The 72,089-nt window shown below is 39.2% G+C and overlaps 1 long non-coding RNA gene and 1 pseudogene across 1 annotated transcript; one reads left to right on the forward strand and one right to left on the reverse strand.

Annotated features, from left to right (window-relative positions):
• Positions 1-6,279: 6,279 nt before the first annotated feature.
• LOC129024928 (mitochondrial fission factor-like) lies at positions 6,280-7,176 on the forward strand (annotated as a pseudogene).
• Positions 7,177-36,426: 29,250 nt separating this feature from the next.
• Positions 36,427-54,970, reverse strand: LOC134739065 (uncharacterized). Its single transcript, XR_010125512.1, has 2 exons — positions 45,301-54,970; positions 36,427-45,170 (listed from the first exon to the last, which is right to left on the reverse strand). It is a non-coding gene; the product is annotated as an uncharacterized LOC134739065 (long non-coding RNA).
• Positions 54,971-72,089: the final 17,119 nt, after the last annotated feature.

A 72,089-nucleotide genomic window follows, 5' to 3' on the forward strand; every position in this document is an offset into this window, starting at 1 on the left:
CACTCTGCTGATTGTTTCTTTTGTTATGAAGAAGCTTTTTAGTTTAATATAGTTCCATTTGTCCAATTTTGCTTTTGTTGCCTGTGCTTTTGAGGTCTTATCCAAAAAATCATTGTCTATATCCATGTCATGAAGGATTTCCCCTGTTTATTTTAGTAGTTCCGTAGTTTCAGGTTTTGCCGTTAAGTCTAATCCATTTTGTGTTTATTTCTTCACATTTTTTTTCTTTTTTATTTCAACTCTTATTTTAGATACGGGGGTACATGTGCAGATTTGTTACATGGGAATATTGCGTGATGCTGAGGTGTGGAGTACGGATCCCATCACCCAGGTAGTAAGCATAGTATCCAATAGATAGTTTGTAAACCCACCTCCTCCCTCCACCCTCTAATAGTCCACAGTGTTTATTTTTCCCACATTTATGTCCATGTGCGCTCAATGTTTAGCTCCCACTTATAAGTGACAAAATGCAATATTTGGTGTTCTGTTCCTGCATTAATTTGCTTAGGATTATGGCCTGCAGCTCTATGCATGTTGCTGTAATGAACATGATTTCATTCTTTTTTATGGCTGCATAGACCCCACAATCCCATTACTGTGTATATACCGCCCACCCAAAAAATCATTCTACCAAAAAGACACATGCACTCATGTGTTCATTATTGTACTATTCATTATAGCAAAGACATGGAATCAACCCAGGTGCTCATCAATGGTAGACTGGATAAAGAAAATGTGGTACATATACACCATAAAATAACATGCAGCCATTTTGAGTTGATTTCTGCATATGATGAGAAATAAAGACCTAATAACATTGTTTTGCATGTGAATATCCAGTTTTCCCAACACATTTATTGAAAAGACTGTCCTTTCTCCAGTGTGTATTCTTGACACCTTTGTCAAATATCAGTTGGCTGTAAATGTGTAAATTTTTTCATGGGCTCTCTATTCTGGTTCGTTTGGTCAATGTGTCTATTTTTTATGCCAGTACCAAGCTGTTTTGGTTATTATAGCATTATAGTATATTTTGAAGTCAGGTAGTGTGATACCTCCAGTTTTTTTTTTTTTGTTCAAGATTGCTTTGGCTATTTGGGTTGTTTTGTGGTTCCATACAACAAAAGCCATACGATCATTTCGAGAGATGCAGAAAAAGCATTTGACAAAATTCAACACCCTTTCATAATAAAAACTCTCAACCAATTAGGTAAAGAAGAAATATGCCTCAACATAATAATGACCTTATTTGACAAACCCATAGTGAACATCATATTGAACTGGAAAAAGTTGAAAGCTTTTCCTCCAAGATCTGGAACAAGATAAGGACTCCCATTTTCACCACTTCTATTCAATGTAGTCCTGGAAGTCCTAACCAGAACAATTAGGCCAGAGAAAGAAATAAAACGCATCCAAGTTGGAAAGGAGGAAGTGAAACTATTCCGGTTTGCAGATGACATGATCTTATAAATAGAAAACCCTAAAGACTCCACCAAAAAAAAAACTGTTAGAACTAATAAATGAATTCAATAAAGTTGCAGAATACAAAATCAACATTAATAATATTAGATTAATAGATAGCATATATCTGAATATATATATATAGAGAGAGCAGCCTTTCTGAAAAAGAAATCAAGAAAACAATTCCATTTACAATAGCTACAAAAAAATGAAATACCTAGGAGTAAATTTAACCAAGAAGGTTAAATATTTCCACAATGGAAACTTTAAAATACTGATAAAAGAAATTGAAAAGTACACAAATAAATGGAAAGATATCCCATGCCCATTGATTGGAAGAATTAATATTGTTAATTAATTAATATTGTTAATATTGTTAAAATTGTTAAAATGTCCACACTAGCCAAAGCAGATTCAATGCAATCCTTATCAAAATAGTAAGGATATTCTTTACAGAAATAGAAAAAAATCACTTTATTTCTAATTACAGGTCTTTTTCTTATGACACAGAGTTTCACTATGTGGCCCAGGCTGGAGTGCAGTGGTGTGATCTTGGCTAACTGCAGCCTCTGCCTCCCAGGTTCAAGCAGTCCTCCCACCTCAGCCTCCCAAGTAGCTGATATTACAGGCATTCACCACAGCGCCCAGCTAATTTTTGTGTTTTTTAGTAGAGACAGGTTATTGCCACATTGGCCAGGCTGGTCTTGAACTCCTAACATCAAGTGATCCCCCCATCTCAGCCTCCCAAAGTGCTGGGATTACAGGTGTGAGCCACAGTGCCTGGCCTATAGGTCTTTTTGAACTCACTTATATTTGCCATTTAGATGCTAAAAAAAAGAAAAAAAAAATGTTTTCCAAAAGTAGGCTGTACTAATCACTGCAGCCTTTGCAGCACCTTCTATAAGACCACACGAAGGTCTCCAGCACCTTATGACATTTTTTGAAGCTTCTATAACTAGACCAACCCATACTAAACAGAGTCCTACTGTGCTCCAATACATAAAACTAAAATGTATTCCTGGGAGAAAGACCATTTGGCAGAATATCAAGTGTGAAGGCATACTCTTTAAAACTGAAAGTTTCTGCATCGCTTACATGGGTCAATAATTGCTTAGGACTAAAAAAGTGTGATGTCACAGATAAAATTAATGGTTGCAAGAGCGATAAATGGCTTCTATACCAAGATTCCTCTGGACATCAACATTGCCATATTCCATCAACACCAAGTCGCAAATTTGGGAAATTGTTTTAAAATTTAATGCTAGATGATCCTTTGACCAAAAACAGGATCGGAGCCACCCCAGAAAAAAAAAAAAACAGATATTGTATTAAACCTGTGCATGGACTAACGGGGAAAAAGGCTTTCCAGGACACTGAGAAGAAGGATACAGAGATTATCCAGGGACTTCTGGGCACTCATTCTGTTTTATCCTTTAAATAAGCATAAATCTTGCTGACACTGAGTATAGCTAAAGAATCATTAGCCCATTTACCCTCTAGATTGTCTTTAATGTTCCAGAATATATCTAAATATTGTCTTCTAAGGGCAAACATTATCTGTGTAAATGCTTCCTTGATGGTACTGTGACATAGTCAAAAAATGAATTCCTCAGATCAAAAAAACAAAAGAAAAACCCAGCTTTCCATGTTAAATGTTAATGGAAGCTTCCAAGAGATGCTAGCACAGGCAGTGGAAAGGTAGCTACCTTGTTTCCAAGAAGATTCTATATCCCTGCCTAAATAAGCCAGGAGTTTAATCTAACCTATGTGTGCATGTATGGTTTCTTCCTACAGCTGCACTGGATTCTGCAACTGTCATTTATAACATTATGTGGCTATCGTGAATGAGGTTTAACACTTAAATATATGGCTACACTGAGGTGAAAGAGGGACAGCAGGAACAATGGGAGGAAACAAGTGCATTAGAAAACACATGAATATTATCATGAATTTAAGTTAAAAGGAGGGCACTGTTCTGAATAACAATGACCAACTGAACAAACACATTTACATCTGTCATAGAGTCACAAGAACAAAGAGAAGAGAGAGAAGACAACAGTAATAAATTTATGGAAGCCAGAAAACAGATGGATAGATGGTAACTGACCTAAAAGGCTCAACTCAGCTGAATTCTAAGCCAGCAGCAGGAAAACCAGAAACAACCCAGTTTGTACCTCAGAACTTTTTCCTAACAGCTTAGGAATTGGTGGCAGCTGTAGAAATGCTGGTTAAAGTAAGGCTAAAAACAGGAGATTTCACTGAAAATCTGTTTAAGAAGAATTGGGGTCCCAAAGTGCCTCCTCCACTCCAAGCAGTCGAGACTGATCCTACTTCATCCTAACAGGAGACTGAAGGTTTATTTCTTGTAGTGAATGAGGACAGCGGGTCTTTGGACTAAGGTACACCAGGCACAGTTGATTATAGAGAGGGGGACATTTGCCTATTAAATGTTGGCACAGTCAGCTTTCTCATCTCTTTCAGTTTCCCAAATGCTCATAAGCTATTGTAAAGGTCTTCATTTTGGAACCTGACCAATTGGGTGGGAGGCGGGGGTTGGGGTGCTGGGGGGGGAAGAGATATTGGCATTAGGGATTTTCTAATGAAATAGATCAGGCAAATCACATTATAGTGTCTCCCACAATTGAAAAACCCTTCTCATTTGTACAAAGCTGTATAATATATTCAGACAGTCAAGGGTCATCAGATATGAGAAATATGAAACAAAGTGAACAAAACAACCAGAAAGAAAAGAAAAGAAACAGGAAACAAACTTTGGAGAGAGAAGAAAACTTTTAAAAGGATTACTTATATCTTCTGAGAGATAAGATATTGTATCCATGAAACTAGAACAATATGGTATGAGGAAGGAACATTTGGAATACACAAAAAGTTGAAGAGCCGTTGGCAATAATATAAAAATTCAATACGAGTTTGGAAAGCATCTCAGAAAATAGAGCAAAAAGTATAAAGAATTAAAAATGAAGGAAAAAATAAGAATCCATTCAGAAGATACTAATCTGAATAACCTGTGTTAATTTTGCAGAAGAAAATTAAAGTAACTAAAATCATTTGCTGAGCTATACTTATGAGTTCCTAAACTTTACAAATTTTTTTAAGTTTTGGTTGCTTTTCTTATTTATAATTTAGTTTTCTTGAAGTCATGATGCAATGTAGATAGTTTAAGAGGCAAATAGGTCTATAAGACTTATGGCAAAGAGCAACAGCTGTCCCTCTCTTCTGTTCCTGTGGCCACAAACATAAGACGGAAAAACAGGAAGACATCAGCAACAAAACGATTTCCAGAATCTTCCCAAAAATGGAAAAACTTGAATTTCCAATTTGAAAGGGCTCATTACAAAGAAGGAAGATAGAGCTACATCAAGGCAGTTTTACATTGCTTAGGTCAAATAAAAGGTTTTTCTAAAGAGAAAGAGATGAAACAGCAACAGCAAAAACTCAGCTTTTATATAAAGGACAATAAATGATTGTGGTATTTTATTTTTCCACAGCAATGCCGGAAGCTAGAAAACAATAGAACAATGCGATCAAAATTCGAAGGAAGGCCAGGTACGGTGACTCACGCCTGTAATCCCAGCACTTTGGAAGGCCAAGGCAGTGGATCACCTGAGGTGAGGAGTTCGAGACCAGCCTGGCCAACAGAGTGAAACCCCGTCTCTACTAAAAAATTGCAAAATTAGCCAGGTGTGGTGGCTCATGCCTGTAATCCTAGCTACTCAGGAGGCTGAGGCAGGAGAATCGCTTGAACCCAGGAGGCAGAGGTTGCAGTGAGCCAAGAACGTGCCACTGTACTCCAGCCTGGGAGACAGAGAAAGACTCTGTCTCAAAAAAAAAAAAAATATATATATATATATATTTTTTTTTTAAGACTATATATATATATATATATAGTCTTAAAATTTTTACCTCCCGTGCCCTCTTTCTGGGGAAACTACTAGAGTATGTGCTCACTAAGAAAGTTGGTAAACCAAGGAAGAGGAAGATATAAGGCAACAGGGGAACCAAGTCAAGAAGGTGGCAAAAAAAAAAAAAAAAAAATGCCCAAGATGGTGGCAAAGGGAGATTACAGGATGACAGTGTTCAACAGGCCTAGGGAGCAAGCTGTCTATATTTAATCTGATCAGAGGTTTGTTAAGAGAGATTTCTCTTTAAAAAGACAAAACTGATGGAATATCTAATGTATTCAAATTTATTGAGAGAAGGAATGAAGAAGAGTCTGGAAGCAAAAGTATGTGTAAATACATAGAAAACTAAGGAAACAAAAGAAACAAAAAAATTATTTATTCCAGGAGAAACACAGTTATGCAGTAAAGAAAAAGTAGTCATAGTGAGTAGTGAGTAGTCAGTAGAGGTGGAGAGAGGGATATCTAGATAGATAGATGATAGATAGATAGATAGATAGATAGATGATAGATAGATAGATGACACATTTTATGTAATCGCAATCTAAATTCCACCAAGTTGTTTCATAAAAGTTGGAAACCTTATTGTAAAATTTATATGAAAATATAAAGTATCTAAAATAACCAAATGAGGCTCTCCTAGTCTGCCACCGGCCAACCTGACAGGTGCTTTGTCCTAGCTCTTTCCTGCATTTTGCTAATGGCCTCTGAGAGCACCCACCCTGGCAGCCCTCACTGGGAGCTCTCTACAGGACCAGAGGAACAAAAGTGGCTCTAAACCCAGCACATGCACTTTGAATGAAATTAAAGCATTTAATATGAAGCACGGGAGCAGATAGTGCCAAATAGCAAGTAGTAGCTGGTACATATTTGGTGAGTAGGGAAGCACTTCCTTCTCTAGATGGAAGAAATTAGTCAATTTCAGTATGAAATGGAATACAATAAAGATATTAGTCAGCAAATGAGGGTCCCAGAAAAATTAAGTCAGCACCGTCAAATGGTGACCTGGAACAAGAATTCCAAAAAGGAGTTCTAAATGAGAATGTGATGATGCAGGTTCTAGAGAGGATTGTTACAGCAGAGAACAATGGAGACATTCTGTTTTGAAGACCAGTGGATCTTGACCTTATTCAGTCAACTCCCTTTAAACCTCTGGCACTAAAACCACCGCTTCATGTACTTTAAGTGGAAGACCACCAGATTTTCAGGATTTAGAAAGACCTCCTTCAACCCTTCAAAATGAAGAAATCTGTGCATTTGGCAAGCTAAAAAGAGACTGCTCTTTGAGTGAAAATGTTGTTGGCCAAAATAGACGTTGATCAGGAGTGATTTCATCGTGACACCATCACCATAAGAAGCTGTGTTCCCAACATGTTACCCGAAAATAGAACTAATCTTTCCTCTGTTCATGGCATTCTGTCATTTATCCAGTCTTCTACTCGCAGGGCTTACCAGCATATCGTGGATGAGATGGGTGAAAATCGCAGACATGTGCAGTATGGCAGGTCTGCTGCTACCACTTCTAATCTGCATCGTGACAACATCAGGTATGGCACTTCAAACATAGATACAAGTGAAGGAACTTCGGATGACATGACTGTTGCAGATGCAGCTTCGTTAAGACGACAGATAATCAAACTAAATAGACGCTTGCAACATCTAGAAGAGGAGAACAAAGAACGTGCCAAGAGAGAAATGGTCATGTATTCAATTACCATAGGATTGTGGCTGCTTAATAGCTGGCTCTGGTTTCGCCGCTAGAGGTAACTTCAGCTCTTAAACATACTGCCTCAACAGCTAGAAATATAGAGAACTTGCAAACTTCTTTATTTCTGTCTTTGCATTTTATGCCGTTATATAGTCCATGCCCTGATGATGTGTTTCTTCCAGAGAGAAGGGGGGAAGGACCTATATTGTCAGAGGAAAGGTATATTCTGTCACTCAGCTGTATACACTTTTAACCAGTTCTGCAGTAATACCTACTTAAAATTCTCCCTTTGCATGTTTTGTAAGTAGGCTCTAGTTTGTTGGGATTTTCTTAAAAGGAATTGATTTTTTGCCTCATCAGTCTGCACAACTAACTCTTTGAATGGGAGAAAGAGTGCATAGAGAATGGATTTAGAAAAGTATCTTTAAAAGAGAAACCATGTTTTATTCTGTTTTTCAAAGACTAATAGATTAAATGATTTTGTTAATAGATGGTTTTGCACCTACATTTCAACATTAACACTTTTGAAGTCACGGTCTGGTGTCAGATTTAAGTAAATCAAACCACCTAATATTTCATGATCACCTTCATTAAGCACATGTACAGGTTAAATTAATTCATAACATTTCAGCAGTTTATCTAATATGTGTGCAATATGTGTGTTCTTATTTTCATTTCGGTCTTGCAGTTGGTTTTCTATAAAGTGCATTTTTACTAAGCCTATGTGTGAATAATTTTTAAAACTACAGCATTAAGTACAAATGTAGTATATTTAATAAACTGTCAATCAAAAAATAAAACCAAATAAGGTTTGAAAAAGAAGAATAAAGTTGATGGACTTAAACTACTGACTTCAAGTCTTATTATAAAGCTTTAGTCTTTAGTAATCAAGATTGTGTGATATTGGCATGAGGACAGACATACCTATCAATAGAATAGAAATAGACCCATGCATATATGGTTAATTTATTTTCTTAAAAGAGAGCAATGTAATTAAGTAGGAATAGGATAGTCTTTTCAGGAAATGGTGCTAAAAAAATTAGAACGCTACATGGAAATAAAAAGAATTTCAACCCTTATTTTATACTATACACAAAAATTAATTAGAAATGCACCATAAACCTCAAATAAAAGCTAAAATTATGAATAATCTATAAGGAAACAAAAGATTTCCTTAATAAGATATAAAAAGCATGGTACTCTTAAAAGTAAAACAATTTAAAAATGTAGTATAGATACAAAATGGAATACAATTCAGCCTTTAAAAGAGGGAAATTGTATCATTTTCAACAATATAGATAAACCTGGAGGACATTATGTTAAATGAAATACGCAAGGCACAGAAAGACAAATACCACATGATCTCACTTATAAGTGAATCTAAAAGAGGTGAACTCACAGAAGTAGAGAGCAGAATGATGGTTACAAGAGGCTCAGAATGGGAGTGGATGAGAAAATGGAAGAAGCTTATCAAACTTTCAGTTAGACAGGAGGAATAAGCTTTAGTAATCTATTGTACAGAATGGTGACTATAATAAATAATAATAGATTGCATATTTAAAAATAGCCGCAATAGTAGATTTTAAATGTTTTCACCACAGAAAGGTAAGTATTTGAGGTGATAGGTTTGTTAATTAGCTTAATTTAATCATTCCATATTGCAAACATATACCAAAACACCACACTGAATCACATATACACAATTATTAGTCAATTAAAAATAAATTTTTAAAAAAATCTAAAGAATTTTTTAAAAAGTAGATAAATTAGATGTCAAAAACTTCTTTTCTTTGAACAACATTAATATGTTTGGCTCCAAATCTCATCTCCAATTATAATCCCCATGGGTCAAGGGGGGGAACTAGTGGGAGGTGATTGGATCATGGGCGCGGTTTCCCCCAGGCTGTTCTTGTGATAGTGAGTGAGTTCTCATAAGATCTGATGCTTTAAAAGTGTTTGGCAGTTTCCCCTGCGCTCTTGCTCTCCTGCTGCCATGTAAAATGTGCCTTGCTTCCCCTTTGCCTTCTGCCATGATGGTAAGTTTCCTGCGTCCTCCGCAGCCATGTGGAACTGTGACTCAAACCTCTTTTGTTTATAAATTACCCAGTCTTGGGTAACATCTTTATAGCAGTGTGAAAATGGACTAATACAGAGAATTGGTACTGGCAGAGTCGGGTACTGCTATAAAGATAACCTGAAAATGTGGAAGCGACTTTGGAGCTTGGTAACAGGCAGAGGTTGGAACAGTTTGGAGGGCTCGGAAGAAGACAGGAAGATGTGGGAAAGTTTGGAACTTCCTAGAGACTTGTTGAATGGTTTTGACCAAAATACTGATAGCGATGTGGACAATGAAGTCCAGATTGAGGTAGTCTCAGATAGAGATGAGAAACTTATTGGGAACTGGAGCAAAGGTCACTCTTGCTATGCTTTAGCAATGAGACTGGCAGCATTTTGCCCCTGCTCTAGAGATCTGTGGAACTTTGAACTTGAGAGAGATGATTTAGGGTATCTGGTGGAAGAAATTTCCAAGCAGCAAAGCATTCAAGAGTTGACCTGGCTGATTCTGAAAACATTCAGTCATGTGCATTCATAAAGAGAGGGTTTGAAATTGGAACTTACGTTTAAAAGGGAAGCAGAGAATAAAGGTTTGGAAAATTTGCAGCCTGACCATGTGTAGAAAAGAAAATGCATTTTCTGGGGAGGAATTCAAGCAGGCTGCAGAAATTTGCACAGGTGAAAGAAAGAGCCAAATGTTAATAGCCAAGACAATGGGGAAATTGTCTCCAGGGCATGTCAGACTAGCAACCCCTCTTGTCACAGGCCCAGAGGCCTAGAAGAGAAAAATGGCTTTGTAGGCCAGGCCCAGGGCCTCCCTGCCACCACCACCTGCGCCCCGCCCCCACCACCAGTGTGATATCTTGAGGAAGCGCAGTGATCAAGTTCTTTCCGAATAAGATTACGACACAAAGCTGGAGAGTTGATATAACCCTGAGGTAGGACAGTAAAGGCATATTGCTGGCCTTGCCACCCAAAGGCAAATTGCCTCTGGTGGGCCTTATGGACAGGAATGGAGAAAAGGGCATTTTCCAAGGCAATGGATACATACCAGGTACCAGGAAATGTGTTAATTTGCTCAAGCAATGAAACCACATCTGGTACAGCAGCTGCAATTGGAGTCACCACTTGGTTAAGCTTAGATAATCCACTGTCTTTCTCGAAGATCCATCTGTCTTCTGCACAGGCCAAATAGGAGAGTTGAATGGGAGTGTGGTGGAAATCACCACCCCTGTGCCTTTCAAGTCCTTGATGGTGGCACTAATCTCCGCAATCCCTCCAGGGATGTGATATTGTTTTTGATTTACTATTTTTCTAGGTAGAGGCAGCTCTAATGACTTCCATTTGGCCTTTCCCACCATAATAGCCCTCACTCTACTGTTCAGAGAGCCAATGTGGGAATTCTGCCAGATGCACCTCTTTTGTTTATAAATTACCCAGTCTCAGGTAGTATCTTTATTGTAGTGTAAAAACAGACTAATACAAATACTGTTAAGAAAAAGAACAAGCGCTGGGCGTGGTGGCTCACGCCTGTAATCCCAGCACTTTGGGAGGCCGAGGCGGGCGGATCACGAGGTTAGGAGTTCCAGACCATCCTGGCTAACACAGTGAAACCCCGTCTCTACTAAAAATACAAAAAATCAGCCAGGCGTGGTGGCGGGCACCTCCCAGCTACTCGGGAGGCTGAGGCAGGAGAATGGTGTAAACCCAGGAGGCGGAGCTTGCAGTGAGCTGAGATCGGGCCACTGCACTCCAGCCTGGGCGACAGTGCGAGACTCTGTCTCAAAAAAAAAAAAAAAAGAAAAAGAACAGGTATGCAACAGGCTGGGAGAAAATATTAGCAAAACACATGTCTAATAAAGGGTCTCTATGCAGAATATATAAAAACAAAACTGAATAATGAGAAGACAAACATCCCATCTAAAAACGGGCAAAAGATATGAAGAGATATTTAACCAAAAAAGGCTTATGAATGGCAGATAAACACATGAAAGAAAGTCAATATCTTTAGTCATTAGGGAAGTGCAATTTGAAACCACAATGAGATACTACTCATAGCCACTAGTGCAGCTAAAATTAAGGACTGCCAATATCAAGGATCAGCAAGAATGTTTGAACAAATGGCACACTCATAAATTGTAGGTGAGAACATAAAGTGGTACAATCACTTTGGAAAACAGTTTGGCAGTTTCTTATAAAATAAAAAATATACCTACCTGTGACTCATAAGTATTTTCCCAAGACAAAGGTAAATATATGACTATACAAAGATTTAACGTACATAAAAAGCTTTATTCTCAATAGCCAAAACTAAAAACAACCCAAATGTCCATTAAAAGATGAATAGATAAACAAATTGTGATATATCCATTTAATAGCATACTACTGAGCAGTAAAAAAGAACTACTGATTCATGAAACACAGATGAATCTGAGAAACATTATGCCAAGTGAAAGAAGCCTGACTCGGCCAGGCGTGGTGGCTCACGCCTATAATCCCAGCACTTTGGGAGGCCAAGGCAGGCGGATCACCTGAGGTCAGGAGTTCAAGACCAGCCTCACCAACATGTAGAGACCTTGTCTCTACTAAAAATACAAAATTAGCCAGGCATGATGGCAGATACCTGTAATCCCAGCCACTCAGGAGGCTGAGGCAGGAGAATCACTTGAACTCAGGAGGCGGAGGTTGCGGTAAGCCGAGATCGTGCCATTGTACTCCAGCCTGGGCAACAAGAGCGAAACTCCATCTCAAAAAAAAAAAAAAAAAAAAAAAAGAAAAAAGAAAAAGAAAGAAGCCTGACTCATAAGGCTATATATATAATTCCATTTACATAAAACTCTAGAAAACGAGTTTACTATTTTTCTAGGTAGAGGCAGCTCTAATGACTTCCATTTGGCCTTTCCCACCATAATAGCCCTCACCCTACTCTTCAGAAAGCCAATGTGGGAGTGCGTGCCTTGTGGGGGTGGGAGGGGAGTGGGAATTGACCTAAAAGAGACATGAGGGGGATTTTTAGGATAATAAATTGTTTTATATCTTGGTTGTGATGATTGCTAATGGGTATATATTTATCAAAACTTCTTGAATTATATACTTAAAATTGGTGCATTTTAATATATGTAAATTATACCTCAATAAAGTTGTTTTTAAAAAATCAGTGCAATTCACCACATTAACTAAACAAAGGAGACAAAAACCAGATGATCATCTCAGTAAATGCAGAAAAAGCATTTGATAAAATTCACTATCTACTCATGAAAAAAAAATTTAACACTCTCAAAAGAGAGGAAAACTGCCTTAAAAGGCCTATTTTTACAAAGAACCTAGGGCAAACGTCATACTTACTGGTGAAATGCTAAGTGTTCCCTTTGCGACTGAGAATAAGACAAAGATGCTGTCTATGCACTCCTCTATTCAACACTGCACTATATGCCCTAGCCAGTACAATTAGTAAACAAAGATAAATAAGAAGTATAAAGATTAGAAAGGAAGAAAGAAAACCTATTCATAGATATATTTGTGTACATAGTCAAAAATCTACAGTTAACCTTAGAATTAACAAATAAGTTTGGCAAAGTTGCTGGATATGAAGTCAAAAAAACGAACTGCATTTTTATATACCAGGACAATTCATTACAAAGTGAAATTTTGAGATACCATGTATAGTAGCATCACAAAAGATCAGATACTTAGGAATGAATCTAATGTATGATGTGCAAAAGCTCCACACAGAAAACTTTAAAACATTTGAGAAATTAAAGACCTAAACCAGTAGAGAGATCCCAGTATTCACATATCAGAACACTCTATAAAGCATGAATATCAATTCTCTCCAAATTGATTAACTACGTTTCCAATTAAGATCCTAATATTTTTGGCAAAATTTACAATGGATTCTAAAATTTATAACACAAATGCAAAGTACTAAAATATCCAAAGCAATATCAAAGAACAGCTCTAGCGGATATCAAAACTTATATAGCGGCCAGGCGTGCTGGCTCACACCTGTAATCCCAGCACTTTGGGAAGCTAAGGCAGGAGTATTACTTCAGGAGAGTTTGAGACCAGCCTGAGCAACATAGCAAGACCCCATCTCTACAAAAAAATGAAAAACTTAGCCAGGCATGAAGGTGTGCACCTGTAGTCCCAACTACTTGGGAGGCTGAGGCAGGAGGATTACTTGAGCCCAGGAGGTCAAGAATGTACTCCAGCCTAGGTGACAGAGTGAGACCCTGTCTCTAAAAACATTTTTTTTAACCTATACAGCTATGGTAATAAAGACAAAGTATTATTGGTACAAGAATATTCTAATGGACCAATAGAATACGTATCCCAGAAGTAGACACAGACATCTATAGGCATTTGATTTATTTGTGAAAGTTGCAGAGAGCCGTGGGGAACGTTTTCAAAAAATGAAGTTGAATAACTTGTAAATCCCTATACTAAAAAACAAAATTTGATGTCTACCACACCCAATTTATAAAATTCAGTTCCAGGAGAATTGTGTATTTAAATGTGAAATGTGAAAGGCAAAACAATAAAACTTTTGGAATAGGGAAAGATTTTAACAGGACATACAAAAAATAACACTTGCTAAAGAAAATGTTGATTGATTAGATTACATTAAAATTAAGAGTTTTTGGTCATTGAAACCATTGAGAAAATGAAAGGGAAATCATAGAGTAAAAGATATTTGCAATAAAATAACAAAAGGCTTACATCCGGAACATCTGAAGAATTCTTACAAGTCAACAAATAATCTGCCTGAACATAAAAATGAACAAGAGAGTTGCAAACTTCATTAACAAGCAATACTAAGCTATAATTTTAGAATTCAGAGTGATAGTTACCTTTGGGGAGCAGGGAAGGATACTGACTGGGAGGACACATAGGAGTTGAGTTTCTGAGATACTTGCAATATTCCATTTGTTGATTTGGGTGGCAATTACACAACTCTATTTAGTGAGTTGTTTATTTACTTTACATGCATTTCCCCATGTGCATGTTACACTTCACAGTTTTAAAAGTTAAAATGGAAAAAATATATCAACAGGAAAGTTACAGAAAACCTCCAAAGCTCAAATGCATACAAAAAGATGTTCACAATCATTAGCAACCAGAGAAATGCAAATTAAAACAATAAGATATCACATCTTTTAGACTGGCAGAAATAGCTTCATCATATCAGTTATGGGCAGGGATGTACCTAGGAAACCTCATTCACTAATACTGGGAACATGTACTGATCAGGTCTTTCTCTGTGTGTGTGTGTGTGTGTGTGTGTCCTATGACCCAACAACTCCATTCCTCATTATACATTCCAAATAATTTCCTACAGAGACCCATAAGGAGACATGCATTGTTAGAATGTTCAGTACAATGTTATTTGTGGTGGCCAGGAATTGGTTCCCATGTGGGGTCTATCACTGGAAATGGCATAGGTGAAATGTGGTAGTTGCACTCCAAGGAGTATCATGCAGAATTAGAAATAACAGATTAGAAACAAGAATGGACCTTAAAAACAGTACTGAATTTTAAAAGTAAGAAATGGAATGAGATATAACACAGTGCCACTCGTGTAAACTAAAAATACTTGGACACCAAAACAAGGTACATTTTTCAAGAACGCATAGAAACTACATGATACACATTAAATATATTTGGCTACATGTGGGGAGTAAGGGAAAATGGGAGTATAGAATGGTGATAAAATGAATTTTTTTTATAAACAAGAAAGAAAACTGTGAATAGTCATGATCACACACCAAAGAAACTGATGACTGAATTTAGCATCACCAGTAGCAGGACAAATCGATGTAATGTGTATCCTAATATGATGCACTAAGGACACAACTGTACTTACGTGTTATTCTTGCCAAACATGTATAACCTGTCTTTAAGCAGAAGGAATTACCAGAAACCTAAACTGAGGAACACTCTACAAAATAACTGGCCTGTACTCTTCCAAAGTGCCAAAGTCATGAAAGACAAAGGAAAGCTGAGAAACTGTTTCAGGTTAAAGGAGACTAGAGATAAAACAACTAAACGTGGGATCTTAGATTGGATCCTAAACTAGAAACAGAACAACAGAGAGACAAGTAGTGAAATCTGAACACAGTGTGTAGGTTATAGTATTATATTGATGTTAATTTTTTGATTTTGATAATTGTAGATACATAAGATATTGTCATCTGGGGAATTGAAGAGTGTGTGGATACTCTCAATTTTTTTATTATTAGATATAATTCACATATTTTGAAATTCACCCATTTAAAGTGTACAAATTCAGTGATTTTTAGTATTTTCACAAAGTTTTGCAACCATCACCAGAACATTAATTTCATAATATTTTCATCACCCCAAAGAGAAATGTTGTATCCATTAGCACTCATTCCCCACTCCTTCCTACCTCCAAGCCCCGGCAACTACTTATCTACTGTCTCTAGAGAACTGCCTATTCTGGATATTTCATATAAATGGAAATACATAATATGTGGCTTTTTGTATCTGGCTTCATTCACTTAGCATAATATTTTTGAGGTTCACCCATGTTGTAGCATGAATCAGTACTTCGTTCCTTTTAAGGCTGTATAATATTGCATTGTGTGGATATAACACATTTTATCATTCATCTGTTGATGGACATTTCTGCCTTACAGTTATTGTGAATAAGAATAGTGCTACTATGAACATGCATGAACATGTTTTTGAGTACCTGTTTTCAATTCTTTTGGGTATACACATAGGAGTGAAATTTCTTAATCATATGGTAATGCTATTTAAGTATTTGAGGAACTGCCAAACTTTTCCAAAGCAGCTGTACCATTTTAAACTCCCACCAGCACTGTCTTCGTATTATTTTTGCAACTATGTTGAAGTTTGAAATTATTTCAAAATGAAAAGTTTTTTAAAAAAGAATATAGTCAGGTTGTTGTGCCTCTTCTAGTAAGAGCCAACAAACCAATGTCCATTGCTTCAGGGTCTTACAGAATGAGAGAAAAAAAGTTGAGAAAAAGTGAGAAAACAAGCCCCTGGTTATTTGCACCTTTCCATCTTGTTTTCATGCTTAACACTTTGACATCAAATGTGCAGGTTTCTTCCCCCACACCAACCAATTCTCTGACACTAACTGAGTGCCCTACAATTTAATTCTGGCACCATCTAACTGGAATTAGTGTCAGATGGTGCAAGTTAGGGACTCACAAGACTGCCCCCACTTCAAATGTCAATTCCAAGTTCTGAACCACTTGTATTTCTGACTGGCTATTAATCAGGAGTTCACACTGCTCCCTCCTTGTGTTAGATAATTTGCAAGAACAGCGCACAGAACTCAGAAAAAATGTTTACTTAATATTAATGGTTTATTATAATGGGTACAAGTCAGGAACAGCCAAATGGAAAAGATATATAGGGCAAAGTATGTGGGAAAGGATGAGGGGCTTCCATGCAGCCTCCTGGCATGCCATCCCCTTAATAGCTCCATGTGTTCACCAGCCCAGAAGCTATCAGAACTCCATAATTCTGGGGGTTATATGGAAGTTTTATTACATACACAATTGATTACATCATTGTCCGTTGGTAACTGCTGTGATCTGATTGCATCCCCCCAGATTTGTATATTGAAACTTAATCTCCAATGTAATAACATTAAGAGGTGGGGTTTTAGGCAGTGATTAAGTCATAATGGCAGAGTCCTCATGGACGGGATTATGGCTCTTATAAAAGCACTTGAGGGAGTGGGGTCTTCTCTTCTGCTCTTCTGCTCTTCTGCCATGTAAGGATAGTTCATCTCTTTTGCCCTTCCACCTTCCATCATGTTAGGACACAGCAAGAAGGTCCTCACCAGACACCAAATGTTGGTGCCTTGATCTTGGACTTCCCAACCTCAAGAACTGTGAGAAAAATAAATTTCTGTTCTTTATGAATGACCAGTCTCAGGCACTTTTATATAGCAGGACGAATGGACTAAAACAGAAACTAGTACTAGAAAATTGGGGTGTTTCTATAACAAATATCTAAAAATGTGGACACAGCTTTGGAACTGGATAGTGGATAGAGGCTGGAAGATTTTGAAGGTGCAGGCTAGAAAAAGCATACATTGCCATGAACAGAGCATTAAGGATGATTCTGGTGAGGGCTCAGAAGAGGAAAGCTGTAGAGAGATGCTTTTTTTGAGAGTACCTAAGTTATCATGATCAGAATGCTGACAGATATATGCATAGTAAAGGCCATCCTGATGAAGTATTATATAGAAACGAGGAGTGTCTTATTGGAAACCAGAGGGAAAGTCATCCTTGTTGCAAAATGGCAAAGAACGTGGCAGAATTTTGCCCACCTCCTAGAACTTTATGGAAGGCAGAATTTAAGAGCGATGAACTAGGATATTTGGCAGAAGAAATCTTTGAGCAAGGTGTTCAGGGTACTGCATGGCTTCTCTTAACTGCTTATAGTAAAATGTAAGAAGAGAGAAGTATAATGAAGATGGAATTTAAACTCAGAGGAGTGGCCAGGCATGGTGGCTCATGCCTGTAATTCCAGCACTTTGTGAGGCCAAGGGTGGGTGGATCAATTGAGCTCAGGAGTTCGAGGCCAGCCTGGGCAACATGGTGAAACCCTGTCTCTACCAAAAATACAAAAAATTAGCCAGGTGTGGTGGCACATGCCTGTACTCCCAGCTACTCGGGAAGCTGAGGTGGGAGGATCACTTAAGCCTGGGTGGTCAAGGCTGCAGAGGGCTAAAATCGCACCACTGCACTCCAGCCTGGGCAACAGAGCAAGAACCTGTCTCAAATAATAATAAATAATAAAATCAAAGGGGAAGCAGAATTTAAAGATTTGGAAAATTCTCAGCCTGGCCAAGTGCAAAAGCATTTGGAAGAAAACACCAGGGGTGTGAAGAAGTGACCATTTGCAAGGAGATTAGTATGGATAGAAGAAAGTCATATACTGTTCATCAAGACAATGAAAAGTGACCCTGAACACGGTGAAACCCCATCTCTACTAAAAATACAAAAATTAGCTGGGTGGTGGTGCACGCCTGTAATCCCAGCTGCTGGAGAGGGTGAGGTGGGAGAACCACTTGAACCTGGGAGGTGGAGGTTGCAGTGAGCTGAGATCGTCCCACTGCACTCCAGCCTGGGTGACAGAGTGAGACTTTGTCTCAAAACAAAACAAAACAAAAAACACCCTGAAGGCATATCAGAGACTATTGGTGCTGCCTTTCTCATGAACGAGCCCGGAGTGCCGAGGCCTGGGGCACATAACTAAAACTAGGGGCTTAGGGTAACTGAAGAACCTCTGCGTTCACTGCCCAGTGATGCCTCATCTCTGCTCCGTTTACTCAAGTGTAGCACTCCTCACCCACCTCAGCTGTGGTTATGCCTAGGTGTGGCTAGTGCCCCCAGTGTCCACATTATAACTCTGCAGACACACAGAGCACAAGAGCTGTGGAGGCATGACTGATTCCACGTAGGTTTCAATGGATGACTTGGAGAGCCTCAGGACCAATACAGAGAACTGAGACAGGGATAGTGCCACCAGACTCCCCAGTGGGGCAATGCCCAGTGTAGCCATAAGATTGGGACTGCCTCTGAGACTCCAGTACTGCAGAGCCACTGGAGTGTGATCCTAGCCTGGGAGAGCTGCAGACACCCAACTCCAACTTGCGAGGTGCTGTATGGGATATGCCCAACAAAACCATGGGGGTGAGGCCCCCTATGGCCTTGGGGGCTTAACCTCCACTCTGGTGTGTCTAGATTCTTCTCAAGCCTTAAGGTTTAATGTTGTTTACCTTGTTGGTTTTAGCACTTACTTAGGACCTGTTATTCCTTCTTTCTTTTCTATTGCTTTGTTTTGGAATGGAAAGTCTATCCTATGGTTGTTCCACCACAGTATTTTGAAGTATATAACTTGTTTGACCTTATAGGTTCACAGCACAAAAGCAATTTGTCTCAGAATGAACCTTACCTTCAGTCTCACTCATACCTGATTTACATGAGATTCTAGACTTTTGAGTTGATGCTGGAACAAGATCTTTGGGGCTACTGAGATGGAATGAATATATTTCATATGTAAGAACATAAATTTGGGGGGCCAGGAGCCAGACACTATGGTCTGAATGTGTCCTCCAAAATTCATATGTTGAATCTTAGTCATCAGTGTGATAGTATTAAGAGGTTCAGGCTTTAAGAAGTGATTAGTTTGCAAGGGAAGAGGCCTCACTGATGGGATTAGGGCTCTTTAAAAGGGGCTTGATGGAGTGTGTTCTCTCTCTTCTCCTATGTGAAGACACAGCATTCATCTTCTTTTTGCCCATTCATCATCATATGAAGAAGCAGTAAGAAGGCCCTCACCCAACACTGAGCGCCAAGGCCTTGGCCTTGGACTTCCCAGCTTCTAGGACTGTAAGAAAATAAATTACTGTTGGTTATAAATTACCCAGTCTCGGGTACTTTGTTATACCAGCATGAATGGACTAAGACAGTGATCAACTCAGTTGTCAGAGGTCAGGGGTGGGATTGAATGTTGAAAGCTCCAACCCTCTAATCATAACTTGGTCTTTCTGACAACCAGCCTTCATCCTGAAGCTAACTTGCCACCACCTCTACTCCCCACTAAGCCAAGTCATCTCATTATCTTGTTAGCATACAAAAAGACACTCATCACTCCAGAGAGTCCAAGGATCTTAGAAGCTCTTGTGTCAGGAACAGGGGACTAAGACCAAATATTTTAACAAAAGATGCTATCACCTCTATTAGTTAGAAAATTACGACAGTTTTAGGAGCTCTGTTCCAGGAACTGAGGGTGAAGACCAAATATGTCTTTTTCTTATTATATTATCACAACATTCAATCTTGCTTTGAGGATCAACCCAATACTTGTACCTGAGAGGGAAATGTAAACTTATCAATGGAATTAGGGAGTTCTTCCCACCTGGCACCACTGTCAACACCTTCTCATTTAATGATAGGCAAAGGGACTCAAAGAACATCAGAAGTAGGGAGTGGAGGATTGGGCATGGTGGTTCAAGCCTGTAATCCCAGCACTTTTGGAGGCTGAGGCGGGAGGATCACCTGAGCCCAAGAGTTCTGTACCAGTGCACTCCAGCCTGAATGACAGAATGAGAAACCTGAATGACAGAATGAGAAACCACCTTTTTTAAAAAAAAAAAAAAGTATGAGTGGACATGGGAGAAGAGAAACTGTCCCTTCGGTAATCATGATTTATTAAACATAACCATGTTGTGCAGAGCCACTTATTTCTCTTCAAAGCCTGTCAAACATCTCAAGTGGAATTACTTTCTCTTCCTGGGTCACAAAAGCCAGTGGCTCAGGCACAGAATAGATAATAGAACTGATTGATGAGTAGGAAGCCAAAAGACACACACAGAGAACAGTACAATCTTTTAAAAGTTCCAAGTCATTAGCTTTATTTTTGCCGAATTCAGCATGGGATGACAAAAATGCACTATATCACTATCATCCATTATTACATGTAGACATTTATCCTCATATTCTTTATATGTCCATTTTCTACATTAAATCTGTTAATCAATACTAATTTAAATTACATGATTTCCTACTAAAAATATGCAGTTCATATAAGCAAGGGCAAATAAATCCTCCTTAAAACATTTTATTCCTTTATAATTGAGAACTTAACAGTCTTAATGGCTAGTTCTTAAAAAATGTTTATAGGATTAAGTTTATTTAAGAGAGCAGACAAACAAAACATATTGTAAAACTAGTATTTTCCAGAAGCAATTTCCATTCTCTTCCTTTCTTCCTGCAAACTGGTGTTTTATCTTTACAAGTTCTCTGTCCTTCCATAAGAAAGCTGAACAGTGGTTAAAACATCCAGTTTGCTTAAATTCCTGAGTGATTCAGATTCCAGTGAGATTGAGGGTCATTCATAACAGTTACAAGGCTGTGTGGTAAAGGGAGAACAAAAATAAACTGGGTTTCTGCAGGTAAGTGAGAAGACAAAATGAAGAGGAATAAGGTTGTAAGGCAGTGTGATTAGGGTTGTGGGTGCTATGCCTTCTGATAATAATTATGAACAGAAATAGAAGCCAAAAAGTAAACAACATGTAAGTGGTCAATCTTTGACAGTTGAGGCAGGAAGAAGGAAGGAAGGATGACATTACACCTTATCTCTGGTTTACTAGGCTGATGTGTGAGACCATTTGGGTGAAATCGTATTGAAATCATTCATTGCTGAGGTGATCAGCTTTCTTGCGGTCCTTTCTCTGCACTCTATTCAATGATAAACTCCACTGGTTTATGCCTCCTGGAAAACAGTTATTCAGAAACATTATAGGGGTAGGTGAAGCATCGGTGAGACAGCCAATGGAGAACATGTTTCCAGGTAGCCTGAAACCCAGCAGACAATGTAGCTGTTGCCTAACGAACACAGAAATCTACATTGTATGCCAGGTTCATGCCCCAGACCTGGATGTTCAGCTTGCAAGTAATTCTCACATACTATTTCAACACAACTGCCTACTGCATTCAAGATTTCAAAATTGGCATTTGTCTTTTCTACCACAAGGAAAAGACAACCAACAGTCAGAAATGCTGGGACTTACCTACTACCAACAAAATTTCCTTAAACCATCATATCATCAAGTTGTCATCATTTAATCACGACATCATGTTGAAAATGCCATCTAAAAGTCAAGAGAGGAAAAAGCTGGATGGAAGGAAGTTCGGATAGATAAACTGGTAGGTACGTGGGTAGGTGGGTGGATGGATGGATGGATGGATGGATGAGTGGATGGATAAATGGATGGATGGGTAGGGGTAGATAGGTAGGTAGGTAGATAGATGAATAGATTGATCTATCCAAATGATAACTTTCATGGGGGGAAAGAGAAAAAAGAGGTAAAACAAAAAGAGGTAAGAGGTGAAACATGGATAAATATCCAGATTCCTCCCCCTTGTAGTATTGAAAGCAAATAGACCTCATCATTCATAAAACCTTGAAGGTTCCCAAGCCCCAGCTGATAATGTTGGACTTAACACCCTAGAACTTGACTCTCTCCTCTCTCTCTGTCTCTCCCTCTCTCTTTGTGTGTGTGTGAGTGTGTGTGTGTGTGTGTGTGTGTGTAATTCAAGGTAAAGTTTTCATTATTAAAGACTGCCCAATAATCTCTCTTAGGACACGGAAGCAGAAGCTAGAAGATGCCATCAGAGACCCAGTAGCCAGATGTAGCTGCTGATTACGAAAGACAGGATCTACACTGGCTACTGAGCCATTGAGGGTACCTACACCTTCCAGCAGCTGGGTGATTCTTTGCCTTCTGGGGAGAGGCTCTGTGGAAGAAAAGAGAAGATATCAGATTTCAATTGCGCATTTTCTTTGGATCATGAATTGACATTTTGGCAATATTCCCATGTATGTAATTTTAAACAACCTCTGGATTTATTTACTTATCCAACAGGTACTGACTGAGTGACATTAAATAAAGTGCCACATATTTTCTTAGGTGCTGGAGATCCAGCAGCAAACAAAAAAAGTGGAAAATCTCTATACTTCTACAGCATACATGATTCCTTGTGACAAAATCTACAATCAATTATTTGGTATGTTTTGCAGTAAAATGGAAATATACACAAGAGAAAAACAAACAAGCAAACAAAAAACCAATCTACCATTTTTATTGCTTCCTGTCACTTTAACTTGGGTAATCTAGCAATGATGCACATATGTAAAGTAAATTGCCGTTAAAAAATTCTTTCCTGTTACGAACTGAGGATAATACTGTTATTTTACCAAATATCTCAAACACCAAAGAAAATTACAGAAAATGCATATTATAACAAATATTCAAACCAGGTGCTCACTAGTATGTCAGTTCCAAGCTTTCCTCCCCATGATACAATGCGGGTAACAAAATAAGTCACAGGATTGGTGTTCTCTTTGCTATTAATTTATCCACCCCAGAAATACTTACTGAGTACCTTCAATAAGTACCTTTCAGTACCTTACTGAAATACTTCTGTGTACTTTATTCCAGGCACTGGGAATGCAACACTGAATAAAATCCCTGCACTCACGGAAGTTTAAGTCTAAGATTTAAGGAAAGGGTAGAAAAAGACTGAAAAAAACCTCCATAGATATGGACGGGCATTTCATAGATTAACGAAACAGTTAAGAGGAATGCTGTTTTCGATAAGGTGGCTAGGGAAAGCCTCACTGAGGGCCTGGCATTTGAGTGGATTCCTGAAGCAGGAGGAGAAGAATCATGTACATACCTGGGGTGGGAAAGGACACCACAGGGAGAGGCAAGAGTCAGAACAAAAAGCACTGAAACAGGAAAAAGCCTGGTGTCTTGGACAAGGTGTTCTTTTATTAGCACATGACCACATGGCCAATTATTGTTTCCTACTTTTAGGATTATTCTAGAAGGTAAATGACTACGCAACTTTTCTCCAAGTACACGTCTTAGAATCCTACTTTGCTATGAATTTAAAATGCTTCAGCTATCACTTAGAAAAGATTTAATAAAGCTACTGTCAATTGGAAACTAGTACCATTTGATCGGACATGCAGCTATACCACAGTATGACACACACATATTTATCACCAAGAGAAAAGTGGCTTTTTAAAAATGTGTTAGCTATAAGAAAAGATAACCAGCTTTCTGGGAGCTCTAAATATATACATATCTAGGGAATGATTTAACTATTTAATCACAGACGTCTAATTTTAAGAGGCAACTCACTTGCCAAGTTATAATAATAGTGCTTCACCAGTGTGGTTAGCTCTTGGTTGGGGAGGATAAGGGTGGAATTTACAAGGTGAAGCAGGGGTTTTTTTGATTGCTTGCTTTTTTTCTCTTTAAATAAGTTAAGGCCAATCCCATCTATGAAGTATATTTTGGCACTGCCTACAAACCAGAGCATACATACTGAAGTGGGGGAAAAGACCGTTTATATAGGTTTGGCTAAGTCTTACCCTCAATGTAAAATAAAGCATTTATAGAACACACAAACTTACATTTCATAAACCACTAAAACTAACTGTTCATAACTCTACTTTTATGAATAAGACTAACAATTAAAGTGAGGCAAGCGTTTAGTGTGGTCAGTTTCAATGCCAAAATACAAAAGATTATCTTTTATAAATCTTTACATTTAGATGAGAAAAGGTAAATTTTTAATTCTCAAAGGTATCTATTCTCCAAATCTTAGTACTAAAGTTAAGGTGGTCTTTTGCCCCTTGTTTTAAATTTAATCTAGGTAATACAAATAGGAAAATCTGTAAATAAAATTTTATTAAAGGTTATTCTGTAAATTAGTGTCAACCACTAAGCAATACTATACAGTTTTTAAGTTTATTAAAAACACAAAGAATAGAATATGTAGAATATATAACATCATAGAATATTAACCAATAATGCATTTTCAGTTTACAAATAAAAGGAAAAGAAAAGAAATAGGTTCAAACTAGAAATGTTGAGTTATATAATTCTGTTATCTAACAATTAAGATGACAACTAAGCCCCAAGGGTGAGTAATAGGACTGTAACCAAGGTACTTCTGCTCAAGTCCTAGTCACACTGCAAACAGACAAAACAAAAATAATAATAAACAAAAACTCCCATACATTCTGGCTAAAGACCATTTATTTGAGGTACGAGAAAGAGTTTAAAGGGAGGGAAAGACTATTAAAAGTTAAGCCTGCCACCTGCTGTTGGAAGGCCTGCTTTGAACTGGGATAAAGACCATTTCTTGAAATGTTAACCTAGAATTTGAAGAGCTTACACTCCACACGGTTAGAACAGGGGCAACCTATACACCAAACCAAGAAGTAAAGAAACCCATTGATGTTTAAAGCTACACTGAGAGAGATAAAAGTCACATTCGCATCAAAGTTCTACTGGAAATGAAAGAAATGCTGCTTTGTGTGTCATTCTACTGAAGGAAGAGTAGAATTACTCTGTCTTTTAAAGTGATTACCTGGACAATTCTACTTTACCCCCAAAAAGCATCTCTGACTTTAGAAATTATCATTTTTAGAAAGAAATTTTGACCCTAGGGACTACATGTGGAAGTAAATGAAGAGAGATGAACAATTTCACAGCATTGCCAGAATGCTAAGTTTACCAAGTCAAAATTGTCTAATTCACTGTTTTTAACACAAATGTGAAAGAATCTATGCTTCTTTGAGTAAAAGAACTTCCAGATGCTTTCCAGTTCCATGATTTTCTATAACCTCACAAAGTCTGGCCCCACATGTCCCCCTGAACCCCATCCATGATATTTCACATATTTTTGTTCATGCACCAGTAGTTTTCTGTAACTAAATAGGAATAGAGTCAAATTCTATCATAATCATGTTTAGGGATTTGACAGAGCATAAGCCAGTCCACTATTCTAATGAAATCAGAGTTTACTTTAGAAGTGAACAAAAACTGCCACCCACAGTGTATATCTCATGTTAAGTGATTCTTAACATATACACAAACACAGACACAAAACCAAAGGGATACAATGAAAGTTTGAGAGATGTTGAATACATCCATTACCTTGATTATGGTGATGGTATCACAGGTGTTTGCATATATCCAAACTCATGAAATTATCCACATGAAATATGTGCAGTTCTTTATCAATTATACTTCAATAAAGCTGTTTTTTGAAAAAAGCTGCCTCCCACACCGTTAAGAACAAAAAGTCCAATTAACTCTAACTGTAGGCCAGGGAAGAAATGCACCCATGTATACACAGTGCGCCACAGGGTGAAATTATGCTAGAGGAGAAATCAGCCTTTTAAATACAGGTGTCTAATTAAAGTATGTTCTTATGAACTTGGATTCCTTCTGTGTTATGTTATGTTAGATCAACTGAGCCAGGGTATCACCATAACCGGGCACGTGGTTGAAACCCGTCCAGCTCTTGCATACCTGAGATCCTGTGACTATGTTGACCAAAAACATTTATACCAGCTGATGGTCACTTGATTCTCACATCTCTCTATTTAGTAAATTGCTCCGCAAGCCAACTTCAAGACTGAGGTGAACATTTTCTGGGACGTTCCTGCTGAAGACATTTTTTTAAAAGACATTGCCCCTGCCAGATAATTCTAGTCTGAACAGGCCTGAGAAGGGACTGGTTGGCACAAGATCCTATAACAAGCTTCTAAAGGTGAAACCACTCAGAGCCCATAAAGACAGACTCAGACTAGTTTTTTAAAAACTAATAGTTAACAATTAGGTGCATGCCTTTAATCCTTCTCAACGAAAAACAACACTTTTTAAACAATCAATAGATGAAAACATGAAGCATTTTACTCACTGCAAACACTCAGAGGAAAAGGATAGTTTTAACCTAAGTAACAAACAGTCTTTTTCTAGACAAGTTTCAGAAATTAATTGCCCTAAATCCATGTACATATATATCTCTCTTTGTCCCTCTCCCCACACTCTGGAAGAGATCCCTAAGGCATTCTCTACATACAATGTCGGCAGTGTGCAACGATGGTGAGGAATTCTTGTCATTTTTAAATAAAAGAAAAAGTAAAATAATTTGCATTCCATCAATGATAAGTAAAAACAAAAGAAAGATGTCAAAATAAAGCAACTTCTCTGAGCTTGTGAACAGTAGAAAAACCAGTCAGTTCTCTCAAGAATTCATGACTTACAGACTTATTTAGTGACAATTAACCCATTATTACTCTATACTATTACCAAAGCCTTTCTGTGGATTTGGTCTCATTTTTAAGCCTTGTGCTATTTTCTAAAGGCATCAACATCACACATGTCTAACACTGCAACCTTCATTTATAATCAGATCTCTACCAAGCCTCTGCTTTTGGCACTGTACAGAACTTCTTTTGTCATACAGTGTTCTTATGGTACAAAATTCTTTGTGTCGTCTTCCTTGAATCTTCCCATCAAGTTTCCCTCTCCTCAGATAGACTGATGGAGGAGCAAAATTCGGCTTCTGCACACTGCCTGACAAGCACTTCCCTCTCTGCAAGGCCCAGCTCTCTTACAGGACGCTGAGGGATCTTCCTGGATTCCTCTGGAAAGTTAGCTGCATACTACTGGGGGCTGGTTCCCAGATCACTGAGTCTGTGGTCTCAGCCAGAAACACAAGACACATTGCTCTTCAATTTGTTTAGAAATGCGTCTCCCTGTGAGAATATGTGCTCTTTGAGGGTAAGAATCAAGTCCCATAATTTTGAGATTCCCCAGGTACCAGCATAGTACACTAGATCATAGTCACCTTTTAGTAAATATTTGTCAAATAAAGAAATGTGAGTGAACAGACAGTAAAATGCCTGACACCTATACTGATACATTTCAAAACATAACAAAACACACACACACACACACACACACACACACACACACACAGTGGAAGACTATCTCCATTCAGGGAAACTCTTGTATTCATCCTTTAAACATTTCTTGCTTTCTCTCTTAGTTTTACGGTAGCTTTCTGTAAGATTTGTGGGTGCTTATAAGATCATGCTATTTGTAAAAGAGTGTATGTTCCTTTTAACAGAAGTATGGACTAGTGAAAGCACTGTCTCAGAGTGTGTTTGTGTACAGTCACAGGTTTGTAGCACAGAAGGGTCCTCAGGGAAATAAAATCTACTCCAGTAAAATGATAAAACTAAGACAAATGAACAGGTAATGAGGGAAAACCAGAAAGAGAACATCCATATATACAGTTTCTTTTGCTTATGATGGTTATCAGAAGCTCAATCACATTAGGTATCAATTATTATGAGTTCTATAACAGTATGTGGACTTTTAAAATTAAGTGGCTCATATAAACAGCTCACACCACAATGGAAGAGAAGGGAAGATAATTAGCAGAAGAAGTGTGAAGATTTGGAACGACTAATAAAAATGATTTTTAAATGATGAAGGGCTAAATGTATTTCCCACAGATGCTATTTGATGACCTGTCAGCTACAACACACACACACACACACACACACACACACACACACAAACACTTCAGCAAAGAGGAACAGGATGAAAACATGGATTCTACTTGTGTAACAAAGAGAAAATGGAAATGCTAATTAAGATTTTTAAAGAAAGAATGTTCTAAAATGTGTTAAACGAAGGGAAAGAGGGGAAATAGATATTTTCAAACTATGAAGAAAGACTACAGTATAAAGACCTAACCTACAAGTCCAGTATTTGCTCCCAGAGTGGCTGTCACATAGTGGACGTGTGATCAGTTCTTCAACAGGTTGTAAGGAAACCACAACTGTTTTGGAGGAAGTAACTCAGTACACCCCAAGGACCATGCAAAGCCTTGATAATAGCACAACAGCATCCTTCTACCCCTTCTTCTCTCCTTATTGGTTGATGCTGGACTGTATTTGTGCTGACAGTGGAAGGTTTTTTGACAATGTATGGACAGTTCTATAGAGCAAAATATAAGTATCTAGAAAAACACCATCAATATAATTAAAAATCAGATTCAAAATTAGGATTCAAAACACTAACAAAGAGGAAAATGGCAAAATATCAAGCACTCAGCTTACAATCGGAGATGGTCTACAACATGACAGTCAGGAATGTAAAAAGGAAGCAGGATATTGAAGAGGGAGCACCACTGCAAGTGAGAAAAGAGCCAGGGAGAGAGACGTCAGTCAATACACCAGAAGAGAAAATGGACATAGGGAAGCCCAACGCCCAGATACTCATCAATGAGGCAAGAGCTTCATTGGCGCCCACTATTAACTAGGTAGAATAGGCAGCTTACCAGGTAGGGAAAACCAGAAGGTGGGGAAGGGAAAGAGGCTGAGGAGTAACTCTTTGAGGTTTAAAAAAAATATTAGAAAAGGTGAGCATCCGGAGTCCATGACAAAGCGAAGACTATTCATAGGCCTGGGCAAAGTCAAGAGATGAAGGAAGGAAGTCTTTCTTCCTGTGCGGGGTGGGGAGAGCAGCAGCAGCAAACTTTATCACTAGGTTGAAAGGGGAAATAACAGAAACAAAACTGCTGTTTGTATTGATGGTAAGTCACACAGGGGAAATCTGGTTCCTCTTTCTATGAGTGAAGAAAGAGGTCAGGGGAGGTACTTGGCACTAAAGGATGATATAACCTTGAAAGGACTGGCTCAGGGAGGACAAGAGAATGGTGTGTGTGTGTGTGTGTGTGTGTGTGTGTGTGTGTGTGTGTGTGTGAAGGGGAGACCTGGTGGAGTGTGAATGGCAATATGCCATGGGAGTAGTTTTCACTCAAAAAGGAATAGCAAAACCCTCTCATACAGAGAAAATGACAGGGCGTAAGGAGCTCAAAAATGAAGAGGAGCCTTCAACTTCTAACAAGAACACACTAGATGTAAATTGGCAATGCTGAAAGAGCAGTGAGCCCCAGAGCCAGAAGGAACTTTCCTAAAGTATCCAGCCCGTGGATAGTCTAAATGTCCCACGTAGATGTGACAAGCCCGGAATGATCCCAATTTACCTAGCTCCAGAATTGCCTGATCTTCTTCCTGACTCAATGCCCCCAACCTCACATTCATCCCCTTGCTTCCCATTTCTAGCTAGTAGGTAACAGCACTGAGCCCGTTCAAATTTCTCACAGACAGTCTCTATTCATTCTGACATTATCTCTCCAGTAAGTCCTACTCTGGTTATCAAACTTTCTGTAGTCTGGAGAACAAACAAATCCCTAATATGGTCATTCTTTTCATGCTGAGAGATCAAACTCATCCTATTACTGGGATCAGTAATAGTAAATGCAACCCTGGCACCGACAGGAGAGAGTTGTCAGGTACATTACCACTTTTCTTCACAGCTGCCCCTATGAAAGCCATGAAGGACCACGGAATTAGGGATGGAATAAATTCGAGGATTTGATGAAAAACAAAACAAAAAAATAGGGCTCCCTTTGATTGTCATCCTTAGGCAAAATTTTATACTCTTTGCAGTCCCATATGATTATATCCCCTGATTTTCTAAGATTAAAATCCATTAGAGTTAGAAATTGGAACTCTCAAGCCAAAGTCAAGAAAACAAATCATGTCTGGTTTTAGAGGTGCCAGAATGATACAATGGACTTTGGGGACTTCGGGGAAAGGGTGGGAGGCGGGTGAGGGATAAAATACTACAAATTGGGGCTGGGCGCAGTGGCTCACGCCTGTAATCCCAGCACTTTGGGAGGCCAAGGTGGGCGGATCACAAGGTCAGGAGATCGAGACCATCCTGGCTAACACGGTGAAACCCCGTCTCCACTAAAAATACAAAAAATTAGCCAAGTGTGGTGGCGGGCACCTGTAGTCCCAGCTACTCAGGAGGCTGAGGCAGGAGAATGGCAATGAACCCGGGAGGCGGAGCTTGCAGTGCTCAGGTGATGGGTACACCCAAATCTCACAATTCACCACTGAAAAACTTACTCATGTAACCAAACACCACCTGTTCCCCCAAAACCAACAGAAATTTAAAAAATTTAATTTAATTTAAAAGAAATCAATATATGAAAAAAAAAAAAAAAAAAAAAAAAGAAGACGTGCCAGTCGGGACAGACAGAAAACTCTCAGGAAAATTGCTCATTTTGCCAATACAACAAATAGATTATTTAAAAAAAAAAAAAAAAAAAAAACATTGTCTAAAGTGTGTTAGAGGGCTAGTGAAGAGAGAAGGCCATCGAAAATGATGAAGAATGAGGAGGAGAGGTGTACAGGCAACACAACCAAGGAGAAAAAGGAGGATGCCAGACATGGGTCAATCTTGTTAGCTAAGTAAACCTCAATGGCATCTGCCTCTAAGCTCTGTTTGGTGAGTCTCTGGGACCCAACTAATGATGGTTTAGTGTCCTTTAAAGAAGAATTTAAAATAATCCAGTACATAGGATTTCTTATTGTGCAACTTCCCAATTCTGTAGGAAGTTATAGGGCAACTAATGGAACTAAACTGCTATGTCTCCCTGTTGGGTTTGCAAAGCCACTCAGTACTGTGTCATCAGTAACCCAGGAACAAAGAGGGCAGTCACACAGTAACATCAACACCCACTGGGTACACAGAGCTGCCCACTTTCCATGACTCTTCCACGTGTAAGGGTCAAAGACTCTTTGACCCTTACAACAAACTTGGGAAGCTGGTGGCTGTGTTATTACCCATTTAGAAATGGGGAAACAGAGGATTAGAGGGAATTATCATCTTGAACATCTCATATTTTTAAAAAGGAACTCTAATAACTACCTGACAAATTGGTGAGTGAAGAGTCTTAGCCAAACACTCAATGACAATAGTTTGAGGAAGAAGCAAAGTATAGTAGTTAGAATGGTGATTTCTGAGCAAGAAGATGGGGGCTCTGTATTCCTGGTCAAGTTGCTTGCTTCTCTGGGTCTTAGTTTGCTGCCAAAGCAAACGAGGATAATACTGACCCTACCTGTAATAGGACCATTGAAAGGATTTCACAGGATGAGGTTTATGAAAGTACTTTATAGTTAATAATTCTGCATCATATACCTGAAATTTGCTAAGAGAGAAAATCTTAAAACGTTCTCACCACAAAAGATAACTATGTGAGGTGATACATATGCTAATTATTTTGATTGTGGTAATCCTTTCACAATGTATACATATACCAAAACATCATATTGCACACTGTGAATATATACAATTTATTTGTCAATTATACCTCAATACAGCTGGAAATACATAAATTTTCATGCACTGTGTAAATATGAGAGATTTATTTCTCTAACAATGATAGAATCTGAAAGTGGGGATTTTCATGTCGTATCTTTGCAATCTGAACACAGCAGCTTCGGATGTCTTAGCCACACTGCACGGTAGACTGCTACAGTAGATTTGTTTAAGTGCTAATGCTTAGAAGTCGGGCAGGCAGCTGGAACCACCATGCTGGAAAAGATACTTCCTGAACCACTTGTTCAAATGCTTTGTAAACAAAAGGGACTAAAGAGATCCCATTTATTATGTTCACTGTTTAACTTTGGTTTCTCATCTGTACTAGAAGGTCGTATTTCTGTCCTCAAACCATTAAAACTCTATCAGGTTCCCCCCTCCCCGCAAGAAATGCTGATTTTGCCAAATAAGGGCATTTTAAAGCCTTCCATCTACTATAACAATGATTTCTTATTTTAAGTTTTTTTAAGAATTAAGGAATAACTGACATACAATAAACTCACATATTTAAATAGTACAATTTGATAAGTTTTGACATATATACACCCATGAAACCATCAACACAAGACAGAGAAATTATCCACCGGCCCGAAAGTTTTCTCGGGCCTTTTTGTAACCCCTCTTTCTTGCCACCCCCATCTCCCCTACCCCAGGTAACCACTGATCTGCTTTCACATTTTCCAGAATTCTGTATACATGGAATCATATGATATGACTCTCATGGGTTAGGGTCTTCCATGTTATTGAAGGTATCAATAGTTCATTCCTTCTTATTATTGAGTAGTATCCATCATACAGATACACCACAATTTGTATATCCATTTACCTGTTGATAGACATTAGGATTGTTTCCAGTTTTTAGCTATTACTAATAAAACTACTATGCATATTCATGTACGAGTCTTCAGGTGAGCACACGCTTTCTTTTCTCTGAGAGTGAAACAGCTGAATCGTATGACAGGTGTATGTTTGACATGTTTGTATCATTTTACATGAGAGTTCTAAATCCTACACATCCTTACCAACAGTTGGCATGGCTGGCTTCTTAAATTTTAGCCATTCAGATAGGTGTGTAGCAGTACCTCACTGTGGTTTTGACTTGTGTTTCACTAATGACATTGAAAAGATTTTTTCTTGTGCTTATCTGCCATTTGCGCATCTTCTGTGGTGAAGTGTCTGTTCAAATCGTTTACCCATTTTTAAATTTTGTTTTCTTATTACTGAAAATGCCATCAGTTTTAATGAGTGGAGCAAGACTGGTAACTGAGAACTGCAACAAAATTTAACAATTCATGGTACCCAAGAGGATAAAAAAATTCACAAAGATTATTTTCCAAAACTTGTGTGGAGCGAAAATATTCTCCAAATGTTATGACAAATCTGAACTTCTTTTAAAGCTTGAAAAGGATTTAATGATATTTTATCAATATTGCTGCTAAGTCTGCACAGGTTCAGACTATTAGTAAACCAAATAAGCATATTTCGATGTACTCTATTGGTACCGAAACCATCTTAACCTCTCGTTCGTGCATTAGCTCAATTACCCAAGCGTCTATCCCTAAGCCACATTTCACACTTTGCACTAATTATACTCTAATCCCATAGATTCCATTTTACTAATTATTTCTTATGTCAAATTTGTGCCCACATTCGAAAGGTGATGAAGGCCAAAACCTCTGTCGCATTTTTTTATGTCAACAGTAACAGATAAAATGTGATCTACAAGCATGAAGATGAATTCTCCTTTCCGATCCATAGAGAATGCTAGATTTGAGGGCACCTACAGGCTTTGAGGAAAAGCAGGCCCCATTCTGTTGTGTAGAGCCATCAGTTCGTAGCTCAATTGTTACAGTTGATGTGGGTTTCCTTTTAGATGTCTGGAAAATGACTCTGCTGACCACATCCACATTCTGAAATACTTTTTGAGAACTTGTAACCAAACTGCAGGAACTGACTCATTTTGCAGTGCCCAGCCACCACACAATTGTTCCAGAACAGACTCAAGTCAAAGGGAAAAATATGAAGGTCTTAGAACAGAGACAGCAAGTTGTCTACTTATATGGGGGGACAACTGGGGGAAATCCCAGAGCACATGGGGCAAAACGGCTCAAGCCCCAGACCAATCTTAGAGGAAGGACCAAACAGAACTCACCACTTCATGGACAACACATGTGTTTTCCTCAAAGCAAGGGGGTCAGAGGCTAGTAGAAAAAGAAACTTAATGTCTATCTCTTAGACATTAATCTACACTTAGAAAGTAGATTCAGTAGAGAAATGTATGCAGAAGACTTGGGGAAGATGTTGTCTTGAAAGTCCATTCCTGAATTCCTTGTCCTCCCAGCTCCTTTAAGATGGGATGCTCAGTAAGTCAGGAGTATGCCCCTTGTCTCACAGGAGATAAGCCAGAAGGGACAGCATGTCCAAGATGCTAGGCAGAACTGAGGCTGACACTTGAGCTTAGGACCAGAAATTCTCTGGCTCCCCTGGGGCTTCCGTACATCCTCTCCTGGTCCATTTTTACATCTTTCTCTTAATTCCCAATGTGGCTCACCCAAGGGGGTCAGTTTCCCCATGATGTCCCAAATCTTTCTCCCTCTCTCAATGCAGACTTCTTACCTAAGGGGAGGATGAAGAGGAGCAAACTAAGCTCTCCTCCGCACAACACTCTATGTTCCCAAATTACTCATTTCTCTACCCCACAAGTGAAACTGATTTAGTCAGTCAGTTTCAGCCAAAGGCGGTGAGGAAATCCGGTCTTGTTGAACTAAACTATAAATGACAAAACCAATAACTCTTTTCTGCAGGTGGGTCCCTTGCTAAAAGAATATGAGGATTAACCCAACCCAAATCTATCATTGACTAATAGAAAGTCAGGCTATGTGATAAGAATTAGGTATAGAGTCTCAGGCAGTATTTCAAGTAAGATAAACCTGGACGACACCTATAAAAGGCTATCAAGCCCCTTTCTAAGCCCTGTATGTTGTCGATATAATTACATATACGTTTTATGTCTGTTCTCACCCGTGCAATGTCTCTTAACATGTAAACTCCCAGATGACAGAACTTGCCCATTTCCTTACATTTAGTAAGGGGCATTTAGTATCAGAGTATAATAGTGAAGTAATGACAGGGGGCTGCAATCAAATTACGGCAATCAACTCTACCTTTAAGAAATTACAAAAATGTTTTTAACACAACTTTAAAAGAGAAAAGGTACATAAAACAATTTTACCCTTCCCATCTGGCCAATTGCCTTTATTTTTCCACACTCTCTTTGTACCTCCAATAAAATAAGTACTGTATAACAAGACTTCTTAACCTATACCAAACAGTAAGTTTTCATACAGAATTTTAAAAAGGAGCTTATCATCTGACTGAACATAAAACTAAGAATTATTTTAAAATGAAAGCACTTTAAACATGGATTTAAAATCCCTTCAGTTCAAAATTCTAAACTGCTTGTTACTGAGTGCAAAAATCAGCAAAGATATGCCTTATGGAAGATGAGTTTTTGGCAAATTTAAATCAAATCAAAACATTCCACAGTTAGACATTCAGGTACCCCACATCTCTCTGAGGAGTAGATGTGATAGGAAGAATTGCCCACTTTGCGCTTTTTAGCTATAATTGTGCTTCAAATAGTTTAACTTTATCTATCTTTGCTAAGGTTTTCATAGCATAATAATTTAAATTACAAAAGTAGCATTTTACTGCAAGAAGGCCTTACACGGCTTGTAAACACTCCAGTTATGAGGCACAAGGGGCTCGACTCTCCGGGATCCCTACTATAAATCACCTAGACTCTCAAAATACCATCTTCACTCTGTCTAGTTATCATTTCCTACCTTCCAAACAGCTTCTTCCTGTGGCCAACAGAGTCCCACCTGATCTGCCACGATGTGTCTCTTGGACACACAAAGCCTGCTCCCGTCTCTACTGCAGTTACTTTTTTATTTTCTCTGCCTGGAATCCTCTTCCTCCAGACACTCCCACAGCTGACTCCTCACTGGCCTCATAATATCAAAGAGGCCTTCCTATTAGCCCCGGTTAACGTCGCACTACCCCTGATCCCCAGGTACTCTCTCTCTGACACAGCTTTATTTTTCTCTGCAGTGTTTACTAACACCTGCCGTATACTTATGAGTTCCATCACCATCAGCCTATCCGCTCCATGTGAGCAGGGACTTTATTCACGGCTGTATTATCAGACCCAGAACTCTGTATGGCACATGGTAGACATGGTAGATGTGCAATATATTTTTGTAAAATGTACATTTCCCATGTGGTGTCTTAGTCTGTTGTGCTGCTATAAGCTTATGAAATTTAGTTGGCACCTGAGACAATTTTTGTTAACACCTTACCAAAACTCCAAACGCATCAAGGGCCAGGTGGACAAGAGCTGTAGGAAAGTGATCACTCCCCCCAGCAGTAAAAAAGAAGGCAGGAAAAAGAACAGTTTCTCTATAATCCCCCTGCTACCCGTGCATAGAAAATAAGGGAAGGTCTTTTGGAGTATGGATGTCAAACGGAATGGGGAAAAAGGTAGAGATCCACTGTCATTATCAACCTAACTTGTCCTGAGGCCTCCTTATTGGCTTTAACAGAGAGAGAGAAGAGCCTTGAAATACTGAGACATTCTTTTAGAGTGTGAGTGGTTTTGTTTTTGTTTTTAAATCTACTTTAACATTTTCTTCCCTTGGGCCATACATACCTACTAATAATGTAGACTTCACATGTCATGCTGAAAGACAAAGCATTTTCATTGCCTTTGCTGGTATGGTCAAACTTGTTTCAGAAAATGCACAGGTATAGTTTGTGCCATTGAAGAAAACTTGAAGAGCGATGTCTTTCAAAAACTATAGGAGGTGATATCAAGACTTAAATAACAAGTAAAGATAATGACTCTGTCTTAAGGAAGCGTATTCCTAACTGCAGCATGGAGACGAGTAATATTTTTTGAAAGAATAGTAGTACAAATTCCAAAAGCCCTCCCCTATCTTCATTCCTCATTTTCTATATATTTACTTAGAGATATTTTCAAAAAGTCATAATAAATTTGATTGAGGGCATGGCAACATTTCTTACCTTTAAATTAATTAAAATTCTATTTTAAAATTATTTTTGAAGACATCTTTGTGATGGCCTTTGTTGTCTCTTAATGTTCTTTTTTTTTTATAAGCGTAGGCAAGTGAAGCAGCAGGAGTAGAGAAAGAACAAAGCAATCTGTAACTGGTTGTGATCATTAATTGTAAACACCACTGCACTTAATATTCTTTAAACAAGGAAATTATTTGAAAGCATGGGTGCTCTTAGATTATATTTACTGATATTTTCCCTACTATGAACCCTTCTTCCGCCAACATTAAAAAGAAAGAAAGAAAAACCATTTCTCTGCATTGTTTTTCCCTCACAAGCATTTTCTCCTCTCACTTTAAAAAAAGAAACTGGGCTCCCAAAGGAAGATGCTTGAAGACCTTCACGAGTGTTATGAGTGTCTCTCTGCGAAATATGCGTTGTCTCAAAAGGGGCAAACAATCAGATACAAGATGCAGTCAGTGAGGTGAAAGGAACATAGAGTGAGTTTATTGCTACTCCTCTCCCGTCCCCCGATGGACTCTCACCCCCATCCTTTCTTTCACCTATTTGCAGGTAGATGTTGAACGACTTATGCGAGAATATGAACAAAGGAAGGAACGAACAAACAAAGGAAAGAATGAAGGCAGGCATGATTAATAAATCCCCCAAGAGCAGGCTCAGTCCAAGGCCAGGGGATTTTTCTTTTTTTTTTAAAGAGATTTCCAAGCACTCTGAACCCACGGGCTAAGATAACCTGCCCTCATCTTCTAAGTCAAAATTCTCAATCTACATCTGAAAGAGGAAATTCTCAATGTGAAACCCCTTTCCCATATTCTGAAAATTAAGTCCACACCCAAACATAAGGTTTTATGCACATAGATGGCTTCCTGTACTTCTTTATCTAGAAGTTTTACCCCATCCTCCGGAAAATATCCAGAACTAGATGGAGATAAAGAAAAAAAATATTAGTAAATACAGATTCTTACACGTTTCACTTTTCTGTGGATTACTTCTATAGCAGCAAGAAGGAATTTCCAGAAAGGTTGATGTAGGTGCATTCCTAGGACTCGAATGCTAACATACTTCTCCCTCCCACCCCCACTTTCAAGTGAAGACATTAGAGAAAAAAATAGGGGAAGTTACATGATTAAACTTGTTAGTATATGAGATCAACTGAAAACAAGGAATTCCCCTCCTGGACTGCAGTGGCCTAATTAAAACTCATAAAACACAAATGACTAAGACTGTTCCCGTTGATTTGTGAAATAAAAAGCAGAAAAAGTTAATTTTGTATTTCAATATTGAGAGAGGTAGGCCTAGAAGACGTGACACTTTACAGAATAGAAATGAGAAGACCATTTCCGAGACTTTCAGGTTCAGTCAACTTTTATTCTGCTTTCCTGCCAGAAGTACATGTACTTACCATCTGTACTGGAAACAGCCTATTTGGATTTAGATTCTGGTTCCATGACAGATGAGTGGCCCTAAGTAAGTTCCTTTACCTTTCTGTGCCTCTGTGTGTTCATCTATGAAATGGGCATGATAATTGCACCAATAGTTTGTCATGAGGAAAAATGGGTCTATGTAGGTAGAGCCCTTACAACAGTGCCTGTCCAGAACATGGTAACTGCACAATAAGCGACAGTCACCATCATCAGTGTTTTGCTTAATCTGATGTGAAAAAAAAGTCATATCACTTAGCATGGATCTACAGGCTTTAGGACTAAACTGAAGAAGTCTGTTCCCAAAGGGATTTTGGAAGGGAATGCAAGTGTGTTAAGCACCATTACTCCAGGATCCACAGCATGTGCTTTATATGTGTTATCTCATGCAACAAACCTGTGCACTACTTCTGATGCTCTACACTCTGGGGCTCAGGGAAATAGCGGAGTAGCTCACTCAGCTAGCAAGGGGCAAAGGGAGCTTAAAGCACAAATCTACTTATTTCCAAAGCCTGGGCCTCTTAGGGAGTAAACCACTTCAATGGATGTGTGAATGGACACCCTCTTGGGGTCATGGGTACCACTTTCACACACTAACACTCTCTGGAAAATGTCTGAAGCTTTCAATATTTTTTTCAGGTAATCTGAACTCTGAATGTTCCCTGCAAAGTTTTGCCAGGCGTGTACATATTTACTGTTTCTCTCAACTTTAAGAACTCTAGTCCCACTTCAGATATATTACACAAATCCTAATCAAGAAAAAAAAATCAATGGATTTTCACTTTTAAAAATCTTTCTTCCCTCTCCTTTTAGGAAACGCAGAAAAACTAAGCTTTCTTTCAATACCAACACCAACAACGGGCTTTCAATACCATAAGCACATCAGGGGAATTAAACTCTTCCATGGCAGAAAGGGGAGATAATTTAAAATGAAACCTCAGCCTACTCTTCATAGTCTACCTTAAATAGTTATACTATGTTTTTAAAAAGCAAGTTATTACTTTAGTAACCATTTAAAAGAAAGTAACTAGAACTATTTTGTTATAAAGCACAGCTAAGAAAACAAAATGTCCCAATCATTATATTAACTTACAAAAGCATACTAAATTCAACTTTTATATGTATCTAATCTGTTCCTTTAAGAATTAGTCTAGGCCAGGTGCGGTGGCTCACACCTGTAATCCTAGCACTTTGGGAGGCAGAGGCGGGCAGATCACGAGGTCAGGAGTTCAAGACCAGCCTGGCCAACATAGTGAAACCCCGTCTCTACTAAAAATAAATAAATAATCAAATAAAAAAATAATAAAAAAAAATTAGCCGGGCAGTGTGCGCCTGTAATCCCACCTACTCGGGAGGCTGAGGCAGGAGAATCACGTGAACCCAGGAGGTGGAGGTTTCAGTGAGCCGAGGTCACGCCATTGCACTCCAGCCCGGGTGACAGTGCAAGACTCTGTCTCAAAAAAAAAAAAAAAAAAAAGAGAAAAGAAAAGAAAAAAAGAACTAGGCTAAAGAAGAAAAATCAACTAAAATGATGCATTTACATAACCACATTGTTTATAGTTAATAATATATGTGGGTTTTTTTCACTTTATGTTTTAGATTATCCTAAATATGTTGGAAAGAATAAACTAGAATAAATATGGGGTTGAAGAACAAGAGGTTAGAGTTGAGGATTTTAAGAATTTGAGTCAAGAAATATTCAAGGTTAAATCACTTACAGTCTTTAAATGTGTAGAATAACTGTTTAATAATTGATTTATTTTTCAAATGAAAACAGTAGGAAGTAGGTAGGTTTAACAGGTCTTGCTCCCAAAACATGTCATATACAGTTACCCAGTTGTCTATTTAAATTGAAGGTAGTTCATAAAATGCAAGTGTTTACTTTGCATGTTCTCCTTAGTAACTTAATCTTCTGGATTTGTTACCCAATGATTATATTCAAACTTGGCTCAATTTCCCCTCCTGAATGAAGACGTCTATTCTCCAAATTCAGACTGTATAACCAGTACAGCTTGTTTAAGAAAAATAAATATGATAACTAACAGTAAAAAAAAAATGGGCAAAAAAATCATTTGTTTACAGCAGTCTGAGATTGATAGGAGGGAATGAGTTAGAAGATGAACATCAAAAAGAAATACATCTAGGACCTTTAAATGTATTCAAAGAAAACAATACTGCTAGTGTCTAACTAAAATGTCAAATGAGTAAATAAGTAAGACATACAATATGTCAGACAGAGGCAAGTGCTAAGAAGAAAAATTAAGCAGGAAGAAGGATAGAAAGCTGGGGAATAGAATGGGGAGGTTGCCATCAGTTTGAAATGAATTTTTTTTATCCCTAGAAACATATAGGGACTTGAGACATGCCTTATATACATTTTTTGAGAAGTACTGTTAAAGGTATCCTTTTGTGAATTCAAAGAGTCATGCAGCTGAAGCTCCATGGGCTGCCTGATTTCTCCCAAGAGGCTTTGCTGTGTCCCAGTGTAGTTCCCAAGCCAGGGAGCTCACAACCTTGGAGGTGACCCATGCCCTCTTTATTGATTCCACACCTCCTGCTGGGTAAGGGGTCTAAGGAATGTCTACAGAAAGGTTTTTCCCACTGTTCAAGGAAACTTCCTTAGGGTTAAGGAAAGAGTTATTTCCTATGTCTTAATTTTTCAAGATGAAAAAGTCGGGCTGATTTACTGATGGAGATCACCTTGGGAAGCCTGTGAGGAGAGTTCAGACCCCTGGAATTCCTACACTCCCACCCAGGAGAACCTGTTATAAGCATTCCACCACAGCCCCGGTTAATGATCATAGTGGTGATAGCACCAGCTCTTGATCGTAGGAGGTATAGGGTGACTATGAATAAAGTAAATCACTCAAACACCCCCTCTGACTCAGTTAAGAAGTCCAGTGCCACATCTCCAGTCCTCTCTTGTACCTGCATCAGAATCATTAAGAGCAGATTGGAGCTAGACTGTCTGCTTTCAAATCTTGGCTCCACTACTTCCTGTGTACTGTTTTTGTGAGTTAAAGAATTTAATAAGTGTAAAGCAGTTCCTACCAAAACATGTCTACTAAGTACCTACTATGTGCCAGACACTGTTCTTAGATGCCAGTGATTCATTTAGAACGGTACCTGGCATATAATATGAACTCAATGTATGTCAGTAATTATGGGTCCACAAATGCTTACCTGACACTCAGATTGATTATTATTATTATTTTATAAAAGTAATAGGTTGACTATTCAACATAGTATTTAAACCTCTAGGAGAGTCTGGAACAATACTCCATGATCAAACACATTAATACTTCTACAGTAAAACATAAAAAGATTCATTCTGAGCGAGCTAAACAAAGACTATCACTAGCTTCACATCAGTTCAGGTCAGGATTTGCTGCCAAATTTGTTACATGAAAATCTTTTGATTTTCAGAGCTTTTTGGATTACAGAAGAGATGGTGGGCATATATTTATTAAGTAAGAGACTAACCCCACTGAAATCTTTTTCTTTCTAACTTCAGGAGGTTCTAGCAACCAAATAAATAGTTAAAACTATTTAGGAGTAGGAAATAGGAAGACCTTCGGACATGGAAAATCAACAACTGCATAATTAAGCTATGCCAAATATTAGTCTAAACAATCCCTCTCCTCAAATACAGTGCTCCATAGATTCTCCATTGACAGACATTTCCACAAACAACAGGTCTCAAACAATCTTTTTCTAAGTACTTTTCAAAAACACTTTTTGAATACAGAATAAAATACTTAAATTTTATCACTATTTTAATAGTACAACCTGTCTTTCCCATAGAAAAAAGACAAAAGCTATTAAATGACAAATGAACAACTGGTTTAAAAACATGTGCCTTAAAAGAACACAGTATCCTCTGTAGTCTGCCTGGGGGAGATGAATAAATGTTATGCCAAAGTGGTAAACCATCCTGCTACCAAAGGAATTTTCTCCACATTGCATTTTAAGGAAATTCACAGCTCTTGAAGAGCTATACAATAACTGGTTCAAGATGTTCTCACTGCTGGTCAGTACTGGATAAAGGATTTGCAGAAACCCATGGAAGCCTATTTCTCTTGCCTCTTTATTGCCCCCATGTGTTGTTGTTTATCTTCCCCAACTTTTCTGACCCCTTTCCATGTATTTTTTTATTGAAGTATTGCTTTGTTCAAGACCTATGTTTACCACTCCCATGGCGATCCTGTACACAAAGACAAGTCAGGAAGACATGAAACGAACGGAGATACTTATGTTGCTTCATGGTTTTTCCCCTTCTCATTATCCTCCTACTCAATGAGACTATAGTGGGAGGTCTGAATGACATTTCCAAACCAAGAACTTAAAGCTACATTTCAACACCCAACTACTCAGTTGTCATAGGAACAACACTATGAGGCTTATCTGGGTTCTAACAAACAGCCACTTGTTTCGCTAATGATTAAAACTCCCCCTTCAAATCAAATATAGACACCCATACATATACAGACCTCAAAAGAAAAATTTAATTGGGTAAAACTGTATACTACACCAAAAACTTCAGAAACAAGCCCAAAGGGAAAGCATTTACATTCCCGAACATGCAAATTCAAATACTATTTCAGAGAAACTATTTTGAGGTCTGTCTCTTGACCAGATCCCTTCAGTTGGTTGTTTTACATACCCACAAAGACAAAAGCATATGCATGGCATTAATATCTTTTAACAGGGTATACGAAAATGTGAATACTCTCAATGACCCCAGAGGAGAATTCAGAGCAAGCAATGCTACTCACTTGCAATGTACTTTTAAAAATTAATAAATTGAGAACAGAGAACGGCAAACAGAATTGAAAACATGAAGTTCTCAGTTAATTCTTCTGGGATATACTCTCTAGCATTTACTGTTCCAACCTGCTTCTATCACATTTTGTCATTCAAAACAATGGATTTTAAATGGATGAGGAAAACCTAAAAATTAGAGGCTTTTTTCCAACAGGCATGGCAGTATTTATCCAGATTATTAAATCATCACGTTCTCCCCAAGTATTTACTTACATGAAATACAGAGTTGAAAACATAAGCTAGCAGTTGAATATAAATTACCTGTAAATACCTTAATGCTTTGTTGCCATTTTTCTGTCTTCAAGACTCTAAAAACCTATAAATTCATGTGCTTCAAGAAAACTAATGCCACTCCTTAATTAAGTCAAATTGACTTGTCATATTCACAAGTTTGGATCACCAGTTTCCTGACTTATTGGAGGACCTGCCCTTAAGAGCCGTGCTTATCTTGTCTTTCTATTTCTTTAAGAATAAATACTTATGCAAAAGGCTTGAGAGCTGCTAGTCCGAGAAAAATGATCTCAAAAGTTATCCAAGTATACAAGAGGGGGAAAAAACAATTAATATATCTCACTAGATTCATCTCCCTCCCCCACCCTCATCTCACTCCACTGCTAAGAGAGAGAAATTTCAGCACTGCTATCCTGTTTTATTATACATTTTCCCTTTTGAGTTAAGGATTTTAAGATTTTGAAAGTAACAGAATAGGAACCAAACGTAGATTCAACTTCCAATTTGGCTTAAAAAGAAAGAAATAATTATTTCCTATATTACCCAAAACTTATTCTGTTAATAACAGTTATAATTATATATTCAAATTAATAAATGAAGATTGCTAAAATTGCCTATATAATTGTTAGCAGTTAAAGAATAAAAATTTTTTCCATTTCTTTCTATAAGTAGACATCACATGATTACTTCTACTGACCAATAAGAAACTAGTAAAATCAGGCAGTCACCCACCATTCTTTTTTAATGTTCTTTTTCTTATTCTATTCAACCTTTTCGGTATATTCTTAAGAAGCCAAATCAAGAAATTAGACATTCATCCCTAAAATAAAATTGCGTTACCTTATACATCATGAACAGGAACCTGTTGTATATAACACAGGTATTCAAAGCTTTATTGTCTTTTTCTAGAACCCTTTAACGTAAAGGCAGCTCAGATTCAAGATCAGAAAACTGAATTCAACAGGCAGGAACATGCATACGAAACCAGTAAGAACTACTAATCACGATCTCTCAAAATGTCATGAACCATATAGATAGAAATAACCCCCCTTTTGCTGTACTAATGTAATCAAATAGAATAAACTTAAAATTCGTGACACAAATGTAAGAAACAAAAAACAAAAATCTATTGCCGTTGTAATCTACCCTTCCCAATCAGGAGGAGGTGTTTCCGACGCATTACTTGAACTTTCATTTTGTACAACTTTCATCTTGTAAGGTTCTAACTAAATACTTGACATCTTAATGCAGAGGAAAGGAAAGGAGGGCAAGAAGACTAATTCCGAAAGCATCCCTTCAAATTTCATACATGCTATTCAGACTAAACGGAAATCTACATCCATGGAAAGTTAATGTCGCAATTCTACTAAACAGCCCATTCCGATTTTATGTTTCTCCTCCACTAACAAGAAAAAATAAAACAACCAAATCTAGCTGTATTACATATGTTTAGCTAAACTGATAGCACTCAGCTCATTTTTGTTAATTACCTGGCTTCTTCTCAGTCTTTATGCCGTATTCTTGTGCTGCTCTTTTTTAGAACTCCTCACTGTTTATGTGTTCTCTGTTCAACACAGTTGTTAGGGGTCTGTGAACAATTTTTCAATTCCCACACACACATATGATATCTATTAGGGAGCAATGCCACTTTTCACTTACCAATTCTGGATAAAGGAGTATTTCCTGGTGACAGAATGCTGCTGCTTCCGTTCACTAAAACTCCCTCTTCGCAGCTTGATAAATCTGATTATAAAACGTCTTTGTTCCAGATCACACGAGGCGCTTTTCCTACAAAAGTTTTCTAAAGAGTTATCTGCATTTCATTCCTGTGACAAAACAAATCAGAACAAGGGGGGTGGGGGGGAACAGGGAATAAGTCCACACAAGTTCCTGGCAAAGATTTTAAGCTGCATTTTTCTGAGTTTAATCAGTAACCTATATTAAAGTGACAGTTACCAGCTCAGGAAGCCTAGAGTTTGATCAAGTCGGTCACAGTCACTTTGAGAGCCTTCCACTGGTGTGCGGACTCCAAGAAAGCAGTCACTTGGTCATCTATCACATGTGGCTGAATCACTGGACAGACCACCCCCGCCCCACACACCCCCAGCCCCCGTTGAGCAGCAGCCCAGGCAGGAGAGTGGCCGGACGCCCGACCCAAGACCTCTTATAGGGACCCGCCAATTAGCTGCTGACCAATCGCAGCCAGCACCTAGTACCTAAGTCACATGATAGGGCAGTCCCTATGACTGCAGGATTTCTGAATTACTGGGGTTACACAAAGGACACTCATTCAGGAAAAGAGAAAAAAAGCCATAAGCCGAAACAGAAAACGCCCAGGCTGCGACAACTACGGCTTTAAAACAGGGAACACCCCAGCCTCACACAGACAGAGAAAGAGCCACAACCAAGCCAGGATGAAAATCAGAAGAATGTCTGGCACATATTAAAAAATAATCCCAAAGCAGACGCTGAGTTTACAAACCCACTTCAGCTATAAATCTACTCCTCCTTCCCCTTCCTCTATAGTCTCCAATAATTTTACATTCTAAACTTTTTTATTCTAAAAAGCTCCAGTGAGCCTCTGCAAAACCGCTGTAAGAAAATGTGCGAGACACATGAGCGAGCCTCTCTTCCCATCCCCTCAAAATACCCCTGAAGGAGATTCAAATTTGCCATGAAAAGATTCCTAAGTGAAATACATTTCTTTTAAAATAGTTAAATAAATTAAGTGAAATTAAACATCGTCAGAACAGATTTGTATGGTAACTACCAAATCATCTCTCTCTCAATCATTTTGAACTGTCCACATCAAGGATACTCTTGTTAAGTAAACGAGCCCACCTGGTGAACTAGATACCCATTTATTTTTATTTGAATGCCCCCAATTTGTCTCTTAAACACCTTTTATGTCCTAGGAAGAAATTCAACTGTGAACACCCCTACCATTGCTCCGACCTCCAAAAATGGTACTTACAAATGTTCCTTGTTTAGATCTGTCGACTTCTCCCCTCCCCCGACATTTGGAGTCAAAATATGGGCTCAACCTCATCCTTCAAACCTAAAGGCCCTATTTTGATCGTGCAAGGCTGCAACAGCTCCTTCTCCCAGGCAAGCCCAGAACACTGTGCCGCTTGCCATTCCCAATTTATGGAAGGAAGTGTATGTCAAACAAACCAGGTGATGACTCAGACTGCCTCCCCCAGCCACGTTTTCCCTAGAATGGGAGGGTAGTTTAAGTGCAGCCCATTTGGATGTGACTCAGTTTTATTAGACTGGTGGCTGTAGCTAAGCTGACAAGCTCACATTTTTTTTAAATAACTTGTACATTTAGAGATCAGGATGCACATTCCAACTGGTTTCAAGAATTGAATCATGTAAACAGGAGAGATGCAAGATTATTTTTAAGGTATGGCAACGCTCTGGCTCTGTTCCCTAATAGTTTAAATTTCAGAATTGTGCACTGAAATTTTTACAATGGAGGCAACCAAACGTTTTAATTCACACAAGAGTAGCGAACAGGTTTTCTACATTTAGGTTTACTTGAGGTCTTTACCATGAGGGACTTGGACTCTTTCCATCCTGAAGATTCAAATCTCTAAGTCTGGGGCCCGCGTGGCGGGTTCTTCAGGAAGTGGTTGGGAGCATGAGAGCCATGTTGCAGCTTTCACTTTTGCATTTACTGCAATTCACACTCTAAGCTGAGCTACTCACACACAGCACACACGTAATACAATCACATCACCAACAAATCTGTACAGTCCTTTAGTCTCGACCTGCCTAAAAGCTGTGAAATAAAAACTTGAAAATCACCAGTGAAAATTCCAATTAAATATACTGACATGCCCTAGAAGCCTTCCTCTTCAGTAAAAACTTTACTACCAAGATGGGAGTGGCATTACATGGAGTAAATTGTTCCCAGGTATTATGTAGACAGGAAGAATACAGTAATAAGAAGTGCAATTCCCCACATGAAAAATCTGGAAGGCTTGGGCTGAGCAATTTAACTACAGTTATCTCTTTTCAGCATACTTCCTTTAACCTTGAGCAAAGTCAGCAACTGCTCTGACTAAGGCTTGGCATTTATTGTTGATTATGCCTTGATGGATAACTAGTTTTATTACAATACAGGAAATACATCCAACATTTGAAACACAGAAAAATGTTCAGATATCTAATTTTCGGATTGGTAGATGAGAGCACAGAAAAGGTATACACACTGAAACCATGTCTAACAGTTAATTCAGGAGTTGATTATTCACTTTATAAAAAGACTTCCTGCAGGGTTTTACTGGAATAAACACTACATTCAATTTACATACAGAATTGATTTTCAGAAATTAAGATCACACGAAACTATTTCGAGAGCACTTCCAAATTACACTTTTAAATTCTACTTTAACCATGTGTATGTATTTCTCGGTTATTAAAACTTATTCATACTTCAGTAGTAATGTATTTTTATTGGCTTAAAGACAGTTACCTTGCTGAGATACAGAACATAAAGTCTATAATTATATGGCTTTCAATGGAAATAAACACAGGCTATGAAAATAGAACGTGAATAAAATGGAACATCTAAAACTCTGGCATCTAAAAGGACCTATGACATCTTTGAAGAGTCTAGCTTCTGGAGTCAGACTTGCTGGGATTTGACTTCTGGTTCTGCTGTTCCTAGCTGTGGCACCTGGATTAAAAAATGATTCTATGTTAAGTGCTGAGAACAGTGTCTGACAGAGAACTCTGGAGTCATACACATCTCAGTCATTCCCTAAGTAACACTTCTGAATGAGAAAAATATGATTCCATAACTTTTTAAAAAAAAGAATCACTAGTAACTATTTTACTAATGCTGACAAACACGTAGCCCATCCATATTTTCCTCCTAAAGTTTCAGCAGTTGAAATACTCATCCAGTTTTACATCTGAGATCTGTTTGGGTCTTTCCTCTCCAAACTTCCTGGAGCCTGCTAAGGCCAGTGCAGAATCGAGCTGGGGCCAGCCAGAGAGGGCATTTAAGAACTCCAATTCCACTTTGCCCAGATGTGTCAGGACATTGGAAGTGTCATCAGCCAGGAAAGAAGGTGAGTGGGTCAGAGACTGGGGGCAACACTACAGCTCTGTTGGGGACAGAGCTCTGCCCTTGACATTAACAAGGGACCCTAGTCAGAGGCATGAAGAGATGGGTACAGACTCAGAAAAAAATACCCAAGATCCACTGTTTATTCGCTCCACAGGGCCATGACATAAAACCCTACCACAACTACCCTAAGAGAAACCCAGAGAGTTGGGTGGGGAACCTCAGTATGCATTCTCCTCTATGCTGTCTTTCATTAAGAAATTGCATTTCTTAAAGGAGCAAACAGCACGCATTTCCATCTGAGAACTATATGAAGCTGCTTCAAGCATCCCACAAACCCCTCAGTAACAAAAGCTAATCGTTTCCAGTCAGCACATAACATATTTGAAGAATAATAAAAAGGACAGCAAGCAGACATCATCGAGGTGCAGGCAAGCTTTATAAATATGGAATTCCTCAAATATGGTGCTCGGCACTAGTGTAGGGGGGAATGGGAGTGAGGAGAAGTAGTTCTGTGTTTTGTTTGAGGGCGAGCAACTGCTCCAGCTTGTTTTTACCCAGGCAATGTTTTGGAGACAGATGGTAACATAATGGGGGAAAAGCCAGCAAAATGAAGAGAGGGTGGTTGGGATTACAAATGAGTGATGGGGGAATGCTCCATTCTGTTCCCCTCCATGTTGCAGCCCAGTTTGAAGATGCACACAGACCTGATTCAACAGTTCCAGTTCAAGGCTGGTTTGGAGCTCCAGCATGGAGCTTCCTGTCCACCGCCACTCCTGTCTTGGGTAAGTTCTAAAATACCAAATGATCCAACTGTGTCAGGCTCCCAGAAACCAAAGTTACAAGTCAGGGTAAAGACAAACAGCCTGGGTTGTAATACTGTCTCTGAGGCTATTACCTGTGGGGACATAGAAGAGTCCCTTCATTTCTCTAAGGCTTTTACTTCATCTGAAGAATGGGAATAAGCGAAAAAATACAAGCAAGGAACAGAGACTGCTGCCTCTATATGTCTGCTACCACCATCAGCTCTCTAAGGGTGAGCTGTCACCTTCAGTACTAACCTTACAGTTCCTCAGGAGAGAAACAAAAAACAATCTTGTGGCCGAGTGCAGTGGCTCACGCCTATAATCCCAACACTTTGGGAAGCCGAGGTGAGAGGATTGCTTAAGCCCAGGAGTTTGAGAACAGCCTGGACAACACAGTGAGACCTCATCTCTACAAAAAATAAAAATAAAATAAAAAAAATTAGCCAGGCACAGTGGTGTGCGCCTGTAGTCTCAGTTACTTGGGAAGCTGAGATGGGAAGATCACTTGGGCCCAGGAGTTCAAAGCTGCAGTGAGCCGTGGTCTGTGCCACTGTACTCCAGCCTGGGCAACAGAACAAGACACTATCAAAAACAAACAAACAAAAAACAAAACAAAAAAACAAACAACAAAAAAAAAACCTCAAGCTGCCAAGTCACACGTTCATTTGAAGGCAAACAAAATGTCTTTATCACCTATGTTTTGCAATGATCAAAAATCTTTGGATTGCTTCTATATTCACTTTTTGATTATAGCAAAGTATCCTACTTTGAAAACAAGATTCTTTCTGTATACATTATATGTAAGATCCACAATATCAGAGATTTTTCATAGAAACCTGCCTCCATGGCTATGTGTATGCCTCTACAGACATGCACACAAGCCATACTAGTCTTATATAAGAATCTGAACATTTCTTTATGAGGGCTGGCCTCTGTTTCAAGCTTCTCATGTTATGTAAGTAGCCGCTCTGCCTGTCTTCCTGCAATGATTTCAGCTCTAAGCAGTATACTTCGCTCAGAAAAGTTTTTATTAGTTGTCTTCTTTCCCCACCCATTTTAAAGAACAAACTGACTCAGTTTTTTGATGGCAACACCACTGGGTGGGAGTGAATATGGGACTGGGCAGGGTGGGAGAAAGGGAGGATGAGGAGGAGGAGGAGGTGGTGGGAGCCAAGAGCTGAATCACAGCCATGTGAGTAATCTTAGGCTTTTTTTTTTTTTTCTTCCTAAGGGTATGAATCAAATTAAGCTTATTTTGCTGTGGGTGAAGGAAGAGGAATATAATAGCGTGAATCAGAGCAATTATCAAATATGCGGCACTCACTAAAAATTAATTACAATCACTACTTTTTTTCACATGTCTGCCTGAAAATGCCAGAGAGCTTTTGTTATTAATCAATATAATCCTTGACAAAAATTCTTCAGACTTTGAACTCAATTATCACCCTCTTCCCTTTAAAAATTTCCTTTTACACATGAATTTCAGAAACAGGAATTCTTTCGGAGCTTCTGTGAGATAATCTTTGGCCCTTGGAGGTAAGTGTGAAAACAGCATGGATAATACTGGGTAGAGACCAGGTTATACACTATCTGGCCATGAGCACTGGAAGCAAAATACTGAATTTATAAAAACAATTGCTCAGAAAATGAGTTCAACCTCTCAAGAGCATTCCAATGGGAATGCTGCATGCAACAACACGCCCTCAGGGAAAAGTGGGCATTCCTTTCCTAATAGTTGGCAGTGAGAATAAAGTTGTCATACAAACTTTTGAATTGCCTTAGGGTGAAATAAGCAGATCTTCATCAATGTGAGAATTTACTAAGAGTAATATTAAGAAAAAGATGGATCAAAACATATAAAATCTGTTTTTCTGAATTTACGTAGTTATTACCAGGTGTAAAATGGCTAAGGGGGAAGGCTTGGACAACTAAAATACTATTTTAACGGAGTCTATGCATTAGGAAGTCAAGAGGGCATATTTGAACTCTACTGAGATTCTGTTACATGTTTTACTACACAAATGAGCTAAAATACATTGTCCGCTTAGTTACCTACCCATGATTTTTTCCTTTATTAAACATGGGTATGGATATTCTTTAGATAAGCAAATGTTCTCTATGAATTAGTACCCTTACAGAATATTCTACACCCAGGAGCTCAGAGAATAGAGTCTTTATCACATTGTCGGGTTTTCCAAAGTTCATTTCTATTTATATAACACTGTTTTTTGTGCTAGTATCTTTACTGGGGTCTCCAAATAAATTCAAGACCACTCTGAATAAGCCAAGGCTTTTACTTCTCTATTTCTATATGTTCCTCAATTTGGAAATTTTAATCTGTAATGATGAGCTCTTTAGGGATGACAATTTGTATGCCCAAGTTTGCATATCCCTAAGTCTGCCTATAGAACATTAACAATTTTGGAGACCTTAGTCAAAATATATTTACATAATCTACAAAGATATATCAATATTAGGTTCATATAAAATGGGCCAGATCTGTTTCTAGAACAGGTGACTTGGCTACCTCTACCCCCAACCCTCAGGTTCTCTACCATCCCACCTAAGCCAAGTTAATTGTATTGCAGTATTTGACCTTCTACCTTTCAAGTCAGCGCTCTCTTAACTAACTTCCTATGTAGTAGAAATAATACTCCCAAACCCAGTTTTGTCACATCCTGACCAGCATCTATTGCAAGGGGCTGGCAGTTTCCAGAAATTTCCAGTTCATATTTTAGTTCTCTCTCTTTTTTTAAAAAATATTTCAAATAGCAATTGCAGGGGAAAATTCTCAGAGTTCCAGCCCTCTGAAGAAAAGAGTCCTTGGGCACTCTGTATGGGTTTTATCTGCTCCCAAAATGCCAGATGTTTGAGGCTGAAGGTCAGGGGCAGGGGGCAGGGGTTGCCATTCTGATATTTTATCTGGGGAGAATCAGAATTTTCAAAGGCATCATTGATGCTGAGTATACATGAATTTAAGACTGTTTGGTCTCAGCATAGTCACTAACTATGCTGACATGACGTGGTTCTCATCTAGTGATAAGAGAAAAGAATAAAAAACAGCAGCAAAGACAACTTGAAGGCCAGGCATTTGGGCAAGGACAATGATGGAAATGAGGTAGAGGTGGAGGACAATGGTGGAGATAGAGGTGGAGGTAGAGGTGGAGGTGGAGGTGGAGGTGGTGGTCTTGGCTGAGAGGTGATGTAGTGAAAGAGTCAGCAGAAGTAGAAAACAAAAGGTGAGTATTTGGACCGAGGAGATAGGGGTATCAGGGCCCCTCACAATGCAGACCATACCCTAGAAGTCTGGCTTCAAGGGATAGAAGACAGTACAGGGTGTCCAAAAGTGCAAGTGAAAGATAACAAATAAATAGAAATAGGAAAGAGAAATGGGATAAGGAAGGCACTACCCTCACTTGAAGAATATAATTTTAATAATGAGCTTTAGTTTCTAATCTTGTACCAAATACCTTCTGTCATATTTTTTCTATAATGTACCTCTCTCAGCTCACCCCTTAATTTACCACCATTATCTTCTCTCTAGGACGTGGCCAAGCTATCAAAAAACTGCAGCCTGTGGAGAAGCAGCAAGTAGGAGCGAGGTCAGGAGTGGGTGGCTAAAACCACCACAAGGTTTGAGAACGCAGATGTATTTAACTGGAAGGAGAAAAGGAAAGCACAAAGGTACCTGTCTGCTGTCTGATTTGTGGGTAAGAAAAGTCCATCATGTGGAAACTGGACAGAGGTCTCAAGCAGAGAAGGATCTTAAAAAGAACTGCGACAGTGACCTGGCTGGGTCTTTAAGGGGGAAATCACCCTATCCAATGGGTAAGGTTGACCTCACATTCCTTCCAACTGAGGTTCTAGATCTTTAAGTTGATCTATTTCAAGAGGTTTTTTGGAGCACCTGAAATCACTCTAAAATGATTGCTTCAAAAGAAAGCTGTGCTGAAGCAAAAACAAATCAATTAAGAGTTTCTCTGTTGGAGAGCTTCAGGCCACTAACTCTTGAAGACATTTTAACCTGAGTGATTATTTCCTCTAGGTCATGAAAATCAATGTATTAGTCCCTCTATAGCAACTCTGCCTTCGGGCTCACCACCTGTGACCAGAAACACTCCCTCCTAAAGTGAGGTGGCTTAGAGCATAACGAAATTACCTGATCTCTCTATTCCTACTCCAACAGGTCATGGGAAAAGAACAAAATGATCTATTAAAAACTGCAGCTGTGCTATAGTTATGGGCGATGTCACTATGGGGAGAAACTAGCTGATGGGTACTCGAGACCTCTCTGTACTATTTTTATCACTTCTTAGGAACCTATAATTATTTCAAAAAAATTTGAAAAACAAACCAGCAGCTGTCTGAAAAAAATTATCTTCAAGCTAATCATGAGAACAAAAGTCAAAACTCACGACTGGATAACTGGTCCCAATTATGCTAGTTCTGTACCTAATGCTTGGAGAAAGACATTCAGTAAGGAAACCAAGAAATGATACACAAGTGTCTGGCCAAACCTCTCCCTTCTTGGTTTAACTAATACGGAAGAGTAACATTTGTTATCTTAGAAACTAAGATGTAAACTAACAACTGTAAATGGCAAAATTAAGATTTATAAATTTGTTTTATCATTCTAAGATCTAGAAAAGAGACCCACCCTATTTTATCCAAGCTAAAACTCTGCTGATTGTAAGACACTTCATTATTTCATGTATCATTAGGAAAGAAACAAACTTTGCCAATTAACTATGACACAATGCCTTAAAGACAGTCTTGGGTGACAGTCAAACTAGTTCCTCACTGCTTTGTTCTGGGGGATTTGGCAATTTCTTCTGCCTTGAGTTGCATTGCTTGTCGTGTGATCAGCAGTCCTTCTGAATGTAACTCAGTAACAAAACATAACACAGCTTCAATCATTTCTCCAACTATGAACATTTGCTTGACTAATATTAAATTTAGTGCCTGGTTTTCTTATGCCTTTCTGTATGCCCAATAGCATTTTGTTTCATCGCCAATAAAATCTTATTTCAATAAATGTAATCGTATTGAGAGCATATTAAATGACAGGTACAGCCACTCTTCCATTCTCTGTAGCCTATTTCTGACCAGTTTGCCTAGGAAATTCACTCAGTCATTTAAAAAATGTTTATTGAGTGCTTACTAACTTCCAGGCACCGCACTAGGTTAAGGTGATACGGCAAAGAACAAGAGATAAATTCCCTGTCCAGTCTAAAGGGGAAGGAAATATAACCAAATAACTACATAATATGCTCCCGGTGATGAGCGCTCAAGCAGGATAGAGAAGGCAGGCAATCCTGGGACATGGGGGTGGGAGCAGGGTTAGGAGCAACTTATTTTGTTTAGGGTGATCAGTGAAAGAAAGCCTCTCTGATCAAGTAGGAATTTAAACAAAGATCTAAAGGAAGAGAAGTAGTAGGTTTCATAAATATCTAGGCAACAAAGGAGAGGGCAAGGCAGAGAAAACTTGTAAAAGAGACAGTAAAGAAGCCAGTGTCACCACAGCAAAATGATCAAGGGAGAATAAAGAGGGATATGAGACTGACTGGGTTTGGTAGAGATGGGAGAGCAGATCACATAGGACTTTCTAGGCCATTGTCTTTACAAGGGCTATGGTCTTTACTCTGAGAGAAATGGAAACCCACGTGAGTAGATTGGGAGAGATCTAAGAATCTTTCCAGGGTGATTCCAAAGGCAAGGGTGGAACAGGGCACCCAACTGATCACCTCCAGATAAGACATGACAGCTGCCTGAACTAGGTGGTAGCAGTGGAGATTATAAGTGGTCAGATTCTGGATATATTTTAAAAGAAGAGCAGACGTGATTTCCTGATGTGAAGTAGAAGCTAAAGAGAGAGGTCAATAGCAGCACTAGGATTTTGCAATTTTAAAAATGGCACTGACATTTACTAAGATGGGGCAGTTTGGGTATGGCAGGGGTGAGAAAGCGTGTAGAAGGAAATGAAGAGTTAAGCTTTGGACATGCTAGGCTTGAGATGCCAATCAGATATCCAAGGATAGAGGTAGAAAAAACGGTTGAAATTGAGCAGAGTTCCAAGATAAAAATCATCAGTGTTTAAGTGACATTTAATGTCAAGGGACTAGATAATTTGGGAGTGAGGACAGTTACAGAAGTTGTGGAGGCCTGAGGCACTTGAATATGAAGAGGCTGAAGCAATGCCAGGAGGATCAGCAAAGAAGACTGGCATGGATCACCCTCTGGGTAGGCAAAGGACCAAGTGTGGCATCAAGGAGCCAAGTGAAAAAAAAAAAGCTTTCAAGGAAGAGGGCATGATTGGTTGGGCCAGATCCTGCCAGTAGGCTGAATAAGATGAAGACTGGGGACTCAACACTGAATTTGAAAGGTGGAGGTCCTGGGCGATTTTGTCAGAGAGTCATTTGTGGGTGGGGAGGGGAACACCAAGCCTAACTGGAGTGAGGACTGCAGAGCATGGGAGGAGAGGTATGTGCGGCAGTAAATAGAGACAACAACTCTTCAGAGATATGGTATAGTAGCTGGAAGGCGATGTGGGTGGAAGAACAGATGACACCAGGGACCACAGGGACAATTGCAGAAACCTTGATTAGAAGACAGGATGATGGGATTCAGTGCATTGTCAAGAGATGGGCCTTCAGTGGGGCACTACAGAAAAATAACCCATGAGCACCCATAAAAGTATGTCAGTAGGTTCCCAAGTAGCAACATATGAAAGCTTTCTTCCAATTGCCTAACTCTATGCCATATGTCTGTTTAAAATCTTCTCTTTAGATATAGGCTAGTTTGTTCTCCTCTGTGACATTTTATTGCTGCCTTTGCCACATTGAGATATACAGTAGGGCCATGGGCCGATCCCAATTTTTTACAACAAAGAAACAGACAGACTTTGTTGTTGTTAATGTCATGCAGAGTGATCTGTGGCTATATACTGAAATATCTGGCAAACGTTAAACCACAAGCATAAAACAGAACTGTGTGTAATAAATGGCGCTTGCTTTTTGTTTACACAGCTAAGAAACACAATGAATTATAAGCAAAGTGCATCAATAGCAAATAATACTACAAAGCCACTACAGCAACTTTAATATCTGTATCTTTCGTATCTTAGTCACATTGTTTGAAAACATCCAACTACATGGCTTATGCAGATCCATCATCTGGAATCATGAGACAAACTTCAGATTGATTTTCTCTCTGGCAGTGACACCAATCACTCTAGTCAGAGGCAGCCCCTGCCCCGCCTGCCTTATGTGGTGCCTCTCTGGAATTGGCTAGTTGCGCACACCAGGTAGAATCTATCGGTAGCCACAGAACTGAGGCTGACCTGAGCTCTCAGTAATTGAGAACATCAGGCCCCACCACTGAGTTTCTTGAACTCTAGGCAAAATAGGTGCCTGCAAACGACGTCAAAATTTATTCTAAAAATGCTGTGTGAAAAGTAACACCAAAATTATCAGATCATTATCCGAAAAAAAAATCAATTGGCTTCCCTAAATTAGTTTACCATAGAGGCAGGATAATAGAGTGAGGCTAAGAACACAGACTGGCCAGGTCTAATCCCAGCTACACCATTTACAAGCTGTGTACCTTTGTGCAATTCACTGAACATCTATGTACTTCAGTTTTCCGTCTATAAAATGAGTAATGAACAGTACCTTTTGCATAGGGTTATGGGGTGGGGGTTAAGTTAATTGCTATATGCATATGCAATAATTATAATGAGGCATAATCTCCGTCCATCTTGTAATTTAAAACTGATCACGAACAATATAGCTATAAGTAGCATGCGGACACTCCAGGGAATTTACAAAACCGGGGGATAGGCATGTTCCATATCCTTGGGGTTTAACTTACACTACAAAATCTAAGGACAATAAATAATGTAATTTGTAAAAATAAATTTTAAATTGTTTAAATACGAAAACATAGCTATAGTGAAGATTAGAATACAAAAAATCCCACTTGAAGATACGGCAGAGACTGGAAATAAATTGTATGTTTGCCTCTGGCCCTTTCACGCTCACACCCTCTGAGGCTTAGTGCCCTCTTGTGAAACTGCAGAGGAATACTGGCATAAAGCATTGTCTGCTGAGTCAGAGGAGATTCACAACCAGCAGGGAAATCATGCTGGGAGGGCTCTCCCATATCGAATTCTCAAAATGAGATGAAACAGACCTAGGAAAGTTTAGTGACTTGCCTAAGGTTAAATAAATAGGCAGTGAGGTTAGCAAGTAAATCAGGGCTACCAATTCCCAGTTCAGCCATCTTTTTACCTTGCCCTGGTATTTGGGGTCTCCAGTAGGAGACACCATGTTGTATGTACAGTTTCTTAACAACAGAGTCTGGGAATCCTCGGAGTGTTTCTGAGAGGACTGTGGTCTCCACCCTAAACCTTGTCAAAGGGCCCAACCTCCCCTGCATTCCCCCCACGTCAGGTGGCTCAGCTCCCAGAGATGCTCCAGCCAGGCCTGTCACTACCTGTCCCCACCTGTCCTTTACTTTTAGCCCCAGACTTAAGAGATAGGTGAAAGGAACCTGAAGGATGAGCAAGACAAAGAGAAGATGGCTCCCATTTTCAAAACTACACATTTTAAGAGGAGCAAGTAATAGAAGGAGGTGGTCGCAGGGTATGAAAAACTTAAATTTGTATCATCTAAAAACTCTGTGCTCTGAAAATCAGGGAAGGAAATATTTTAATTCACTCCCGCAACAAATATTTATTTTCAACCTTATGATTTACAGTGCAGTGGCTGGGCTCTGGGACAGTAGAAATATACAGGACTGAGACCCTGTTCTCCAGAATTCATGATGGAATCTTAGAGACCAGGTATGAAGATCGGGAAAGACAATGAATAATATAAGACAACATGCCTTATATTATTATATACCTTGAGCTTTGCCATGTTTTCTTCAAAGAAAATTTATGAGAAAGCCCAAAATGTAAAACAGTTAAAGTCAACTGTTTTGGTAGAAGCTAGAAGAGCCCATGGAGGCAGCTCTGTTCTCTGCTGCCCACCCCCAGCCTCGAACCCCCACAGGGCCCAGCCTTCAGAGCCTTCAAGAAGGGGAGGCAGGCTGTGCTTTCAAAGGTGAGCAGCACTCCCATGAGCAGGAAGGAAAGGGTCCCCTAGGCAGGAAGGGCTGCCAAGACACCGGTGTGGAGGCAGGAATAATGCCACAGGTGGACTTCAACAAACAAAGAAAGAGCACAACTGTCAAGAACAGAAGTTCATGGATGGGAGAGTTACAAAAGCTGGTGGCATGACTTCCCCTTTCTGAAATTCTAATCCCGAAGAGTATAAAGCAACTGCGCAGCCAAAAAGCTGTGCAGCAGTGGCCTGGAAAGGGCTCGATGAAGGGCATAGCTCAGGGGCACTGCTCAGGGGCAGAGCTCTGGGGCATCACCCACTCATAGGGAGAGCAGCAGGGAGCCACACTTCCCATCCCAACTCAGCTTCTGTCCCAGCTCTCATCCCAGGCTCCCCAGCCCACAGGATGATCCCTGTGAAGAGAAGCATGTGAAGATGGAGGAATCCCAACCAAGATTCCACCAAGGACAAAAATAGCTAACACGATGAGAGACAGAGGCCAGGGAAGGTTGTAGAACATGTGCCTCTACTGACCATGGCAGACATTTCTCAGCAACCCCTTACCCCTGCCACTTCCCTGACTTTGCCATGTGAGGATGCAGGTCCAGGGGGCCAAATCAACCAGTTTTTCAAGAGAAAAAAAAAAAACACTGCAGTGTTTATAACTGTGTGGACCAAAGAGAACATGTCTACAGGGCAGTGTGCAGTTGCTATATTAGAAGAGGGGTCTGAGTTGATCCTGCCTATTGCACTGGGTCCAGTATCTTGTTCAAGGTCTAATAAAGGTAGGTGCTCAATACATATCTGTTAAATCAGTGCATGAGAACCAAATATTAGATTAGGCAGCAAATTGTAAGCCAACGTCTTTCCTTCCTCCTCCATTAAAGAAACACTACAGCTTAAGAGAGGTAGATGGAGTAGCAGGTTCTAAGTAAAAGGAAATCTACATACAAGTTACTCACCAAGTCACTATTAACAGTGCCAGGGTTAGTGTTATTGCCCTCCACATCGCAATTCTTCAAGCTCTTCAGTTATGCTGTTATGTTTACCTCAATCCCAATCTAATTCTTTTCATCCTCTTTTCCCTTCTCACGTCTTTTAAAGACCTCGCTTGGGGATTTACTAGAGGAAAAAATATCAAAATCACAAAGTAAATGGGGGAGATGGGGTATATGCATACTTCCGTATCAGGATGGCAAGGGGCGCTACATCTATCTCCACCTTCGGAAAGGTGATAAGACCTGAGCTCTCAGCCTCTGCCCTTCAGAATCTTGGTCCTTATCAGAACTGAAAGTGATGCCTTCCTACTCCTGGGGTTGCTAGGACCATCTTTGGCACTCTCACATCAAAAGGTATTCTTGAGGTTTCTGAGATATATCCCAAGTCTCTGCTCTCGGCAGCTCCAGCTGGAGTTTACAGGAAGTCAAATGTGAGGTTGGAGAGGTCGGTAGTTCGGAGATGAACAGGGTGAGGTGGATCCTGTACATCAGAATGAAAACAGCTCTCAAAAGGTAATACAGAGATGGCTCCAGGCACCCAATCACTGAAGAGAGATACTTAACCAGATTTTCAGGGCAAAAACCAAAATGTCCCAGAAATGAGCAGATCCTAGACTTGCCGAAGTAAAGAAATTCTTGATCATCTTGCTGAGAGAACGCAACAGATGTGTTGCGTGGAGATGGTGCTGTATCCAGAGGACAATGGAAGGTGTGGGCCAACTTTTAGAGGAAATGGGGCTGACAGCAATGAGTAAGAGACAGGCTTCATAGGAAACGGCCCTTCACTGGAGGGTTTGAAACGGCCCTTCACTGGAGGGTTTATGAGAGCCAAATCTAGCTGGATCAGGAATTTCTATCTGTGCCCTTCCTCAAATACTGCTTCTACACTCCATCCTGAACTGGCCCCATACCCTGCAGGCTGCTGTACTTGACCTCTTGATATATTCAGCTCTTCCTCTGACCTTTTAAGAACACCAACTGTAGTCCTGAAATAAGATTGAGTTTTGTCCATTTCTGCTGCCTTTAAAATATATATATTTGTAATCCCAGCACTTTGGAAGGCCGAGGTGGGTGGATCACTTGAAGTCAGGAGTTCAAGACCAGCCTGGCCAACATGGTAAAATCCCACCTCCACTAAAAATATAAAAATTACCCAGGCGTGGTAGTACGCCACTGTAGTCCCAGCTACTCGGGAGGCTGAGGTGGGAGGATCACCTGAGCCTGGAAAGTGGAAGTTGCAGTGAGCCGAGACCGCACCACTGCAATCCAGCCTGGGTGACAGAGCGAGATTCCGTCTCAGAAAAAAAAAGCTATTTCGAAAGTTATCCTCATTGTGCTAATCTTGTTTCATCTGGCCCCTCCACATTGTTTTTTCTCCCTCCTAAATGCCTCACTCAGAGTCACCCTGTTAGAAGCACATATAAGATTGTAACTCAGGCCAAGTCAAAAAAAATTGTGTGCAACAAGGTACATATACAGTTAACACTATTGTACTGTACACTTAAAATGGGTAAGATGATTAGTTTTATGGCAAATTTTTTAAAACCACAATGAGAAAAATTGTACAAGGTCCTTTTGAGAGACTAAAATTCAAGGAAAACAAAACAAAAAAAGACCCTGAGTGAAAGCTACTTACCACTCTTTTTGGTACCTTCTCTCACCTCAGGAAGTTAAAAAAAGATCAATCGGAAAATAGATAAGCAATTGAATATGTAAATATTTTCAGGCCAATATTTACATATTCAATTGCTTATCTATTTTCCGATTGATCTTTTTTTAACTTCCTGAGGTGAGAGAAGGTACCAAAAAGAGTGGTAAAAGCTAATATTCAATGAACCGCAACAGCAAAAATCTGTATATCTACAACTCCACATTTTTAAAAAAGTTATCGGAGGAGATCTGCATTTTTAAATATTGAACTTTAGGGCTTATAATTGAAAATATATTATCAATTCATGATATTTTATACCTTCATATACTTTTTTTTGGTAGAGATGGTGGTGGCATCTTTTTAAAATATAATTTTAAGAAGACAGTGATTTTCCAGGTAACTAAAGCACATGTCACAATTAAAACTGAGAAGCAGACATGTAGGCTTCTCCTAGGACTATGATAAAATGTTTCACTTTATAAAATCAGCAGCCAAGATTGTTCTATTTGCTGTTCCCTCTACCTGCCCCTCCAGTTCTAGCTAAATCCCTTCTGTTCTCGTCTCAAATTTCTTAAGGTTCGTTACACAGCCCACTCCTTGTTAATGCTCCCACATCATAGCTTCATCTCCTTCATTCACTTACCATAGTTACCTTCTATTGAGATTTCATCCATCTAGAATACAAGCTCCATACCAGGGCCAGGTCCTTGCCTCACCTTCTCTACTGGATCCCTACTGCCTAAAGCAATGTGGTGCTCCCTAGCTAGGTGATTAAAAGGATTTCTGGCATGTGGAATCAATCACTGTTGGTTTGTTTTACACTCTTCCCTACAGTGCCATTCTTCACAAACCTTCCCTTTCTCTGCTTTCCAGGTTTCTTCTCTCGTACCAGCTCTATCCCATCTCTTCATTGATTTTAGTGCCCTGACATTTGATGATAAGTCAGTCACCAGAAATGTCTAAGAATGATGTATTGCCCCAGATACCATGGTTCTGCTCCCTTTTGCAAGACTGGGATGGCAGATGGGAGCACAGCTAACTGCTAAGCCTTTCACAACTCAAACTCAAGTCTTGAGGCACAATCTAAACATGTAAAAATAGACCTTTAAGTGTTTTATTAACAAGAACCCCATATAATGCCATTGGATGCCAACAAGGCAGTATTCTCAGGGAGCATTATATTCTGTCTTTGCCACCCCACTATCTTTATATGTTTAGTAAGGATGCAAATAATGTTAATACACTGTAGCACTCCTTACTGTGTCGATGCTATCTAAAGCTCAGGGACAATTTAATAGCAGCCCCTACAGAACTTGGACAAAGAATACTTCATGCAGAATGGCTACCAGCTAATTACTACCTCCATGACAGAAAGCTCAACTGGAAATGGAAGAGGCAAAAATGACACTATAGAAATTCAGGCTTGAGAAAAAGAAGTATATCCTAAAAGTGAAAACCTAAAAAACAATGAATCTCTGAAACCACATGTAAAACCTTTTTGTTAGTAAGCTATAGTTTCTATTCCTTGAGATGTCTAGAAGTAATATTTAGACATACCTATTTGCAGGAATGAGTGAATCAGGCTAAATTGACATGTATCTTCCATACGTGTCAATGCAGCAGGGAGGACTTTGGTTTTCATTTCTTTTCTGTGTTAATTTTAAGCCATTTGTTGCTCAGTGTCAGCACTGTGGCCATACGGGGTCAAGAACACTCTTGGTTGGTGGGAAAGTTCCGGGGGGACAGGGATCCTGTGCATCATAAGGCATTAGGGTATTTAGGTTCTATTACTGGCCTTCACTCACTACATGCCTGTAGCATCACCCCTCCTCAACCAAAACCCAAAACAGTATGCAGACATTGCCAAATGCCCTCAGAGGGACAAAGTCACCCTCGGTTGAGAACCACTGCTTTAAGTCCCCCAAACACGCCAATCTGTGCACCCTTTCCTTCTTACATCCTCCACCCAACAAAAGCCAAACTCACCAACCTATGAATTTTTTTTCATACCAATAAATTTACTTCAATGAACAGTTATGCAACTTAAAAGAAACCATAAGCAGAATGGATAACCTGCTTCCAGGAGGGCACATAAGAGGCATTTAAGAAATGTTGGTTCCCACTTTCCCTTTCTGTTAAGGAATTCATAACTTCTGAAGCAAATACCTGTCCCTTCTAGGCACCTGATTTCAAAGGCATGCACGTATATTTTGAATATGACATTATATTCAAAATAATATAACTAAAGATTGTGATTCTCTTTATTTTCTCTCCATAAGAGGAATGCAATTCTTAATTTTTAGGAAGAGCAACTGAACTAAATAAATAAGTAGCACATTAAAGGAAATGCTTTCTACACTTCGATGAATTCTTGCCAGGCATGGTCTTAAAAACACAGCACCTTCAACAATGGTGTCTAATAATAACAACCCGTATACCCCACAGTACTTATAGCCTCCCACCCAAGTTTCTATGGTGATTCTTGAACTCAAATGGTTTGATTTCAAACTACTTAGTAATCTGAAGAAAATCCCTTTCTTCATTCCTTCAAGTATTTTTTTTTTACATAATGTGTTGGGGGGAGTGACATTAGGACCCCATAACTTTTAATAATAAATTTTCTTTCAAAATTAAGGAATTTGGCTCAGGACCTTCTCAAGTTTTAATGGACTAAGGATAAGAATTCTAGACTGATTTTCTAAGACTTTTTTCCATTGTTATAATCAGGAAATACTAGATATTGTTCAAGTACAGGCAGAGTGTAAGCATGCCACATAGTTGAGAAATCAGCAGCAAAATATTAATCACAGCTGAAACCTGACATACACTCTCCCATGTTCCTTAGGTACAATACATTCCGGTGATTAAAAATACATTCCATTTCCTCTACGTGCAAATTCAATCTGTCGAACTGGATGACAGCACCATAAAGCTGCTGAAATTCTGAAACCCAACCTGCTAAACATCCTGAACAGACGTTCTCCAAAGAAAACTGAAGAAAAATGTATGTATCCTTTTGAGATGTGGAAACATCTTAAAATTACTTAAGAACGATTTCAAAATAACCCCCTAATAAACTGCTTAATGTGAACAGCATTTCAAATTCTCAGTCTAATTTTAAATTTCCACCTTTGTTGTAAATGGAACCCAAATAAGAATTTCCTCATGCTCTTAAAAATACTATAGGGTTTAAGATCTACTGCAAGATCCCTCTAGCAGACATTGGCATAAACCCTTGAAAACTGTGGGTTGTATCTTTAAAAGGTGTCAAAGGAAAAGCAGATGAAATGCTGTAATCTCCACCCACTGTCACTTAAGACTTACTGCCCACGCACTCCACAGTCCCAGCCAGCATCCTGCATCCACCCTTTTTTTTCAAGCCCACTGCATTAGACCATGGAAACTCAGGATGTGTGGCCACAACGGCCCCTGCTCTGGATCCAGCTGGCCCACCACGTGGCGTGGCCGTGACCTTAGTCACACTTCCCCCTGACATCCTGTGAGTGGGCTCAAGCTGGAGCCAGACCTTCCCACCGTGCTGCCCGCCCTGCTCCTGGAAATGACAAAACCCGGCTCCCTAAAACATTCCATTCTCCACTTACACCAACAGAGCTTCCTGCTCCCCACCCCTCCTGAACAACAGGTCTTTGAATATCATTCACCACCCTGGTAACACCTTTAACCATTTGGCCATTAGCTATTAAGGGAGGTATGCACAACTTCACTTCGGATTTTCATAGAAGCCTGTTCTCTTGATTTTCACTAAGCTTTTTAAACTATTATCACAAGAATCACTTCTACGGGATTTATAAGCATATGCAACATTCAAAATCGAAAACGTGGCACTGCAAAATCTGCACAACAAAGTTCTTCGTGAGAGAATTATCTCTTAATTTAGTGGAGAGAGTATCTGCTGGATTCCGATTTACATAAGCATTATCTTCTTGGTCCTCTTCTAAGCTGGACTAAAAGGATTTCAGAAATCTTCGACTTACTATATATAACTCTCATCTTTGAAAAAGAACTCGCATTTTAATAAAAACGTTAATGAGAAAAAAATACTCCCAATTTAGTTTTAGCTGTACAGTCAAGAAGCAAGTTTTTGTTTCATCAGGTGGTAAAGGTAATGCTTTTAACTGGCAGCACTAACCCCACCTTCCTCCTAAGAGGTGTCTGTGGATCCTAAGGATGATTTTTCAAGCAAAGAGGTAAAGCTGGGTAGAGTGACACTAAGGGGGTAATTAAGGCACCCATTGTTTAGATTCATACTATTCTCCATATTCAAAATCAAACAGAGGTTCCAGTTCTACATAGGATGGATAGTCAGCACACTCCACCCTGTTTTTCCCAGGGCCGCAACTACGAACCTCAGAAAGAATGCTTGGAGCAGCTATACGAGGACTCTGAAAAGTAAACAGTAGCAGGCACATTAAGAAGGAAGACTAGAACATGAAAGACCACCCAACTGACAGTTTCCTCTTCTTTTTTCATCCAGTGTGCCCAAGCCTGGTCTCAACACACTGTCGGCAGACCCTAGGTGCTGACAGAAGAGAGGGGAAAATCCCCTGTTTTTTCCTTTTCTCTGTTCTCTCAGGCCACAGTCCCCAAGTAACCCTGCAGTGGCTACAGCAGCCAGCAGCAAGGGGAGGCTGCAAGACAGGGAACTCTGAGGGAGGAAAACCTTCCTCTAGATTCAACAGTGCCGTGATTCCAAGAAAGTAGGGCCAAATCCCACTGTTTTTAGTGTCTCTGTCCTCCAGGGGCTTGACCATGGGGACATGGGCACAGTTGTGAAAGTACATGGCAAAATAGAGTAACTAAAGCCCAAGCTTTCTAGCTAAATGGCCCAAAAGAGAAGCCCCATAGAACTGGAAAGAACTAGAGAGAGCACAAAGGGGAAGGAGCTCAAGAAAGAGACCCCATAAAGTTGCTTATCCACGTGCAGGTCACTCCTCAGATTTGCACTTGTTGACCTCATCCTAACAGCCTACGAATGACTTTGAGAACTGAAGACCTAGCTCCCAGATTGGCCACTGTGGAGCACACACACAGGATATATCCAAATGGTACTGCAAATGCTAACACAGGACCACAGCTCATAGAAGGTGGTTGGAACTTGTTCTCTGAACCTAACCATTATCAACTGCCTGCTAAAACAAAAATATTGACATTCTCCATAGGATTTAGACAAGATGCAGAGTTTCATAACATAATATTCAAAATGCCCTGGATAAATTCAAAATTACTCAGCATGGAAAAATACAATCAATAGGTGCCAAGGCTGAGATGACAGACATTTGGACTGACAAAAACTTTAAATCAAGTTATTACAAAAATGCTCCAGCAGCCAATTGTAAACAATCTTGAAACCTACAGAAGAGAAAGTCTGGGCAAAGAAATAAAAGATCTAAAGAAGAACTGTTGGAAACTGTAGAACTGAACAATAAAATAACCATAATAAAAAACTCATGGGATGGGCTCAATGGCATCATGGATATAAGAGTCAGCAAACTTGAAGACGAATACATAGAAATTAGCCGTTCTGCACAAGAAAGAGAAAAACTTTTTAAAATAAAAAACGAACAGGGCCTCAGGGGACCAGGGAACAATAAGAGAAGGTCTGCCATTTGTGTCATAGAAGTCCCAGAAAGAGAGAAAGAATGCCGTGCAGTACAGGAAAAATATTTGACAAAATAATGGCTGAAAACTTCATAAATTTCACAAGACACATATACGTACAAATTCTTGGAAAAGCAGAGTGAACCTTATGCAGGATAAACCCCCCCAAACCATGCTATAAACCAGAGATGAAACAAACATTCCTGAAAGCAGGGAGAGAAAAATGCCCTATTATCTATCTATGGGGCACAAAAAGTCAAATGGTTATAGATTTGTCACTAGAAACCATGGAGGAAAGAAAGAAGGGGCACAATATTTTTAAAGCATTAAAGGAAAAGAACTGTAATATAGAATTCTATATCCAGCAAATGTATCCTTCAATAAAGGTGTAATACAGATATCATAACAAAAGGCAGGAGAACAAAGGAACCTATATGGTGGTAAGGTTTCTACAGTCCACTTAAAGCGATAAAATGTCCATTCGAAGTGATTCTAAGTTGACTGTGGATGATTCTAGTTGACTATACATATTGCAATCCCTAAAGCAGGCACACACACACAAAAAGAACTACGAAATATTCAAATAGCTCAAAAAAACACAGAATAGGAGAAACAGGAACAAAAATAGAGGGAATAAACAGAAGGCATAAATCCAAACATACCAACTATTACATTAAACTGAAATGGTCTAAACACAAGAATTAAAGGCAGAGACTGTGAGAATGAATAAATAAATATGAACCAACTACATGCTGTCTAACCAAAACTCACTTGAAATATAATATAGGCAGGTAAGTTAAGAGCAGAAGGATGAAAAAAGGTGTAACATGCAAGATGTTGAAAAGAAAGCTAGAGTGTCTATATTTAGATAATGCAGACTTGAAGACAAAGACAATTGCCAGGGACAAAGAAGAACATCACATAATAATAAAAGTATCAATTTGCCAAGAGGACATGACAATTCTAAATGCGTATCTACCCAACAAATGACCTTCAAAATACACAAACCAAAAACTGACAGAATACAAAGGAGAAACAGGTAAATCTACAGTTGTCGTTGGAAACTTCAACACTCTTCTCTCAGTAATATATAGAAATAGAAAACACCATCAATCAATTAAATTTAATATTTATAAAATACTGTAACCCAGGGATCCCCAACCCCCAGGCCATGGACCAGTACCAGAACGGGCCGCACCACAGTAGGTGAGCAGCAGGCGAATGAACATTACCACCTGAGCTTTGCCTTTTGTCAGATCAACAGAAGCATTAGATTCTCATACGAGTGGAAACCCTATTGTGAACTGCACACACGAGGAATCCAGGTTGTGCACTCCTTATGAGAATCTAATGCCTGATGATCTGAGGTGGAACAGTTTCATCTCAAAACCATCCCCCCACCCCCTCACCCCTCCCACCCCCATACCAATCCATGGAAAAATTGTCTTCCATGAAACTAGTCTCTGGTGCCAAAAAGGTACATTCACTAAGATAGACCATACTCTAAGGAATAAACCTTTAATAAATTTAAAAGAATTAAAATAATACACAGTATGTCATCTGGCCATGATAAAATTAAACTAGCAATCAACAACAGAAAGAAAAGGAAAATTTCCCAATACGTGGAAATGATGCAACACACTTCTAAATAATCTATCAGTAAAGGGAAAGTCTCAAGTGAAAAAAATATATTGAATTGAACAAAATGAAAATACAATATAATGGCTGGGTGCAGTGGCTCACGCCTATAATCCCAGCACTTTGGGAGGCTGAGGTGGGCGGATCACTTGAGGTCAGGAGTTTGAGACAAGCCTAGCCAACAGAGTGAAACCCTGTCTCTACTAAAACTACAAAAATTAGCTGGGCGTGGTGGCAGGTGCCTGTAATCCCAGCTACTCCGGAGGCTGAGGCAGGAGAATCACTTGAACCCGGGAAGCAGATGTTGCAGTGAGCCAAGATTGCACCACTACACTCCAGCCTGGGTGACAGAGTGAGACTCTGTCTCAAAACAAACAAACAAACAAACAAACAAAAAAACACAATATATCAAAATCTGTGTGATACAGCTAAAATAGTGCTTACAGAGAAATTTACAACATTAAATGTTATATTAGAAGAAAAGAAGGTCTCTAATCAATAATCTAAGCCTCCACCTAAATAAGTTAGAAAATGAAGAGCAAAATACAGCCAAAGCAAGCAAGCAAGAAAAAGCAGAAAGCAATGAAATTGAAAGCAGAAAAACAATAGAAAAAAATGAAACCAAAAGCTGATTCTTTGAAAATATCAGTACAATTGTTAAAACTTCAGCAAAACTAATAAAAAATAAAAGGGAAACACAACTTAACTAATATTAGGAATGAAAGAGGGAATATCACTACAGATCCCACAGACATTAAAAGAAGGGAATGTTTATAAATTTGATGGCTGATGTTACTAGTATTTTTTGATGAACTTATGTTGTCTATGTTTATAAAGGATACTGGTCTGTAGTTTTGTCATCATTGTTTTGTTTTGTTACTGCCATTGGTATCAGGGTAATGTTGGCCTTATAAAATAAGTTGGAATGTTTTCCCTCTTATTCTAGAAGAGACTGTCATTTCTTCCCTAAATGTTGGAATTTACCACTGAAACCATCTGGGTCTGAAGATCCCTTTTTCAGGAGATTTTTAACTATGAATCCCATTTTATTAATGGTTATAGGACTATTTGGGTTATCAATTTCATCTTAGGTGAGTTCCAGTAGTTTGTGGCTTTTTCAGGAATTGGAGCTGCAAGATGTTCTTGTTGAATTCTCAAGTTTGATTCAGTTACTTGATCTCCTTGAATTCCAGAAGAAACCACCTGATCTGGGATCTTTCAGATTGTCACAGACAGGTTTCCAACCTTCTTGGCAACAATCAGATAATGGGTAAGGGGAGCTTAAGGTTGGGGGAAGCTGAGAGGAGATGCTGATGGGTTAAATTTCAGGTTCCCAGCTTCAGAGACTGGGTCGTCACACACCACAGTGGTTAGCACAGCCATCAGAATTCCTATTGCCTGCCCAGGGCAAAGGATTTGAAATGTTTAGTTCCATGAAATGAGCTGGGAACTGTGTGGCTGGAGGTGGGGCCACGGGTGGTAGGTGGAGGAGGGGTCAGGTCTAAGAGTAAAGCTGGCCAGAGAAGGCCATGGGGTCTTCTCCACTCTCTCTCCAACTACAGCAACTACCCTCTGAACCACCTGCTGGGAGGCTACCTTCTGGGATTCCTCCATTATACAAGAAGCAAATACCCAGGCACAGGGTAAGTGCTGACACAATCTCTGCCTACATGTGACAAGGAATATATTTTTTTAACTCTTTATTCCTTTTAAGAAAATTTAGCTTCCACAGAAAAAGTTTGAAAAACACTGCCCTCAGATACCCCAAAGGAGGTGACTTGGGTTTCTGGCATGGGCTCCTCAGGACAACAACAAGCCAGCCATTCCCAACCCAAGGCAGGGCACTTGAGTGGAGTCAGCCTGAGTTTGGAAACAAAGTCGTGGCACCCAACTGAATGGCTGCAATTCTTCCCCCATTTAGTCAGACTCATAAAGCTGAAAGTAACCTCATAAATCTCTCTGCCCATGCCCTTATTTCACAGATGAGGAGACTTCTAATAAAAAATTTCTATCAGGGTTTGACAAGCTATTCTTTTAGGAGATGTTTCCCCTACACCTGGCATTCTCATGATGGGGAATAATCTATACTTTTAAGGGACAAACACAATGATGGAATCTGAAACTTGAGGTGAAACTGGCTACCATTTAAGTTTTGCATATGGCAAATTGCCACATGGGAAGGTTTTAAAAAAAAACAGACTCAAGTCTGTAACCCAGGAACCGATCATTCTATTGTAATAGGAGGTCAGGCTCTGCTAACCATCATGACCAACAGATGAACAAAAAATTGGTATGCAAGTCCATATGAAGCATAGAGCTTTCTGGAAGCAAAAAGAAAAAAAAAAACAAAAAAAAACAAAGTTAAATCAACTACAAGATGGCTAAGACAACTACTAGAAGAGATGTTCCTGGGAGATTCTAAACTGCATTGCAAACTTGGGTAAACTGACCAATCGTTTTGGGATAGAAAGGCAGAAGAAACTATCAGGCACTGTCATCACAGTGGGTAGGATTCCGGACACACCAGTACCAAACAGGTGTGTGACCACCTGCCTGGGACTCTGCTTCTCATTTCATAACCTCTAAAGGTGCTTATTTTGGATAAAAGTATAGAATTTAGGATTTTAAAAACGCTTTTCATGTATTCAACTTAAAAACCACGTTTATTCCATCCAGCTCTGACGGGGCAGAAATAATTTATCATCATCACAGCAGGCTGTAAGGGTCTAAAGCAGCAGCTACCACAAAGGCTTAATGGAATCTCCCTCCTTGAAAATTATGAATACTAGAATGGTTTAGGTTGGCATTCCCTCCAGACCCTCAGAAGCTGGCTAAGTAACCTCAGAAGTACCCTGTTAGTTCAGTAATTCTGTGAGTCAATGGAAAAATAACAGCAATTAATCTTGGGCTCCATGTTTCAATGCCTTGCTATTAAAGAAAGAACATAATGAAATATGCACAGATACAGCTTCTTTCTAGTTTTATCTCAGAACCTGATAAAAATAACTTACTTTTGCATATGCTCACTGCTGTATCCCCAGCACCTAGACAGGATCTGGTATAAAGTGGAACCTCAAAAATATTTTTCCAATGTCATTATTACACCAAAATTCTGCAAAATGAAAAATATGCCTTGAAAAACAAATTTGTTATTTATACTTATATATGAATGAGAAAGGAAATCTCAAACTCAACATCCATTTTGCTGTATGTTTTTTCTTGGTATAGGCTTGGTGAAATCAGACAAGGGAAGGTAACGCATATCCTCTCTATCATTAACAATGTGATTTTGGGCAAATGACTTGAATGCTCTCTTAAGTATCTATGGCCTCATTTCTAAAATAAGGCCAATCATCTCTTCCTCACAGTGTTGCAGTACAGATGAAATATGTAATAACTGTTTCAGAGCCTGGCACACAACAGACAGATATTTAACAAATAAACACCCATGAAAGAATATGGGGAAACCTCTTATCTTCTCCTTTGACCTCACACATGAGCCCTGAGTAAAGGTTAGTATCATCCATGTTATTTTCTGAGTTTCTCCGAAAAGAGATGAGTCCGTCAATCATTATAGCAAGAATTCTCTGCCCTGGCTGTGATCAGAGACCCCAGGGGAGCTTTCTAGCCAGGTAATTTGCTGACCTTGACTCTCCAGGCGTGGGCAGGAAGAGAGGGGCTCTCTGGTGTGGTTTCCCGCCTGCTCCTGAGCACTCAGGCCCTGACCCAGGCCCTCCAGGAGCCCAGGTACTTGAAGACAGAGGGGCACCAGAAAGGTCACAGGCAGCGTGATGCTTCAGAGGCAGATAAGAAGGAGGCACAGCATGAGGAGCACCAGTGAAAGGATCCCAG

This window comes from Pongo pygmaeus, chromosome X (genome assembly GCF_028885625.2).
Source record: "Pongo pygmaeus isolate AG05252 chromosome X, NHGRI_mPonPyg2-v2.0_pri, whole genome shotgun sequence".
NCBI lineage: Eukaryota > Metazoa > Chordata > Mammalia > Primates > Hominidae > Pongo > Pongo pygmaeus.